The following is a 60,948-nucleotide window of genomic DNA, read 5'->3' on the forward strand; positions in this document are numbered from 1 at the left end:
TGTCTTTCCACAGCCCTAAAATGTTTGGTTTCCCTAACCTCTGCTTTCTCCTGAAAAGCTGGGGATTAGAACTACTATCTGTTCTCAGAGGGGGTTTGTTTATAAAAATTTTCTGTTCAAACCTGGGTTGAGACAGGCAGAATCTTGAGTGTGGAGCCAGGCTTCTCTCTTCCATCTGTCTGGGGCTGTGTCCTCTGCAAGAGCCAGGAGAAATCCAGGCCTCAGAGAGAAGCTTCTAGTCTAAGTGTCTCCAGTTTTCTCAAAAATGGCCTGCCTCCTCCTCACCTGAAGTTAAGCCTTGGTGAAGTCTTGGTATCACCCCACTTCAAGGAAGGAGAAGAGCTTATAAAAAAACATCTAGAAGATTGGGAAGATGACAACCAGTCATTCAGGAGTAAAACAGCATTTCTGGTTGATGAAGTTTGAAAACTGAAAATTTTGAAACCCCAGGTGGTAGTTCCCAGGGGATGAGGAGAAATGCCCTCCAAGCAGGAGTCAGCTACTGGAGCCACCTTTCTCGGAGGTTCTGCTGCGCCTCCCTTCCACTCACAGAGCACCGTGGTCCGTGAGGAGGGCCTTCCGAGTGGCCCAGGCCTCCCTCGGGCTTGCTGTCCTGGTGCCGTTCCAGCCTGGAGGCTGCAAACTTCAGAGGGAGGCGACCTCCCAGGAGACTATATTCACCCCAAGGAAGGCTTGTGTGAAGGGGGCTGAGGGAAACAGCGTGTTTGAGTGAATACCAGCACCACAGTGGGCACTCGGTAAACGAATTTTGGGAAGTTGTCAGTAAGAACATGAACTCTGGGACTTCCCTGGCGGCCCTGGGGTTAAGACTCCGGGTCCCACTGCAGGGGGCACAGGTTGCATCCCTGGTTGGGGAACTAAGACCCTGCATGCTGTCCAGGGCAGCCAAAAAAACCAGAATGTGGACTTTGGAGCTGGTGGGTCTGGGTTCACATCCCAGCACAGGCTCTGAGAGCTGAGTGGTCTTGAGCAAAGGAGAGCCGTGTGCCCGCCACACAGGGCAGCTGCGGGAGTCACGGAGCGCTCTCTGCAGTACAGAAATGGGAGCGAGAGACAGTAACAGGGCGCGCGAGGGAACGCAGGGAGTGTCGGAACTGTTCTGTGTCTTGACTGTGGTGGAGGACACACAACATCGCACATTTGTCAAAACCCACGGTTTGTACACCACAAACAGTGAATTGTACTTGATGTAATTTTTTTTGAGAAACTGGTTATCTCGATGATTCCTTCCGGTTTTGACGTTCTGTGGATTTCCTCACCTGTAAGACAAGAGCTGTTGTTGGAAAAGAATGATAAAACTGTCATGCTTTTGCATCATGGTGGGGAAAAAAAAAGACACGCGTGCTCTTAGAGCTTCATTCATTCACCTCAGTGTCCTGGGCCCGTCTGCCCCCGGTCCCTTCAGGGTTTCCCCAAGCCAGAGATGGACAAGGATGCCAGTCAAAGTCTCAGGCGGTGACCTGGAGCAGCCATACCTCAAAGCTGCATCGTCCAGGATGGTAGCCCTGGTATACCACATGCCTAGCTAGGCTTGAAATGTGGCAACTGTCACTGAAGAGCTGAATCTTAAATTTCATTTCAATTAATTTACGTTTAAACTTGGAAACTGAATCGGCGTAGAATGTTTTCCTATTAAAAACAGCTTTATTCAGACAAAGACAAATATCATATGATATCACTTATATGTGGAATCTAAAATAAAGACACAAATGAACTTATTTACAGAATAGAAACTGACTCACAGACTTTGAAAACAAATTTATGGTTACCAAAGAGAAAAGGTTGGGGGGGGGGTGGGAATAAATTAGGAGTTTGGGATTAACATACACACACTACTATATATAAAATAGCTAATTAACAAGGACAGATGGTAAAGAATCTATCTGCAAGGTGGGAGACCTGGGTTCAATCCCTGGGTTGGGACGATCCCCTGGAAAAGAGAACAGCTACCCACTCCAGTATTTCTGCCTGGAGAATTCCATGGACTGTTTAGTCCATGGGGTCGCAAGGACACGACTGAGTGACTTTGACTTTCACTTTTTTTTACTGTGTAGCTCAGGAAACCCTACTCAGCACTCTGTAATAACCTACATTGGGAAAGAATCTGAAAAAGAACAGATATATGTATATATATATGTGTACCGGAATCACTTTGCTGTACCTGAAACTAACACAACATTGTGAATCAAATATACTTCAATATAAAAAATAAACTGAAAAAGACAAAAAAGACAACTTCACTGTTTTGGTATGACTACATTTTATTTTTAATATTTATTAATAATATTTTAATATAAAATAATTCATTTAAAAAATTGAGACAGTATTCCTATACCATTCAATTCACTATTTGGAAGTATACAACTTAATGACTATTGGTGTATTCACAAGGTTATACACCCATCACACTTATTCCAGAGCAACTCATCACCCCCTAAAGAAACCCTGTCCCTAGTAGCAGTCACTCCAAAATACCCCAACTCCTAGTCCCCCGGCAACCACCATCTGCTTCCTTTCTCTATGGATTTGCCTATTCTGGACATTTCATATAAAAGAAATCATATAGTCTTTTGTGTCTGGTTTCCTTTCCTTAGCCTCTTTTTTTTTCAACGTTTCCTCCTATTGTACTTTATTCCTTTTAAAGGCTGAATAATGAAAGTCAAAGAGGAGAGTGAAAACGTTGGCTTAAAACTCAACATTCAGAAAACTAAGATCATGGCATCCGGTCCAATCAGTTCATGGCAAATAGATGGGGAAACAATGGAAAGAGTGAGACTTTATTTTGAGGGGCTTCAAAATCACTGCAGATGGTTACTGCTGCCATGAAACTAAAAGACGCTTGCTCCTTGGAAGAAAAGCTATGATCAAACCTAGACAGCATATTAAAAAGCAGAGACATTACTTTGCCAACAAAGGTCCATCTAGTCAAAGCTATGGTTTTTCTAGTAGTCATATATGGATGTGAGAGTTGGACTATAAAGAAAGCTAAGTGCAGAAGAATTGATGCTTTTGAATTGTGGTGTTGGAGAAGACTCTTGGAGAGTCCCTTGGCCTGCAATGAGATCCAACCAGTCCATCCTAAAGGAGATCAGTCCTGAAAATTCATTGGAAGGACTGATGCTGAAGCTGAAACTCCAATACTTTGGCCACCTGATGGGAAGAACTGACTCATTAGAAAAGACCCTGATGCTGGGAAAGATTGAAGGCAGGAGGAGAAGGGGATGACAGGATGAAATGGTTGGATGGCATCACTGACTCGACGGACATGAGTTTGAGTAAACTCCGGGAGTTGGTGATGGACAGGGAAGCCTGGAGTGCTGCAGTCCATGGGGTCGCAAAGAGTTGGACACGACTGACTGAGTGACTGAACTGAACTAAACGACTGTATGGATATACTACCTCTTGTTAATTTACCATTTGGTGGACATGTAGATTTTTCCACTTTTTGGTCCCTAGCCCTTGAAAATGTAGCATCCAAAATGAGCTGCACTGTAGTATTAAAATCTGTATCAGAGTTTAACAATTTGTACAAAAAATAAGCTCCCCTCATTAGTGCTTTATGTACATTGACTACACACTGAAGTAATAATTTTAATACGTTGGGTTAAATATATCATTTCTTATGAAAAGAGCCTAAGAACAAGGCTTTCCTAGCGGCTCAGATGGTAAAGCGTCTGTCTGCAATGCAGGAGACCTGGGTTGGGAAGATCCCTTGGAGAAGGAAATGGCAGCCCACTCCAGTATTCTTGCCTGGAAAATCCCATGGACCATGGAGCCTGGTAGGCTACCGTCCATGGGGTCGCAAAGAGTCGGACACAACTGAGCAACTTCACTATCACTTTCAAGAACAAGGCAGGGAACAGTGAGCTGTTGAGGAGGGGGCAGGAGCCCGTTCCCCCAGGATCTCGCCCTTCAGCACCCCGTGCCCAGTGCTGAGTCTGAACAGGGAGCAGCGTGGGCCCAGCAGCAAGAACAGCCACTCTCAGAGTCCCCCTGCCTCGGCACCCAGGGGAGCTGCAGAGAGGACAAGTCCGGGCAGGAGCTGGTGGAAGACCGTCCCCCTGGGAGAGGACCCGAGACTGGAATGACTGCACAAAAGGAGTGATTGGAGCGGCCAGCAACAACAGTGGCTTCTCTGAGCACCTGGCCTGTGCCTGGCCGGAGAGTTGGTCAAGTCCCCACAAGCTTCTGGGCTTCTCTCCTTGCCCAGGAGGGAGGGCAGTGACTGGGCAGAGACAGAGGCTTCTTTCTCTGGGCACCAGGGTCCCAAGCAGCCATGGGGAGGCTGGAGCCCAGGCCCTGCTGGGTCAAGTACCTCACATACGTGTCTGTAGGCAAGTCTGTTCCACTCTCTGGGCTCATCAAGACGGGATGAGATGACTTGGAAGGTGTTTTCCAGCTTTAATATTTTAGGTTTCTGCAAAAAGTCCTGAGTGAGATATCGTGAGCTCAGTGCAGGCTTTATCCTTCCCAGCTGGGTGACCTCTGCTCCTCATTCCCTGTCTTTAAAGATGGCAAATTAATCGTTACCTCACAGTGATACTGCAAGGTTTAAATCAGACAAGTCATTGCTGACACTTAGAGCTCACTGTGTACCAAGCACTGTCCTAAGGGATTTGCACAGATGAGTTGATTTAATCTGTCCACCAAACCCTCTAAAGCAGGGGTCCCCAACCTCTGGGATCTAATGCCTGATGATCTGAGGTGGAGCTGATGTAATACTAATAGAAATAAAGTGCACAATAAATGTAGCACTCTTGAATCATCCGGATACCACCCACCTACCCACCCACCCACCACTACCACCATCGTGCTCTGGATGAAACTGGTCCCTGGTACCAAAAAGTCTGGGGACAGGTCTCAGAGGAGTCCCATTGTCCAAATTCATACAGTGAGGATGCTACAGAACGAGGGTTTTGAATCCAGAACGCCCAACTCCAGAGTCTGTTTCTTTACTCACATGCCAACCTGCCTCCAGCATGGATGGGAGGCATCACATTCAGTAAATGTTGGAAAGGGGAGAAATGCGGAATTCCATGATTGTTAAAATACCTCTGGAGGAAACACTACTAAGCCGATAGGAACACCAAGCCCAAAAGGATGAGGTGACGTGTCCTGGGCCACCGCCAAAACGGTGACAGCGTGAAACCCGTCTCCTGGCTCAGAGCTCCCCGGTGCATTTGAAACTGGAGTGGGTCTCTAGTTCTGCATGCAAATCTGCTGGCAGATATGTGGCCCTGGCCCAGGCTGATTTCAGCTGATTAAGATCTGAATATCAGGGCAGTGCTTCTGTAAGTGCCTTTGCCTTCTGTGCACAGCCTCTGAATTTCCTCCAGGTACCATTTTTAGTTGGTCAGTTTTGCGTTATTAAGAACTGGCTGTTCAGGGCGCTTAAAGTCACTCTTGTCTTCAGAGACTCAGTTTAGATAGTTCGTGAGTGTTTATTGTGTGAAGAGCATGTACTAGGCATGGGAGCTACACATGGAAGGAACTGTTAATACCTCCCTGCCCTGCCCTCTGGGAGTTCCAGTTGAATCAGACAGATAGAACAAATCCCCTTGCTCAAGAAAATTCCTTATAGATGGACAAAAATGATAAAAACCAGTGTTGGTGATGATACAGGGAAACAGTCACTCTCGTTCCCTCTTGGTGGGAAAAGAACTCGCTATAACCTTTCTGGAGGGCAGTTTGGTAACAGGTATCAAAAATCATAAAATTTTGCCTACCCTAAAACCACCCTGAAATTCTATTTCTTGAAATTGGCTCCAAGGAAATAATGATGGCTGGACACAAAGGTTTAGTCATAGTTCATGCAGCACTGTTGATAAAAATAGAAATGCTGGATATGTCCTGAATATCCATCAGTGGGGGACTGATAAATGAGGCCATATCTTCCATACAAAGGTCATAATGGAACATTTGATATTGGAAAGAGATTCACATTGTCGGCTAGTGTGGGTAAAAAGCAGGTTATAAATAGGATCTATGGTGTGATAGCAATTTTTTTTCCCCAAGAATCTGCACTTGCTATAAGGAGAGCTAACATTTGCTGAGTCACTTTTAGGTGTTATTTCAATCATATAATATAGATGCTGTCTTTAAAATTAAAAACATAAATATTTTTATTTTCATTTTACAATTGAGTAATTAGGCTCAGAGGGTTCAAGAGACTAGCCCACATGTATACAGCTAGTGTGAGAGTCCAGTTGGAGAGGTTGTGCATTTAATTGCAGGGCAGTGGTCTTCCTCTAAACAGGTAAAGTGTAGGGAAGAACAATGGTGGTTCTCTTTGGATAAAATTTCTTCATTATGTGCATTGCATTTTTTTTTCAATCTCAAAGACCATGCATTTCTATTGAAATAAGAAAAAAATCATTTTTTTATTTCAAATAACCTGACCTATTTCTACAAATCAGAGACCAAAAACATGACCTATTGAGAGGATTTTTCCCTGGCAACTCCTCCACCTGCCAGATAGTTGTTTCAGGTTGAGGGCAGAACACCCTAAGGTCTGGTCTTTAAAACTACTAAGGGGGACCCTCATCCTCAGCCAGCCCCCCTCAGGCAGAATCCTGAAGGTCAAGGTTCCAGTTGAGGGGTTCCAGTTGTCCCGTCAGCCCCTGAACCCCAGGGCCTGGATTTCACCTGCACTTCTAAGGTGGGCAATCAGGTCACAGTGGCCCCGTTCATGTTTAAGGCTTCAATCCAATTCATTTCAGAAAGAGTTAGGCAAGGAGAAGCCCAAAGAAGGAGCCAAAGATTCTTTTTTTGACCCAAATCATAAAGATTCCCTGGAGTCATTCACACCAGGGAGTTGGCTGTTTGTTTTTTTTTTTTTTACTCCCTGGGCTGACTGGCTACTCTGATGTGTTTGTGATGGAAGTATCTGTCACAATGGCTTAGACAGACGACTATATCCTGGGTTTCCAAAGAACTGTGTGTGTGTGTGCGTGGCAGGTGGGTAATGGGAGGAGGAGGAGACAGCGAGTTGTAATCATAACAGCAAAATGATAATACTAATACTCAACATTTACTGAGAACTTACACATGCTGAGAGGTTTACATGCATTATCACATTGAATGAATCCTCCCTTGAAACATGTATATTATCAAGTGTGAAACAGATCGCCAGCCCAGGTTGGATGCATGAGACAAGTGCTCAGGGCTGGTGCACTGGGAAGACCGAGAGGGATGGGATGGGAAGGGAGGTGGGAGGGGGCATCAGGATGGGGAACACATGTAAATCCATGGCTGATTCATGTCAATGTATGGCAAAAACCACTACAATATTGTAAAGCAATTAGCCTCCAACTAATAAAAATAAATGAAAAAAAAAAAAAAAAGCCATGAGGTAGGCACTGTTATACCGATCTCAAAGGTGGGAGAACCCATGCTAGGTCATATGAAACAACTTGCCCATGGTTATGTCATGTGACTGATAAATGGTGAAGTTAGAGTTACAAACCCAAGTCCTCCCCTAGTTAAGCACCCACTTCCTAGAGCTGTGGGAGCCCTCCAAAGACTTCACACTTCCCAGACACACACACACATACACACACACACACGCATTCAATTTCAGGAAAACCACTGTTTTCAAGTCTCACATTTCACCTGGCTTAAGTGTGCCACTTTGGAGCTAGTCCAGCTTCATGGCTCTGAGATCAGGCAGACCTGGGTTTATATCCTGTTTCTAGCACAACACATTCCTCTGACCTTAGGCCTCGGTATTCTCAGTGTAAAGTGGAGACTGATAACAGTAATACACACACACACATACATAATCACATACAGCTTGGACAGTTCAGTTCAGTCTCTCAGTAGAGTCTCTTTGTGACCCCATGGACTGCAGCACGCCAGGCCTCCCTGTCCTTCACCAACTCTCGGAGCTTGCTCAAACTCGTGTCCATCGAGTCAGTGATGCCATCCAACCATCTCATCCTCTGCACATAGATACTATTGTTTAGTTGCAAAGTCATGTCCAACTCTTTGTAATCCCATGGACTGTAGCCCACCAGGTTCCTCTGTCCATGATATTTCCCAGGCAAGAATACTGGAGTGGATTGCTAGGGGATCTTTCTGACACAGGGATGGAACCTGGGTCTCCTGCATTGCAGGTATTATTTTTACAGTCTGAGACACCCTTAATTTGCCTATAATATAATATAGCTAATGTATATAACATAATATAGCTAAACCATTCACATTTGAGATGCAGATTTTTCTGTTTTCAGGTTTAATGGCTACCCTGTATCTCATGGGGATTGCGTGTGTGTGTGTGTGTGTGTGTGTGTGTGTACTTGTATAAACACATCAGTTCAGTTCAGTTACTCAGTCGTGTCTGACTCTGCGACCCCATGGACTGCAGCAGGCCAGGCTTCCCTGTCCATCACCAACTCCCAGAGCTCGCTCAAACTCATGTCCATTGAGTCAGTGATGACATCCAACCATCTCATCCTCCATCATCCCCTTCTCCTCCTGCCTTCAATCTTTCCCAGCATCAGGGTCTTTTCAAATGAGTCAGTTCTTCGCATCAGGTGGCCAAAGTATTGGAGTCTCAGCTTCAATATCAGTCCTTCCAATGAATTTTCAGGACTGATTTCCCTTAGGATGAACTGGTTGGATCTCTTTGCAGTCCAAGGGACTTTCAAGAGTCTTCTCCAACACCACTGTTCAAAAGCATCAGTTCTTTGGCACTCAGCTTTCTTTATAGTCCAACTCTCACATCCATACATGACTACTGGAAAAATCAAAGCCTTGACTAGACAGACCTTTGTTGGCAAAGTAATGTCTCTGCTTTTTAATATGTTGTCTAGGTTGATCATAGCTTTTCTTCCAAGGAGCAAGCGTCTTTTAATTTCATGGCTGCAGTCACCATCTGCAGTGATTTTGGAGCCCCCAAAATAAAATCTCTCACTGTTTCCATTGTTTCCCCATCTGTCTGCCATGAAGTTATGGGATAACTAAACACATGTATAAGGAACTTAGCACACAGCTTGGCTCACAGCAGCTGACATACATGATAGCTCTTGTTGCTTTTCAAAATTAAAAAAAAAAGTTTTAGTTTTATTATTTGACTGTGTCTGGTCTTAGCTGCAGCTCTTGAGATCTTTAGTTGCGGCACTCAAACTCTTAGTTACAGCATGTGGGATCTAGTACCCTGAAGAGGGATCAAACATAGGCCCTCTGCATTGGGAGTGCAGAGTCTTAGCCCCTGGACCACCAGGGAAGTCCCTGCTCTTATTTTTAAGAATCTGGCTTCAATTCAATTTTGCAAACATTTGATGAGTACTTTGTGTGTGTAAGCTAGGCTTCAGCAATACGTGAACCGTGAACTTCCAGATGTTCAAGCTGCATTTAGAAAAGGCAGAGGCCAGAGATCAAATTGCCAACATCCGCTGGATCATCGAAAAAGCAAGAGAGTTCCAGAAAAACATCTATTTCTGCTTTATGGAATATGCCAAAGCCTTTGACTGCATGGATCACATTCAACTCTGGAAAATTCTGAAAGAGATGGGAATACCAGACCACCTGATCTGCCTCTTGAGAAACCTGTATGCAGTTAGGAAGCAACAGTTAGAACTGGACATGGAACAACAGACTTCTTCCAAATAGGAAAAGGAGTAGGTCAAGGCTGTATATTGTCACCCTGCTTATTTAACTTACATGCAGAGTACATCAAGAGAAACACTGGGCTGGAGGAAGCACCAACTGGAACCGAGATTGCCAGGAGAAATATCAATAACCTCAGATATGCAGATGACACCACCCTTATGGCAGAAAGTGAAGAAGAACTAAAGAGCCTCTTGATGAAAGTGAAAGAGGAGAGTGAAAAAGTTGGCTTAAAGCTCAACATTCAGAAAACTAAGATTATGGCATCCGGTCCCATCACTTCATAGCAAATAGATGGGGAAACAGTGGCTGACTTTATTTTTCTGGGGGCTCCAAAATTACTGCAGATGGTGATTGCAGCCATGAAATTAAAAGACGCTTACTCCTTGGAAGGAAAGTTATGACCAACCTAGACAGCATATTAAAAAGCAGAGACATTGCTTTGAAACAAAGGCTATGGTTTTTCCAGTGGTCATGTATGGATGTGAGAGTTCGACATAAAGAAAGCTGAGCAGTGAAGAATTGATGCTTTTAAACTGTGGTGTTGGAGAAGACTCTTGAGAGTCCCTTGGACTGCAAGGAGATCCAACTTGTCCATCCTAAAGGAGATCAGTGCTGGGTGTTCACTGGAAGGGCTGATGTTGAAGCTGAAACTCCAATACTTTGGCCACCTGATGCCAAGAGCTGACTCATTTGAAAAGACCCTGATGCTGGGAGAGATTGAGGGCAGGAGGAGACGAGGACAACAGATGATGAGATGGTTGGATGGCATCACTGACTCAATGGATATGGGTTTGGGTGGACTCCGGGAGTTGGTGACTGACAGGGAGGCCTGGCGTGCTGCAGTTCATGGGGTCACAAAGACACGACTGAGCAACTGAACTGAATTGAACTGAACTGACTTCAGAGAATTTGGAAGCAGTTTGGATCCAGGAGAGTTATGGAGCAGTCAGCACAGGAAACTGGAGCCAGAGCAGGGCAGAGCCGCCTGTTGTGAAGAAAAGGCAGCTACTTCCTCGGAAAGGCACAGGGAGAGGAGGGAAGGAAGTGGGCTTGCCTTGGGGCTGAGCAGTTGCACAAAAGCAAGAAGAGGAAGAACACTTCCCAGTTAGAGAAGGAACGGGCTCAGGGCTGGACTAGACCCTCGAAAAGGCATCCACATGGCAGAATTCTTCCAGACTCTTCAAAACTGGCTGCATTTGGACATGTCATTTGCTGGGCAGGGGGGAAAAGTCCATGGTAACTGGCCACTGGATATGACAGTGACTGGGAAACAGGGTCCCCCCCCCATTTACCCCTGGAAACAGACTCTTTTCCACAGACAGAAGTGAAAGTGAAAGTTGCTCAGCTGTGTCCAATTCTTTGTCACCCCATGGACTACACATATATATAGTCCACGGAATTCTCCAGGCCAGAATATTGGAGTGGGTAGCCTTTCCCTTCTCTAGGGGATCTTCCCAAGGATTGAACCTAAGTCTCCCACATTGCAGGCAGATTCTTTGCCAGCTGAGTCACAAGGGAAGCCTAAGAACACTGGAATGGATAGCCTATCCCTTCCTGAGGGGATCTTCCTGACCCAGGGATTGAACTGGGGTCTCCTGCATTGCAGGCAGATTCTTTACTAACTGAGCTATGAGGGAAGCCCCAAGAGCCCTGAGCTATCAAAGGACTAAAAGGCGATCAGGTAGGTCTTCTAGAAAACTGAGCCTGAGGTTTCAGAGAAGGTGGGTCAATCTGCCAGGGCACAGCTTCACCAGCAAGGCTTCACTCAAGTTTGCAGAAATTCATGGCTGCAGTGGATGCCCTGCAGTAATACAAGCGCCAGCTCCACCACTGACTCTGAGCAAATCACTTTACTTCTCTGGACCTCAGTTTTCTCACCTGAAAAATTAAAACCATATTTTTTTCCCCACTGTGAAGCCAGTAATTTTTTAAGTAAGACAATGGATGTAAGATGTTTGGCACAATGCTGGGTACTCATAAAAGGTCCCTCTGTTTGCTAGTTACCACCAACAAATTCCTCTTAGATCCATTGTCTCTGTAAAGGTAAATTTGTTACATTAAAATGGCTAAGTGTAGAGGGTAAAAACTGGTAGAACCAGTTGAAACAAACTGCTTTTCATTTTCGGCAAATCCCACCCAGCTCATCCCCCTGAGGCTTCAAACAGAGCATAAGAATAACTCAGTGGGACTCCGCACTCATGGAGACCCTCTGGGGAGGGACTCCCCAGTCCTTAGGGATGCTGGCCGCCGCCTCCTTTCCCAGCTTTTGTCTCCTGCAGGGGGTGGCTGAGACAGCCAGGCGGGCCAGGAAGGGGGTAGTGTCAGAGGTCACTAGACCAAAAAGAAACGGTTCTATTTCCCTGGCAGGGCCTGTTTTACAACAGATCAGAACATTTTCAGGCTACAGAGGAAACATCCCTTGCCATAAACTAATCCTTTCTGATTAGACTCTTGCCTAAGGCACAGAAGGGTAAAATCCTGGGGTATGATGTTGGGGGCTGGCTGGTTCATTGTGATGTGATTCACTGTGATGCCCGCTTTGCTTTCTTCCCTGAGGCCTGGCTGTGCCTCGGGTAGGCTTCTTGGGGTCTTTCTAACCATTCCTTGGGTTGAGAAGGCTCAGCCTAGAGGCTGCTGGATGGGGTGGCTTTTGAGGATGGTGTCAAGGGTCCTGGGATCTGTGAAATGTAATTTTGGCAGATGAAAACATCTGGTACTCACTTTTTTTTCCTTTTTTTTTTTTTAATATGTATCTTCCAAGTCACAGTTCACAGATATAAAGCAGCTAGAAAGAACCCAACTGGCCTTCAAACCGAAAACTTTCTTTCTCAGTTGAAGAAACTCAGAGATGGGGAGTTAACTTGCCTACGGTCTACACAGCCAGTGAGTAGCAGAGCTGGGACTCATACCCCAATCTCTTGACTCTGGGTCCAGAACTTTCTCCCTCATTGCCTAACAACAGGACTATGTGCCAGGCACTATATTAAATGCTTCACATGCATTTAATCCTCATAACCACCCTATCAGGTAAATAATATTATTATTCCCATTTTACAGATGAGAAAACAGACTTCTGAGAAGCAAGTTATGAAGTTCAGGGTCCCAGCTGAGTCAAAATGCTCAAAAGGCTGAGCCAGGTTTTGAACCTGGGTCTTGAGACCTGGAGCTGGGCACCATTAACAGGAAACTATCTAAGGCACAACCAGCCTTTTAAGTTGACAGCCTTCACTTTCAATACCCCCAAACCACCTCACGGGCTTCAGGGAACCCCCAGGGACTGGGGAGTGTAAGACAGTGAAACAGATATAAGCTCCCGAGCTTGTCCCATCCAGACGGTGCTTGTTTCTGAGTTGTCACTTAGTCCAAGGGTGGCCAAATGAAATGCTGTGACCCTAAACTGGGTCATCAGTCAATCCAGAGACCACTAGGAATTTGGAAGTACAAACAGTCAAAGCCACTGGCTAGAGAGTCAAGTCTCTATCATCTGCCTATCAACTGCCTGGAGTCTGATCTCCAGGGAGATTTCCCTAGGGTCCATCAATGGGTAAAACTGGGGATCGGCACATGACCTAGGAGGGTACGAAGGACTGAGTTTATTGCGAAAGGGGAGTGGGTTGAGGCTGAAGGAAATCTCTCTTTAGAGAGAGCTGCCGAGGCATGAGTCAGATTTCAGAGGCGCCTGGGCAGAGGGGAACATTCATGCTCACGTCCCTTGTGAGGCTGGGGAGCCTGGTGACTAACTCCCAGGCACACCTGCCTTGGGCTGAGTGTCCTGGGTGGCAGGAGCAAAGGAAGAGACAAGACAGGAATGCACTGTTTCACTGGGGAGGCCAGATAGGCCCATCCCTAATGATAGCAACAATAGCTTACATCATTAGGACTGAGTGTACAAGAGTGGTGTAAATGCTTTGCATGTGTTACCTCATGTAAAACCTTACAAAGCAGGAGTTTAAAGATGAAGAAACGGAGGATCAAAGAGATCAAAGGACTTGCCCAAGGTCACACAGGTAGTAAACGGCAGAGTCAAGATCTGAACTCAAGTAGCTCATCTCCAGAATCTAAGTTCTCAACTAGATGTGCTTTGTCCTGTATGTCTGTGTGCCGAGGCAGGTGCATCTGTAGATTACAGTGAACTCTCACGGAATCCTCCAACACACATGAATCACTGTTATCTGAGAGTAAAACCAATTTTACAAAACTACAGTGACAGAGAAAGGTGGAAAGGTTTTCCCCAATAGATGAATTTGATGAAGGTTCACCCACCAGGTTTCCGTGTGGGCAGAAAGAGACACATTATTCATTTCTCTCCCCACCCTTGTGTATAGATGCTTGGCCAGAGCTGGTCCTCACTAAGTTCACTGAATGACTGCTTTTTCAGGCAACAGAAAGTGGTGGTTCAGGGACTGAATTTATGAGCCAAACAGCCTGGGTTCAAATCCTGGCTTGGTCACTCAATTCCTTCACTCCTTTAAGCCTGTTTCCATACCTATAAAGCAGAGGTGATGACTGTACCTCGGTCTTTGGGCAGCTGCAAGGATTGAGTGAAACAGGGCAGGTAACGTGCTTAGCCCAGTCTGGTATATAGTTATGTGTTCAAAAATTTTGTGTTCAAAAATTATAAAAATTGTAATTTTTAATGATGAAATTTTTAAAAAAAATCATTATAATAGTACTTTGGCCACCTGATATGAAGAACCGACTCATTGGAAAAGACCCTGATGGTGGGGAAGATTGAAGGCGGGAGAAGGGGACGGCAGAGGATGAGGTGGTTGGATGGCATCACTGATGCGATGGACATGAGTCTGAGCAAACTCAGGGAGATGCTGCAGTCCATGGGGTCACAAAGAGTCAGACACGACTGAGTGACTGAACTGAATCATGAAGTAAGTCTCCATACTCACTGAATGAACAAACGAATTGACATGTGAACACAACTGCATTCCAGAGCAATTGGGGCGGGGGTGATAGAGCCAAATAAATGAGTCTGGTCGAGGAGGGAAAGCTGGCCACGTTGTCGCAGGACACGTGGCCAGGCCGTATGGGCAGCCTGTCTGGAGCACAGGCTTAAAGGTAAGTTGGCGCAAGTGAGGGGTGGTGAGTGGTTGCTGACCTTTCGAGTTAACTGCCTGCCTGAGGGACCTGATCTTGGTGTAAGATATGGTCCACAGGTCCCTCCAGGCCAGTTTCTGAACTATTCCTCTTTCCTTGCCCCACTGCTTCACCATCTTAACCCCAACTGAGACACTTGAGAAAGTCTTCTGGGCAGGCCAGCGGAGGATTCAGAAAAACCCTCCCCTCAAAGAGCAAGGTCAAGCACTTAACCTCTGACCGTGTGGCCTCTGCCTTCCCCAGAAGGTATAGAGCTTGGGAGCAAATCCCCTCCCCTCCTACTACACCCTCCTCCAGTGAGATGAGATCTAAACAAACATCAGAGGCAGCCTTAGAAGGAAAACCCTTAAGGAAAAGGAAAGGACTTTATGGGTTAATTGTGCCTATCTGAACCTCCCTGAGCCTGGAGCAGGCCACACCTGTCCCAACCACCCCATCCTACCCCACCTCCCTCTAACCTAGGATGGCAGCCCTGACCCCAGACACTCACTTCTATTCAGCACTGGGGGTCCAGGATCCTCTCTGTCCAAACCAGGCCTTGGACATTCTCTCAAGGAGACTGTCATCTGAATACCCAAGTCCCCAGGGTGACCCTTCAGATAGATGAAATACAGAAGGAAATGTATTTTCAGCCTTGCTTGTCAGGGTGGTGGTAGGGACTATGGTGCTTCTCATTTACTTTTATTTGAAGCTCTCTTTTATTTGGAAGTGGGCAGTATCTGGTTTAATGGCCTTTTTCTGAAGTGGGCTGGTGATGGCCCACCGTGGTAGAAGGTGGGCTACTAGGGCCCGAGGCCAGGTCCCTGGAGAGAGTGAGCCTCAGGGGCTGAGCCGGCTGGGTTCTGTTCCTTCCAGTGGGTCCTCTCCTTCCCGGACGGCAGCCACATTCTTCCTGGCACTCCTCTCTCTGGCTGACTCCTGTTCTGGCTGGTTCCTGGCAACAGAGAAAGAATCTCCAGATAGCAGTCCGGCAGCTTCTTCCTTCTCAGTTCAGGGATAAGCCTTCTCTGACTTGCTATTCCTTAATAACTATAAAGAGTCTATTTTTTTTTTCTATTAATGGGAGAAATAATGTTGAAAGATATACAAAAAGAATAAACTATAAATCACCCTGATCCTACCACCCCTATACTCTCTAGTGTGTATCTTTCCTATTCTTTCTCCACTCAAGGAAATGGGTTTTAAAAATAGGAAAGGACTCATTTACTAAAGGTAAAGAGTAGCTGAAAGACTTAAAAGTAGGGAATGAGATCCAGGTTCATTCGAAACCGGCTCAGAGACCCCCCTGGAAATGACCTTGGGTGGAGAAAACACCGGGAGATGGTGAAGGACAGGGAAGCCCGGTGTGCTGCAGCCCTTGAGATCACAAAGAGCTGGACACGACCAAGTGACTGAACCACCACCAGACATTTTACTTCTAGGCCTCACTTCCCTTGTTTGTAAAATAAAGATAATAGTCCTTACTTCACTTGGTGGTTGTGAGGATTAAATGAGACTAAATAACTGAGCTCAGAGCCTCGGACACAGTAAAGGCTCAAAAATGCTAACAATTGTGCTGCAAGCACAGGAAGTAATTTCCACGGTGTTAAGGGGCCTTCTGTAGCATCCTTTTGAACTGTGACTCAATATCCATCTATATTCAAGGATCTTAATTTACTTTACCGAGTCTCTCTGCTGAAGGGTATTTATATTAATTCTAATTTTTCAGAATTATAAACAATGCTCTGATGCGTATCCTTGCAGATAACTCTCCGCACACAGATTATTTGCTTAGGATAAATTCCTATGAGCGAAAATGTAAGATCAAAGGATGAGTTGAAATCTAACTCCAGTCTGGACTGATTCACACTCCCTCCAGCAAGGAGAGAGCTTGCTTTCTCTCACCCTTGCCAACACCATTTTCTTTCATCTTTATCAACTTGATAAGTGGGGGGGGGTGGGGGTGGGGTGGGACCTGCTTCTCTGTTTCCAGATTTTTTTTTTTTTCTTTTAAGGGAGCTCTCAGGATGACTTTAGACCCCATGATTCCTCATGCCCTTCCATTCCTCTCAGAAGGAATGTAGGTGGTGTAATTGGCCGAACTGTGATAAAAATCTAAAGTACAGAGTGTAAAAGGGCCTGGAGGCTGCCCACTCCTTGTCCTGATTTTTCATGAGTACAACTTCCATGCCTTCTAGTTAGGGCTATATTCTCTGTCGGGTGTGTGGTCTGTCCCTCCACTTAAGTCCAGTGATGGAGTAGAGAAGAATATCAGGATGACATAGGTCTTTAGGTGCACACCTAGGACAGTATCACGGTACCCACAGGATCCATAATGGTATCTATGGTGATGCTTTGTCCCAAATCTGAAGTTCCAATCCAAACTCCTTTGCTTAAGTAGGGGTGTTTTCTTTAAGCTTCAGTTTGTGTCATGTGGGGCCAGTGATAATATTCTGGCCCTACCTCTCTGTGCCTTTATCAGAGAAGATAAACCATAGGAAAACACTATGTAAACTGAAAAGAGCTTTACACATAGAAGAGGCTTTTTTTTTTTTTCTCCTGACTGCACCGAGCAGTTTGCTGGATCTTATTTCCCAGACCAGGGATTGAACCCTGGCCTCAGCAATGAAAATGCTGAATCCTAACCACTGGACCACCAGGGAATTCCCTGAAGGAACTGTTTTTAAGGAAGGTTGAGTGCTGAGTGCCATAAACTGTGTAGTCAGGCTGGTAATAGGTGTTGGCTGGGGATCCCTTTCTAAGCTGGGTGCTCAGCTTCCTACTCGTGGCCATTAGCTCTACATGGAGATCTTATTTACGCTGCAGATCAATCCCACTGAGGAATGATGGGGACCCTGAAATTTACACTGAGTCACTGGCCCAAAGGTATATGCTAATAACAGGAAGGGCAGGGATTCAAACTTTGGAGGTCTTTCCTTGGGGGTGGGGACAGAAGGCAACAGCTGATATGCCAGAATGTCAATGACCTCGTGTAAATTATACACATTTGTTCATTTTTCATTTATTCAACAAATATTTCTTGAACACTTGTTGAGATCTGGGACAAAGTGCCAAGTGAGGTTTTTCCTTGTATAGTTTCTGCAGTCCAAACACTAACAAATCCTTCCTTATCTTGTAAGTGCTATCAACCAACCTATCTACTTTCCTTCCTTCCTTCCCTCTTTCCTTCTACCCATCCATCCATCCATGACTTTGTTCCAAATGGGAATGTAGGAGGTTGAAAGGACTGTTCCCATGGCTTTGGGGTCATGTAGAGATTGATTTGATCCTACTTGGTTACTAGGTAGATAGCCAAGTGATCTTTGATGAGTTACCTCACTTTTCTAAGGCCGCTCCTCCTCTGTAAGATGGGGAAAATTATGACAACTATGCCACAGGACTCAAGACAATTACTTGATATGTACCTAACACACCTAGAACTGTGCCTGGCACATACTAAGGACACCGTGTTATCTCCCTTAAGTCTCGTAGTGATCATTTCACTGAGGAGGAAATTTGAGTAATGAGGAGGTGAAGTTGCTTGTCCAAGGTCTCAGGCAGCTGACTCTGGAATTACTCCTTTAGTAACTTGCTCAATACTCTGGAAGTTGTCTGTCTGGAATGAATAACATGATACCGTTTTGCAGAGAGGAATGAACAAAGCATTTAAAGAAAGCATCACAGAGTAAGTGCTCAATAAATGATAATAATTCTAATTAAGATCTGATCTGATTCCTGAATTCACTGCCTAGAGCTTTCAGGTTGGACAGCCCTATTCTCCATTCATGCATCTTATAGGGAAGCTCTGAGCAAGGACTCTGAGCTTTTATTATCTTTATCTCCACTTTTACTCCAGGAAGAATGGGACATGATGACCATTTAGTCAAAAGGCATTTATTTTGATTTATTATAGCAGAAAGTGAAGAAGAACTAAAGAGCCTCTTGATGAAAGTGAAAGAAGAGAGTGAAAAAGTTGGCTCAAAGCTCAACATTCAGAAAACTAAGATCATGGCATCTGGTCCCATCATTTCATGGCAAACAGATGGGGAAACAGTGGAAACAGTGGCTGACTTAATTTCTGGGGGCTCCAAAATCACTGCAGATGGTGATTGCAGCCACGAAATTAAAAGACATAACTTTTTGGAAGGAAAGTTATGACCAACCAAGACAGCATATTAAAAAGCAGAGACATTACTTTGCCAACAAAGGTCCATCTAGTCAAGGCTATGGTTTTTCCAGTGGTCATGAATGGATGTGAGAGTTGGGCCATAAAGAAAGCTGAGTGCCGAAGAATTGATGCTTTTGAACTGTGGTGTTGGAGAAGACTCTTGAGAATCCCTTGGACTGCAAGGAGATCCAACCAATCGATCCTAAAGGAGATCAGTCCTGGGTGTTCATTGGAAGGACTGATGCTGAAGCTGAAACTCCAACACTTCGGCCACCTGATGTGAAGAGCTGACTCATCTGAAAAGACCCTGATGCTGTGAAAGATTGAGGGCAGGAGGAGAAGGGGACGACAGAGGATGAGATGGTTGGATGGCATCACCGACTCAATGGGCATGAGTTTGGGTAAACTCCGGGAGTTGGTGATGGACAGGGAGGCCTGGCATCCATGGGGTCGCAAAGAGTCAGACATGACTGAACTGAACTGAATGACATTTAAATTGGGATTCTGTTTATAATTCCTAATCACAAAAGCACAATCAATGGAGAAAATTTGGTGGGGGGGGAGAAGGATAGGGAAACAATTAAAATTCCATCATCTTGGGGAATTCTCCGGTGGTTCAGTGGTTAGGACTCTGCACTTTCACTGCTGTGGGCCTGGGTTCAATTCCTCATCGTGGAACTAAGATCCCTGGTTGGGGATGTAAGATAACACAAGCCGCCATAAGGCCAAACAAACTAAATAAATAAATAGAATTCTGTCATTTTGGCACCCACAGAGGACTACTGTTGACATTTGGGTATTTGTCCTTTCCATGTTTTTATATAGGTCAACAAATTGCCATTAAGTGTGGAACAACCATAGTTTTAACGTGTTAGAAAAGGAAGGGCTGTCAGCAGGGCATTCACGCCGAACACTGCAAGGCCCCTACTGTAAACAGCGCCGGGACTGTGCAGGGCATAAGCTGCAGAGACATGCAAGCAGCTCCGGCTCTCAGCAGTCACCTAACTCAGTGGTCCTGACCTTTCAGTTCAGTTCAGTCGCTCAGTCGTGTCCGACTCTGTGACTCCACGGACGCAGCATGCCAGGCCTCCCTGTCCATCACCAACTCCCGGAGTTTACTCAGACTCATCTCCATTGAGTCGGTGATGCCATTCAACCATCTCATCCTCTGTTGTCCCCCTCTCCTCCTGCCTTCAATCCTCCCAGCATCGGGGTCTTTTCAAATGAGTCAGTTCTTCCCATCAGGTGGCCAAAGTATTGGCGTCTCAGCTTCAGCATCAGTCCTTCCAATGAATATTCTGGACTGATTTCCTTTAGGATGGACGGGTTGGATCTCCTTGCAGTCCAAGGGACTCTCAAGTAAGTGTCTTTTCCAACACCACAGTTCAAAAGCATCAATTCTTCGGCACTCAGCTTTCTTTATGGCCCAACTCTCACATCCATACATGACTGTGGGAAAAATGATAGCTTTGACTAGATGGACCTTTTTTGGCAAGGTAATGTCTCTGCTTTTTAATATGCTGTCTAGGTTGGTCATAACTTCTCTCCCAAGGAGCAAGCATCTTCTAATTTCATGGCTGCAGTCACCAACTGCCATGATTTTGGAGCAAAAACTTTCCTAACAATTACTTAGTGCTATGTGCCAGACTCAAATTCATGTCCACTGAGTCGGTGAAGCCATTTAACCATCTCGTCTTCTGCCATCCCCTTTCCTTTTTGCCATCAATCTCTCCCAGCCTTCATGGACAGGAATTTGAGCAAATTATTGGGAGACAGTGGAGGACAGAGGAGCCTGGAGTGCTGCAGTCCTCGGAGTGACCAAGAGTTGGACACGACTTATCGACTAAACAACAACAATGTGCCAGGCAGGCTTCCCTGGGGGCTCCCTGGTAAAGAACCTGCCTGCCAATGCAGGAGACACAGGGTTGATCCCTGGGTCAGAAGATTCCCTGGAGGAGGAAATGGCAACCCACTCCAATATTCTTGTCTGGGAAATCCCATGCACAGAGGAGCCTGGACTACATGGACTGTAGTCCACGGGGTTGCAAAGAGTTGGACTCTACTGAGTGACTAAACAACAACAATGCACTTCATATACATTATCCTATTTAATTCTCATAATAACCTCACGAAGGGGATACTATTTTTATAACCATTTATAGGTGAGGAAACAAGCTCAGAACGCTTAAGTCATTTGCCCAAAATCACACAGCTAGTAGATGGTGGGGCTGGGATCTGAACCCAGGTCCTCCAGTCTCAGAGTAATACTGACAGATAGCACAGATAACTTTTAGCACTATGCTTGCAATACACAAACAGGAAATAAATTGCAGTCATCATTACTTACTGTTATTATTGTGAATACAATCATTATGTCACATATGATTGGTGAGTCTCTGTTTTCAATCTCCTCTGCCAAGAAACCAAGAACTGGGCCAATCCAAGAAGGGGAAGAGATGCCAGCCCAGCTGAGCCCTGGGCCGTGCCCATGCCACACAGGAGTAGGAAAGGGGTAGGAGTGGGGGCAAAGCTTGGGTAGCGTCTCTAAAAAACCTGGCATCTCTGAATCCTTCAGTGAAGGCCTAGAACAGCCCATGCCCCATACTGGGAGGCTTAGCTTCTGCTGGAGGGTCCTAGAGACCTTATAAACTGGCTCATCGTACCCTGCCGACCTCCCCTGGACCACAAGTCCCTCCATCTCATCCAGCGTGCCTTCTGGAGCATTCCGTGTGTGGAGACGTTAAAAACCCTCTGCCCCACGACCTGCTGATCTCCGTAGATGGGTGAGGGAGATTAAAGAGGCACGATCCAGAGGTGTAGAGAGAGAAGACCCATTTAAAAAGCCCAGCGAGCACAGACACGCTGCCTGGGTTCCCAGTCTCCACCTGAGCCCAGCCAGCGTGAGTCACCCCCATGGCCCTTTACCTGTGAGTTGCAACACAGCTGAAAGAAACTTCACAGCCTTCCAGGAGGCGGGCAGACAGGGACACAGACAAGTGTGCCATCCTTCGGGCGGTACTAAGCTTTGCAGTTACAACTGGCACCAAATGGCCCTCCTGCCACCAATAACCCCTGCCAAGGGCTTGGGCATCCAGGCTCTGCTCTCTGATCAGATCCCAACTCTAGCGCTACCACTCCTAGGCCATGCAGCTTGAGGAACTTATTTAATCACTTCATACCTCCTTCTCCTCATCTCTAAAACAGGGATAATACAAGGGCCTATGGCATACAGTGGTTTTAAGGATGAGACAAGGTATGCAAAGGCTTAGCACAACACTTGACGTGTGAGGTATGCCGGGCACCTACCGTGTGCCAGACACAGTGGAAGGCGCTGGAGATTCAACATGACCCAGACAAGGTCTCTCCTCCTACAGAGTTACATTCTAGAAGAAGGGCCAAAAGACAATAAACAATTTAGAGAGATGTCCAAAAGTCACAAGGGGTTCAGAGAGCCAGAATTAAGTGATGTGATACAGTGACTGAATGTCTACTTTAACAAGGGTGGCGGGAGAGGCCTGCTCTGAGGAGGTAGCTTCACTAGCAATTATCATTATTTACTGTTATTTGTCAGGACCCCCTCCATTATCCCCAACATAGCTTCCAGCGAGGAACCAACCTCTGACAATTCTCAAACCCAGTATCCTCTCTCCACAGGCCTGACCACACCTCAAGAGGGCTCCTCTGGATTCTGGCCTTACCTTGAAAACCTCCATCAGACTGGCAGGAGTAGCTGAAACCCCGCCTTTCCCTGAGAGAGAAAGGAGTGGGCCAAGCTGAGGCTCTCAGGAAGACAGAGCAAAGGAATGATGTGTCAAAAGGTGTTGGGGGTGGGGGGGAGAGGGGGCAGGTGGGAGGCCGGGGGTGGGGAGGAGAAAAGAAAGAAAGAGAGAGGAAAACAAAAGATACCAAGACTGGCTTAGACTTCAGTTCAGATTCGTGGTGGAAGCTCTATAAAAAGTTCTAGCATTGTCATGTTTGTTTGTGGATCTTCTGGGTTTACCAACCTTGTTCTTTATGGAAGACAGCTCATGGCAATCATTCCACAATTACTTCGTCTAACAGGCAACAGATTTCTCCTGCGTTTCCAGTGCAGAATGAAGCACTTACTGGAGATTGGGAAATGACTGGCTAGCTAAAGGTTTCGAAGGTGACCGACTTCAACTTTTCCATCCCTTGTGTGCTGGCCAGAGGTATGTGGTTTGCTGACATCTCATTCAGATCTGTATTACACCAAATAAAAGGCTGCCTGCATCCTATACCCCCACTCCCAGCCACCAACACACACACACAAGATCATAAACTCTAAGAGCAGTGACCCTGTCTTTTTGGCCTGTCTCCCCGGAACCCAAAGGAGGGCCTGGCACACATTAGGTGTTCCATACATGTCTGCTGAATTGAGGCCAGTGACTTCAGCTCAAAGGGACAGCCACATGTGGAGTGAGATGACTGAAGATTCAGATCTGGGCTCTGACACTCACTAGCTCATGCCCTTGGGCAAGTCACGTTTACCCTCGGGCTTCCATTTCCTCACCTGTGAAGTGTGTGTGTGTTGGGAGAGGAAGAGAGCGTGCTAATAGCTACCACAGTGGGTTGCTGAATAACTGTAAAAGACTATTCAGAAATAAGCTTTCTCTTAAAGGGAGAGCTTTAGGAAAAAAGAAAGGGGACTTGCACAGAAGCCCACAGGGAAAGATCTGCTCTTGCCTTTGGGAATTCCCTGGTGGCTGTGAAGTAGAGATGCTGGTTAGGGGAGGAGGCCAAGGGAATTTGGCAGGGTGGTGGTGGGGAGGGGCGGGGGGAAGGCTGTTCCAATGTTCCAAGTATCCAGGATACTAGAAACAGGAATCAAGATTTTCTGCAGCCAAGTATCTGTTTGTCCCTGTATTTTTCCTCTGGCTATCTTCTCTCCAGCATTTTTTTTTTCTCCTCCCTCATCTCCACCCCCACCTCCTCACCAAGGAAGGAATTGGCCAGTTCCACCCAGCCAGCACCCCCATGGCTCCGCCCCCAACTCGGCAGGCCAAGAGTTAACAGCTGCACCTGTTGAGGTATACCTGCTGTCGCCGGCACCTGTACCTGTAGCCAATCAGCGCCAGCGCTGCCGGGAACCTACCTGTCAGCAGAATCCCCACACTGAAACCTCAACATAAATCAAACAGTTCCCTGGGCAGGGAATGTCTGTGTCAGGCGAGAATTAGAGACGAGCGGTCAGCAGAGCCTCGGTGCCGGGTGCCGATCCATCGTTCCAGCCTGGGAGCCTGGGAGCAGGAAGATGTCGAATGAACTTGAGTGAGTAAACAACCGTGGATGCCTGGCGTTCTCCGAGCGGGGAGACTGTATGGGGTTTCTAGAAGGGGAAAGGGCAGGGAGACCGGCGCCAAGATTCACAGAGCAATTTGTAAGGGTAAATGAATGGGCTGACGATCTCACCGTAGCGTGTTGAGGCAGGCCCCGTCTCAAGCGAGAGCTGAGTGTTTCCCTGGGAAAATCTTTTTTTTTTCTCTCTCTCTCCTCTCTCTCTGCTGAGCAGTTTCGAGACAGGTAGGGAAACACAGGACTGAAACTGTGAAGGCTTTCGGCACCACTTTCTGATACTTCGAAGGAGCCTTGGAAGTTAGAGACAGCGGCCAATCCCATCTAGGCTTTCCATTTTCTTGCCCTAAAGAAGTTTTTTGAGGTGGTTCTAAGAACTGTCTTGGGCAGAGAGTTGGGTTTCTCTAAAGGGACTTGCTTGTTGGAACAGTCCCAAGTGGGAAAGTTAAGTGTGCTAGTTAAACATACGCACTCTTTAGTCAGTTTGTCCTATGTTCAAATCCAGGCTCAGCTCCTCGTGCGCTGTGTGATCTTGATTTGGATAAGTCATTGAATTGATCTGAGCTTCATTTTCCTCATCTAGAAAATGGGTACAAGAATGTTCTGGAGGATTATTGAGAGTTAAGTGTGATAAACTGTAAAATGCTTAGCACAGAGCCAAGGTCTGAAGACGCATTCAATAAAACGTGGTTGACTTTATTCAGAGGCTGTTCTAAGGCTGAGGAGGCTGAGCTGTGGTTTTCAGTGAGGTCATCTCTATTGCCTGACAGGACGCAGGTAACTTCTTGCCCACAGCTGGGATTTAGAATCCCTGCTGGCTGATACTTTTACCATGGACTCCCAGCTCGGGGTCCAGACCTCAGAGAAGGTGGGATGAGGCTGGGATTCTGGGCTGCTGTAACCTGAGTTTAGGAAGCTGGCAGAAACCAGGCTCCTAAAACAGACTATCCTTTTCCTTCCACCCTCAGAGGTAAGAGGGCAGAGTCAAGGATTGAACAATCTTTTTTTTCCCTAGCTACTCCTTAATAGATTATTTTAAGAACTTGAAGACCTAACAGCAGAGCATGTGGTGGGACCTGACTGCAGACAAGATTCCATGATACCAGTCAGCTCTTGGATTCTCCTGGGTTAGCTATCTATGTCCATGGTAGAATCACTGGCCATCAGATTTCTCTAGAATAGGCTTCTTGGGGTTGATAATGTGTTAACAACTGGAATAAGAGCAGGTCAATGAAGCCAACACCGAGGTTCAAGTTCCAGCTCTGCCACTAATTAGCTGTGTGGCTTTGGCCAAGCCACTTCACCTGAGGGTCAGTTTCCTCACCTGTAAATTGTGGTCATACTGGTACTCACTTAATGGAGCTGTTGGGGTATCCAATAACTTTAGAAAAGCAATTGGTTTAAATCCTGGTTAAGGAGCAATCTGAAATACCTTTGTTACTTCATTCAAAAATAACCAATCAATGAGCATTTCTTGCTTTCTGTTATTCTTTACTTCTAATATTTTTAATAATTCTAATATAATATTTCTAATATTTATTCTTTCAATATTCTATTATTTCTTGCTTTCTATTATTCTATACTTTGAAAACAAAAAACATTTGATGTGTCCCATCCCACTTAGCTCTGCTGGTTAGCACAGCAGAGACTGCAGACAGAAATATATTCATTGGTGTCCCTTAGGGGCTAAGTGTCTTGAAGCTGGGCTACTTGAACAAAAAGGTTTTCTGCATTTCTCCTCCTTAATGATTTGAGTCTGAAGTCAGAGTTGGGTTGGGGTGGGGTGAGGGGAACCTGTGCCTGCTGAGTAATTGCAGGCAGAGTCTGAAGTCATCACTAAAGATTACAATGACAGTCTCAGTGCCTGGGGGCTCAAGTGCCTTTGCTGATAAAGGGGGGTTGGGAGCGGAATCCACTGCTTGGCTTGCAAGTTTTGAGCTGCTTGTGCCGGGGACACTTGTCTTGCTGCTGCCGTGCCCCCAGAAGTGCAATTAAAGAGAGCTGGTCCTCGCATCCATCTTGATCCCGAAGGAATGACCACCTCTTGCCAGGCCCTGGTGTAGTGGGAAAAGCCCGACTTGCACAAGAGTCTAAATTCTGCCACTTAGCAACTTCAGGATCCTAGTGAATTTGCTTCTCTTCCCTGACCCTCAGTTTCCTCGTCTCACCAGTAAGGATACAGACACCTACCTGGTCAGGAAAACAGTGGGCACCCGTAGGTGGGCCACCCGATCCGGTGGAGGAGCTCCGTAAATGTGAGAGGCAATTACTAGGCCACATCGAAAGCCGGCTCTTGGCGGGCATGGAGGCCAAGCGGTGGAGTTAAAAGCCAGCTCAAGGCAGCTGGCAGGTGGGGCGCACGGGACTTTTCATGTGGTTGGAGCTGGGCGCATCTGCCAGCCTCCAGCCCTCCACAAACCACTGGTGCCTCCAGCCCGTGGGTTCCTACCCAGCGCCTCGGGGCCTGGAGACGGTCGCAAGGGATCCTGGGGCGGCGCCGGAAGTCGCTGCCAGACGCCCTCGTCTCGCGGGAAACAGCTCCACGAGAGAGCTATACGGGTCGCAGTCAGGCTGCCTTGTTCGGAGAAGCACCTTTGTTGGGCGCGAGGGTGTATTGGACACCTGGTTGGCCAGTGTTGTCTCGTCCCGTCCCCGTCCGTTGAGGAAATGAAGGGTGTGGAGATTAAGTATTCAGCACGCAGTAGGTCTGTGGAATGAAGGAAAGAGAGGGAAGTGAGGGAGGCACACCAGGATTCCCCTCAAGCCGCAGTCTGCCCCCCCCCCCCCCCCCCCCCCCCCCCCCGCCGTCTGAAACCGTCTTCGTCCCCGAAGCTGTCTGAATCTGAAACCATCTTCCTCCCCGAAGCTTGGAGAGCCTCAAGGGAGGGTGGGAGGGGGACTCGACCCATCCCATCCCGGTCTGTGACCTCAGGCCTCCCCGCCACTCCACCCAAGCTCCGAGAGAGCGCGCTTGGGCTCCAGACTGCCTGCAGCGCTGAAAGAGTTAACCAGGAACGCCTCCCGCTGTGGTTTTGTGGTCGAAACCATGATTGCCAGGAGCAAATTTTTGTCGTGTTATTAAAAGTCAGGGCTACGCTGCTGGTGAATGAAAAGTTAAAAACCCTCGTTAAGACCGGGCTGTAAAACAGGCAGACTGGGCCGAGAGGCCCCTGCGACGACCCTAAGGGCGGCGGCGCCTGCCATTTGGTCTGCTGCCTTCTCCTAGTAGGAGCCCCCGGTCGGTGCCTGGAGCCCAGAGGGTCTTCAGCGGTCCACACGGAGGACGACGGGAAGGAAAGAGTCTCAGGGCTGAAAACGCAAAGAGCTATCCGAAGCACCCTTCGGTTAAAACAAAAGTAACAGTCAAGTTTTTATTTGAGCTCTGACTTCACAGTGGGCACAGGGTCTGGTATTTGATAAAATCATCATCTCCTGTAACCCTCCCAGCACTTCAGTGAAGGATGGGAGTATAAATAGTTTTGCAAGTGAGGGGATTTCAGCTTGTCCCAGGCTCCCCAGGATCTCGCTGAAGAGCTGGGATCTTATAAGGGGCCAAAAGGATGCTCTGCACCAATGTGTCACCCTGCTTCCCACCAGTACGGATGTTGAAAACTGATGAGATACTGTCGACTGTTGACTGTGCTTATCTCTGAGCAGAGGAATGCAGGTGAATTCTAGTCTCTGCTTCCAATTTTTCTGTATATTCCATTTTTATATATTGTGTTTTACAAAGTGACCCTGTGTCACTTTTGAAATGAGGAGAGGGAGGAGTCATAATTTTTTAAAAGAATTACTGGTTCACCTTAAAAATAAAAAAAAAACGGTATTCTCCAAGTGTGGTCCTTGGACCAGCGTCATCATCATCATCACCTGGGAACTCCATAGAAATGCAGATTCTCAGCCCCACCCTAGAGCTACTGAATCAAAAACTCTGGGGGTGGGGTTCGGCAATATGTGTTTTAACAGGCCCTCCAGGTGATTCTGATGCATGATCAAGTTTAAGAACCATTGGCCTAGAAGACCTGGCAGAGGATGGGAAAGCAGGAGCTTCCCAATTCCACGCTGACCTGCAGTGTAGTTGCTGAGTCAGCAGGCTGAGAGCATTGCTCTGGAGTCATACCTGTGTTTGAGCCCAGCTCTGCCAGGTAGGAGCCACTGGTGGCTCAGACAGTAAAGAATCTGTCTACAATGCGGGAGACCTGGGTTTGATCCCTGTGTTGTGGAAGATCCCCTGAAGAAGAAAATGGCAACCACCTCCAGTATTCTTGCCTGGAGAATCCCATGGATGGAGGAGCCTAGCAGGCTACAGTCCATGGGGTCGCCAAGAGTTGGACACGACTGAGTGACTTCACTTTCCTTTCACTTTTCCTGCCAGGTACAGAGTGGGTAACTTTTGGATGGGCTCTTTAACCTCTGTCAGTGTTTCTGCATAGGTAACGTCATGCACCTCATGCACCTCACAGGGCATGGATGAGAATGAAGAAGCACAAGGCCTGACTTATAAAATAACTTAGTTGCTTTCCTTCCCTTGTCAGAAACTCAAGTTTTTGCATTTGTGGTGGTGGTGGTTTAGTTGCTAAATTGTGTCCAATTCTTGGTACCCCGTGGACTATAGCCTGCCAGGCTCCTCTGTCCATGGATTCTCCAGGCAAGAATACTGGCATGGGTTGCCATTTTCTTCTCCAGGGGATCGTCCCTACCCAGGAATCAAACCTGGGTCTCCTGCATTGCAGGCAGATTCTTTACCAATTGAGCTACAAGGGAAACTTTGTTCCATTAATAAAATGGAACAAATAATCCTGGCTGGCTACCCACCCCCCCACCCCACACCTCCAACCCCATTCCTTTTGCTTCTTTAAAAAGGTCAGAGCAACTGATCTAGTGAAAGTCTTGAAGGGAAAGGCTCTCACCAATATTTGATGTTATTTCACTGGGTCTTCCTAGGAGGTTTGCAAGAATGGGGAACTGTTGAGGGCTGGAGCAGCATGGTATTTACCTTTGTGTCCCAGTACCAGGCCTGTTCAACACAGTGAATGAATGAATGAAGGGATGTGGCGCCTTGGGTCTCTAGATGGAGTGCACTTCGTTCACATCTCAACTGAATAACAGAAAAGAATTAGGAAAATTGGACAGGAAACCAAGAGGAGAATATAGCATGAAAAAAAAAATTCCCATCCCCATTTTCAAAGGGGAGAAAGTGAGTTTCTGGTATAATTAGAAAATGGCACATAATTAATTTACATGCAGCTAAAAGTGTTGGCTGGAGCCTGATGGCTCTCAGTTAACTTGCCTACCTGGATCCAGATGATGAAGCTGGTGATGCTTTCAGCCCTTTATCTGAGAATCTCTGGTCTCCTTCTGTCAATAGTAGAAGGAGAAAGTGAGGCTGTGAGTTGTTGTGCAGTTTTCTGGGGGCTACCCCACAGGGTGAGTATTAGTAAGAATAATTCATGTTATTATGTGCTGGCACTATGCTGATTACTTTGCCTTCATTATCGCTTTGCATTTTCCAACAGTAATAGCTCACAAAGGTGTGAAGAGTAAACCAATAAATGACTTGAAATTGTTGGGCCAGCATCTGGCCCTTGATAAGCCCTCAATGAATAATAGCTGTCACAGTAACTGATGTTATTGCTCTCATCTTCTCCCATTTTTTACTGGTAAGAAAGTTGAGGCGTGGAGAGGTCAAGTGTAAAGTCACATAGTCATAGCCGAGCTGAAACTGGGACCAGCTCTGCCTAGCTCTGAGGCCCACTCACTCTATAACTACAAAGGTAAATACCATGTTGTCCCTGCCCTCAGAAGTTCCCAATTCTTGCTAACCTCCTCATTCAAACTGGGGTCATTGTAGAGCCGTTCCCTAAGCGCTGCCATTTCCCCATTGAGGCCCCCAAGTGAGCCCCCAGCAGGTGACAGGGCACATTTCACAACCTGTGCATCCAGAAACCAGATGGGCCACTTGCAAGCACAACAACCCTGGAGCGGTCTGTCATGCCCAGGGAACACCTTCCATGGGGATGACTGAAAAATGATTCCTCTGTGAGCAGTTGTGGCAGGGCCTCCCCATGGGTAATTAGTGAGTGTGATTGATCACTGCTGATGAGCTGTGTGGCTTACAACAGGGTTTGACAAGTCATTGGGTGTATCTGGGTGTCAACACCCAGCTCAGGCAGCCCCTGGAACACTTCCTCCTCAGGCTGGAGGAAAGTGGGGCCCAGATGCCTGGATCAGTCCTGTTTCAGGGACCTCCTTTAGTGGGGCTTGAGGCTGCCCCCTTGGTGGTGAGTTTTCTTCCCCCTTCTGTAAAATTAAGTCAGAGGCCTTACTTTTCCATCTCTGAATCATAGAAATGCCTTTGAGATAAGGTAGTGACTGAGCTGAGTACTGGACAGGAAGCTAAGAGACTTGAATCCCAGCCCTACTCTGTGCTGTGTGTCCTTAGGCAAGTCACAGTTGCTGCCAAAGATTAGATTTCTAGGGACTTCCTTGGCAGTCCAGTGGTTAAGAGTCTGTGCTTTCACTGCTCAGCACCTAGGTTCCATCCTTGGTCGGGGAACTAAGATCCCACAAGCTGGGTGGTGTGGCCAAAGCAGACAACAACAACAGAAACTAAAAAAGAGAGGCTAGATTTCTAAAGTCTCTTTGCACACTAACTGGAACACCAAAAAATATCCCTCAACTAGTAGCTTTACATTTGCTTAGTCCCATTAGGATTCTTAAGTTGGCTTGGCCAGAAGGCTGTGGGTATTCAGAATCTGAAAGGACTTGGGATGAAACTATACTTCACCACTGTAGGCACTTAACCCCTCTAGGTGTCTGAGGAGACAGCCTTGTCAAGGTTCTTGATGCTAGAAGACAGAGCCCTCTGTTCTAGGCCTGGCGCCATGAGATACCAGCTAAGTAGACTTAGGCAAGCCGGTGGCCTTCTCTGTGGCTCATTTTTCCTGTTCAAATGGGGATAGTCATACTCTCCCTCCCTACCTTATGGGAGCATTGCAGGATCAGAGATGATGACAAATGTATGAGAAGCATATTGAAAAATATAACACACTATGCAAATATGAGGGATTGTCAAATCTCACACTTGAGTTTCCTCCTCAGTGGACTGGCCTTCCTTGAAACAAGGCGACATATGCAAAAGCCCTGGCTCACACCTGGCACACAGTAGGCGGACAATCTCTGGGAGCTGTCCCAGGCTTATGCCTTTGATCCTGCCTTTGATCTGGAAGGTCAAAAATCCTCTCACACCCATCTCCACATTTCTTCTTCCCCTCCACTCCTCTTTTCAACCAGCATCTAGTTATTCCCCAAAGTTGAAGCAGGTCAGAAGTCCTCTGGCTTCTTTCCCTTCATAGCTTTCTTCACCTGATAGTAGCTGTCCATTTGTTTTTGTGGTCATGTTTGTCTTGCCTGCCACTAAACTGCAACCTCTGTGACAATAGAGATCTTATTGTCTCGCCCGCCCAGGACAAAGTCTGGCACGTAGTACAATAAATATTGACAAATATTTATTAAAATGAGGCATAGATGGTTAGGTGGATGGATGCCACCCAGCTTTATTGTTTTTTCCCTCTCTTTTGCATCTCTTCTTAGAAACTAGTGGTTGGTGGAAAAGCAACTAGTCATGGAATTAGATTCCAGGAGGCTGGATTTGTAACTCACTGGGCCAGTCCCCCTGGAACAGGTCACCTAAAGTCTCTGTTGTCTGTTTTCTGGTCTATAAAGTAGAGATAATAACACATCATGTATGTTGGGAGGCTCCATGAGATAATGAATGTGAAAGTCAAGGCAAGGGGTTATTACACTGTCTCTTTTGTTTTTGACATGGAACCTGTTCACAGACAGGATGCTGGGAGAGGATGTTAATTTAAGAACCTCAGGCAGTGTGTCCCCTTTACTCTCATTTGGGGGTTCTAAGAAAATGATGGTCATGATGATGATGGTGATGATGGCTGTTATTTACTAAGCGATTATTCTCTGGCAGGCTCTAGGCTTAGCACATTTCTCATGTTAATACACTTAATTTTCCTAACAACACAGAGATTATCCCCACTCTAAAGTAGCCAGCCCTGGTGACTCCATCACATAACTGTGTTCTAATTTTCTTCACAGCACTTATCACTAACCAAAATTAACTCATTTACCTACTTGTTTATGGTCTGTCTTCCCCCAATTAGATTGCAAGTTCCGTGGGAGCAGAGCCTTATCTGCCATGCTTTTGGCTGATTCCCCAGTGCCTAGAAGAGCCCCTGGTTAGCGCACAGAAGACACTCAACAGACCCATTTAACAGATGAGAAAATAAGCCCAGAGAGGCTCAGTGCCTTACCCAAGGACACACAGTTACTTGGGTCTGTCAGGCTATGCCCCTGATGTTATAATACTTCCTCCCACGGTACTACGGATCCTTCTGTGCTGCACCCTGGTGAAGATCTGATGGCAGGAAGGCTGCCCAGAGTCATGTCCTCTCCCTACAGCCTCCTCCGCCATCCCCTTTTCACCTTCTGCTTGTTGAGGAGCTCTGCTTTGGACAGGGACACCAACAGAGAGTTTGCAGAGGCCCTCGGGGAAGGTGGCTGGTCTCCCCTCTTTGTTCTGGCTCTGTCTCCCACTAGTAGGGCTCACACCTTCCTGGAACCCTTTCATATCTGTTCCCCACCAGGCCCTCAGCCCTCAGTTCTAATCTTTAGGAGAACAGGGAGCCAAACATTTTTAGGTTTCAGTATTTGGCACATGAATCAATGCTAATTAACCTTATCCATAGCCAAGTCTTTTTAGAAGCCAAATACTTTGACTTGGAACATGACATTGATTGGTAGCATGAACAGGCTTGGGAACCAGAACTCTGGAGCCCGCCCCCGACACTGCCCCCAGTGCCTGGCTAGAAACTTCCAGTCATCTCACTTCTTCCCTTAGGCCCCCTTGCCTTGTGTGGGTGGGAAACCCTTTTCTGCCTGGCAGTGGAGGATTGGTTCACTGTATTCCGGAGGAGGGAAACGGCCAGAATAAGAAAGGCATTTGAAAGGAGACTAGCGTGGGGTTAAGAGCTGCATCTTGGAGCCCAACAAGTCCAGGTGCTAGTTGTGCCTCTGCCACTTACTAGCTGAGTGACTTGGAGGTAACATCACCTGAGTCTCAACTTCCCCAAAACCTGTTGTGCAGAGTAGATAAGACAATGCAGAAAAATAGCTGTGGGAGTGGTGTAAATGCTGGTAAATGCTTGAGGTCGGGTAGCTGCTGTGTATCAAGGAATCAGACTTTGGGGTCTCCACAGGATGGATTAGAGACCCTCACAGGCCAGAAAATCCTCCTGGATGGACAGCAAACATTGTCTTTTCATTTCTGATGCCACTTTATCTTTGTCTTCTAAAATTTAACTTTTGAATAGGGTAAGATAACTGATAGCTCATTAAAGCTGATAACGGTCATTCCACCAGAGTCAGCAAATTGGTCCTAGGATGGCTGCCCACTTCAGTATTTTGGCCTGGAGAATCCCATGGACAGAGGAGCCTGGCAGCTGCAGTCCACGGGGTTGCAAAGAGTCAGACACAGCTGAGCGACTTTCACTTCTTCACTTCCACATCTGCCAACCTCTTACAGGGTGACGACGTCTTGTACCACTTTGCAAGCACTCAATGTCTAGCTCCAAGCTGGGCTGAGAGCACGATTATTTTTTTGCACATTGCTCCTTTATTAGAAATTATAAATGAGAAATTATTTCAACACCTGAAGACCAAACCTACAGCCTAAGATTCCATAGACTCAAGATTTTTGACATTCTGGAATGAGCTTTCTGTAACGTATACCCTTTCTGTGGCATGAAAGCATCATTCTTTTTGTATTAAGCACTTGTTATGTTCCAGTTGTGAGCATTCTTCCTGTGACGGGGTCACTCAGTCCTCATTGTCCTATATGGCAGGTGCTTTTATTTGACTCATTTTGTAAACAAGGAACAGTGCTAAGTGCTGGGGTTCCCAGTTGACCCAGAGAGTGGGGTCCATCAGGCCTTTCCCTGTTCCTTCTGTGCCCCCTTGGTTTGGGAGTTCCATTTAGGCTGAGGCTGGGAGGGATTTGGGGGCAGCCACCTGGTCTTGCTCCGTAAGTTGCTCTCACCCCAGGCCCAGGAGGCAGCTGGGAGGGGCCTTTTCTCACCCCTCCATCTTAAGGCCCATGATTTATCGCAGCAGAAACTTGGGGTGTGCCTCCCTCTCCATGCCCCTGGAGCAGGAAGGTTTCTGTCATTTCTCTTTCCTGTGTGACAGCTCCCTCTCCCTCCCTTTCAGAACCTAATACCCCACACCCCGGGGCTCAGGGGGATGGGAGACACTGCCCTGGAAGAAGCCCCTGGGAGAGAGCCCTCCCCACCCCGGCCTGTCTGCGTGTGGGCCCGGCTGCTGTTCCCGCTCTGTGTCTGAGAATGCAGGCTTGAGCTGCGGGGCAGCGTGAGGGCACTCCCTGCGGTGTGATTCGGTTTGTGAAGGCCCTCGCCCACCCACCAGTCTGCCACAGTGCCTGCAGTTCCATAACTGAGCATTTTCCTGTTGTGGCAAGGATTGCCCTCTTGCACTGCGGGAAAGCCGTGTGGCTTAGTGGAAAGTGTGTGGCTTGGGTACTCGACAATCCTGGTTGTGTCATGGGCTAGTTGGGTGACCTGAGGGGCATTTCCTCCAAGTCTCAGGTTTCTCCATCTGTAAAATAAAGCAAATGATCCTTGCTTCTAGTGTTCTTATAAGGAGCAGAGCTGATTAGTGGAAAACATACAATAATAGCACAGTGAACGGTAGCTGACATTACTCCTGTGTCCCTTAACAGGGGAGAATCTGTGAGACTCACCTAGCAGGGGGCATCAGGGCACCAGCAGACCAGTCTGTGCCCGCTTCATGTCTGGGACTCTCTTTTCCCATCCTGGCTGTCTGCTGTTTCTCACCTACCGCTATCCCCCCACATTCTTTGCTCTAAAATGAACATAACCAGAACTTCCTCACATCTGTGCCCTTGCTCATGATTAAGAGCATGTTCTACACGAATGATTCACAACGTGTGGTCCCCAGACTACCAGCATCAGCATTACCAGGGAACCTAGGGGTGGGGCCTGGAAATCTGTGTTTTAACAAGCCTTCTGTGCCATTCTGATGCAGCGAAAGTTTGAGAACACTATTCTGTGTTACAGCACCATCCTGCTTGAGCTTGAATCCCCTCTGGGCCACTCACTAACCCACTAACTGGGACCTTGGGCAACTCCCTTAATTTCTCTGAGCTTCAGTTTCCTCATATATAAAATAGGAACAATAATAGTACCTGCCTCACAGGGTTGTTGTGAGAATTAAATGAGATAATCCTTAAAACGTGCTTATCTCAGTGCCTGAAATGTGGTCAGTGTTCAGTAAAGATTATACATTATTTTTGTCATCATTACCATTATTCTGTATTATGTGAATGTATATATAATATATATGTGAATATATATGTATGTGAATAAATATATAGAATATATATATATTCTATATTCCTGGGACCCTCCTCCCACATATTACATAAGTGATATAATTACCCATGTTGAATGTCCTCCAAAGAGTCTGTCTTGATCATTTGCCTCTGAGTCCATGTGGCTTGTATTTGTCTGCGTTGTCAGTGAACTGCCCAGGTTCTGTCTGCCTAGGTGTGCCCTGCAGCATTCCACTCCAGTTCCTGGCATCCGAGCAGCTGCTTGGGCACTGTACAATAATTGTTGGTCTGAAATGCCATTTACCAAGACCCTGTCTGCCTATGGGCTTCCTTATGCTAGCTTTCTCTGTCACTTGCCACATTCTCTCTCTAAGTTGAAATGATCTCCAGCCTTCTGTGTCTTTCACAGTCTTGAGGAGAATGTGATTAGAACCCATGCTGAGTTATCTGGAAATCTTATTCTTTGCACCTTGTCATTGTTATTTCCCATCCTTGCTACACTGATTCCTCTTGAATAAGTACTTTTCATGGAAGCATTTTTTTACATTTTCTCTCAAGCCTTGCAAGGTTGGGATTGTAGTCTTTCTATTGTAGTTGAGGGAACTGAGGCCCCAAACCTACAGCTTCTCCATGGCAACATTTGGTGGTGACCCAGGGCATTTGGCTCCAGAGTTTAGGTACTTTTTACTGCCGCATCTGTCCAATGATGACACAATAAGCATTTCAAGTTTTCAAGGCTGGTAGCTCTCTGAATTTCTGAATGTTGGTCTGAGGCTGACCATTCATGGACCTTCTGCTGCATATGCATGTTCAGTCATGTCCGACTCTGCAACCCCATTGACTGTAGCCCGCCAGATTCCTCCATCCATGGGATTCCCCAGGCAAGAATACTGGAGTGGGTTGCCATTTTCTTCTTCAGGGGATCTTCCTCACTCAGGGGTCAATCCCACGTCTCTTGAATTGGCAGGTGGATCATTTACCACTGAGCCACCTGGGAAGCATACGCATGCCTTCTGCTGGGACAGCCTAAATTTGACTTTCCTTACCTACTTTTCAGTTTCAGATCTGTTCGGCTGCTAAAGAACGACCCAGTTAACTTCCAGAAGTTCCCCTACACTAACGAGGATGAGGCCTGGAAGACCTACCTTGAAAACCCCCTGACGGCGGCCACGAAGGCCATGATGAGAGTCAACGGGGACGACGACAGCGTTGCGGCCCTGAGCTTCCTCTATGATTACTACATGGTAGGTAGTAATCATATGTCCGTATGTCCGCCACCTCTGGGCACGTCCCCCCCCCAACTGAACATGCATCTTTGCTTTCAGGCTTCATGGCTCTCCAGCCCACTCTGACCACCCCTGACCCCTCACCATGTTCTTTCACACCTCTGGGCCTTTGGACATGCTGGTTCCTCTGCCTGGCACACTCCCCTCTCCCCTGGCGAAACCCTACTCTCAGCTTTAAGTTACCTCATTCATTCCCTGAAGGTGGGGAAGGTGTTCTGGGCTTTCCCATGCTGTGCCTCCTCTGGGCACCCTCAGCAAGTACCATCATTTTCCTTGACGCTGTCTTCAGAAACTTGCTGTTTGTGCATTTATTCCTCCATCTCACCTATAACGCTGAGATCCTGGAGGGCAGGAACCATGTCATGGTCATGACTGAGCCCCCAGTACCCCACACTGCCTGCCACACAGTGCTCGACATGTACTGATTGAATGGATCAGTTCCTTGGCCACACACACCACAGCGATTACCTCTAACCCACCATCTTCTTTCTGTCCCTTAGGTCATCCCAGTTGCCCTGTCATTCCCCACCTGCCTATTTGCAGCCCCACCTCCTAAAACATGCCTTCTGCTCTTGAGTCCATTCGTTTCCTTCAGGGCCCTTCCCAAGGCCCAGCTTCTCTCAGAAGCCCCCCTCGTATCACCTCTCCCTCTCCTGAGTGTCTCACTGTCGTTCAAACCCTTGTGCCATTATATGCACTAGACCACTTCCTGACATACCATCTCTTATTGTTCTCTAATTGTTTCTGGGGCCTTGACTTTGAGACTGTCAGTTCCTAAGAACAGAAATTAGGCCTCTCACATATGAGAAGTGTGCTTAAACCTATTAGTAACCGCAAGTACATAACACCCATGACGTCACCCTCTTCCAGTGCCTTTGCCAGACACTGCTAATGGATTACCACCTGCATTCGCACTGAAGACCACAAAACCTTACCTTCAGCCTAGTAACTCCAGGCACCCCCACCCATCTGTCTGAATTGCCATGACAGCAAACTTTCTTGCTATCCCCGTGCTGGGTTATTGCTCCTAGAGACTTTCCCAGATTGGAGGCTGGGGACATGAATAGCTGATTGTGGTGATAACTGAATCTGAAATTTGAAGATTCAAAGCCACCTTGTAAATAAACCTTCAAATTCACTGGCCCAAGAAGTAGTTTATTCTACACAAAGGAAGGCAAACTCTGCAAATTCAGAGACCAAGTTGGGGGAAGTGGTCTCAGATACAAAAGAAACCCCAAATTATTTCTCTGGCCTTTAGTTCTCATCTAGGAGTGGTATGGTACCCTCCCTTCCCTTCTCCCAGCAGACTGATGATGGAAAAGAAATTTGAGTTGACTGTCTCAGCCTGGGGACCTGGTAGGAGCCAGAATTCTAGGTCTGAGCTTGAAATAACTCCAGCCTGGGATATATCGCTTGAGACTGGGCCATAAAATAAAATCTAGCATTATCTCCCCTGAGCAAGAGTCCATTCCCAGGGCCAGAATGGTGGGGCCGGGCTCTGAAGGTGACACTTGCAGTGGATTCTTTAGTACAGCATCCCAGGGAGATACACCTGTCCCCCTCCCCCTTCCCAGAGCACATTAGGTCAGAGGAGCACTGCAGATACTAAGAGCACGGTCTGACGGTGTGGACAGAGCTCCAAGTTGGGAGCTGGAGACCTGTTCTACCACAAGCTGGCCGTGTGACTTTGGGCAGTATAGTCCTAAAGGTGACCACTTACCATTTCTTACTGAATGCTGGACACTGTGCCAGGTACCTTTCCTCATGTTCTCCCATCAGTGTGATTAAAAACCCGGGCGCTGACATCACTAGACTTGGTCAGAGACCTTGTTCTGGCTTTGTTAGCTTTAGGGAGAAATGACCCAAATTCTCTAAGATACAAAATATTATAATTACACTCATGAGAGGTAACATTTACGTAATGCTCTGCATGTGCCAGGTGCTAGTCTAAGCACTCGCAACAATCCCAAGGGTTGGTATTACTATTATTATTCCTGCCGTAAAGATGATGACAGAAAGGTTGAGGGCCTTGCCCAAGGTCACACAGCCAATATGTAGCAGATCTAAGAACTGTACCCAAGAAATCTGGATTCAGAGTCTGTGCTCCTAATCACTAAGATGATAGAGCTTCTCTGGACTCCAGTTTTCCTCATGCGTGTAATGGGGATAACATTGGTAGACATCACAGAGAGCTTGTAGAGATTAAACTGGAGCACGCAGAGAAGCCACTTAGCTCAGGGCCCAGTGCGTAGGAAGCACTCCATTAAAAACAGTGAGCATTATCTTTACTAATAAATCTTCACAACACACTTAAGGGAGGGACTATCATCCCCCAGACATATGAAGAAGCTGAATCTCAGAAAAGCACAATTGTTTATCCAGAGTCACACAGCACTTTTAAGTGGTAAAGTAGTTAGAACTTAAGCTGGGCCTGCCTGACTCCAAATTCCATGATTCCTAAGTGCTAATTTCAGGGCACTTCTTCTCACTCTGTAACTTGGGGCTCAGACTAAATGGTCTGCTAACTCAAAGGACTGGCAGGTTTCCTCCCAATGACTAAGGTAGCTCCCCGCGTGACCAAGTTCCCTGGAGGGAGTTGAGGCTCCTGACAGTCGGGTCTTACCCAGGAGCCACACATAAATCCTTTCTTCCTTTCTTCTCAGGGCCCCAAGGAGAAGCGGCTACTGTCCTCCAGCACTGGGGGCCGGAATGACCAAGGCAAGAGGTGAGGCTCACCCTCACCACCATCCCTGCCCCTCTGCCCTTCCCTACCCCCTCCCCGCCTCACCTCGGGCCCCTTATCCACTGGGCACAGGAGGCACAGTGCCAGTACTAGGGTCCACAGTACCCTTGTGCTTAGTCCCTCAGTTGTGTCCAGCTCTACAACACTCTTGTCCATGGGGATTCTCCAGGCAAGAAATACTGGAGTGGGCTGCCATGGCCTCCTCCAGGGGATCTTCCCAACCCAGAGGTCGAGCCCAGGTCTCCCACATTGCAGGTGGATTCTTTACCGTCTGAGCCACCAGGAAGTCCACTAAGGTACCCTTCGGGGCCCACAAAAGTATTTTATCTATTCTTAAAATCAGAAGAAAACGATATAATCCAGCCTGGATTGTATTTGTATTTATACTGAGGATTTTTAAACTATTTTTTATGGAGGAAGGGACCTATGATCGGAAGAGACTGGGGCCCACAGAGTCAGGGTGAGACCCTGCTTGAGTGCACACACACACAAGTGCCTGCAGGCCACGTGGCTAAAGTTTACTAAAAACAAACTTCAAAGCCACAGTAGTGGAAAAGCCCTGCTGGAAGCTTTGCTGTTCTAGCTTCAAAACCCTCCCTGCAGCCTCAAGGGGAGGGGACACCTATGTTCCCATATTTCTTTCCCTTGGCTTTCTTAGGCCTCTGCCTGGCACTAGTGCCTCAGGGCATGGATGTTCCTTTTCTTATAGAGAGCGGCCCAGGCCATACTCATGGCCAGATGGGCACTGGAAGAATACTGCCCCCCCTTCTCTACTTTTCCTTACCACCAGTAGGCAGGGCTTCTGCTGAGAAACCTTCTGGGTTTCCTTCTCTCTTCCTTCTGGAAAGCCCAAACTGCTAAGGCAGGCACTGAAGCACTTGCGGCTGGCTTAGGGCCCTCCACTGCTACAAACAGTGGGTTTTTGTACATTTTCCTCAAAACTAATTTTTTTAAATGTTGTTAGCTTTTCTGATTGTAAAATACCTGCTTTTTATAAAGTGTTCAAATTCTATAGAAACATATAAAGTAAAAAAGGAAGGAAGGGGAGGAGGGAGGAATGAATTGGTAGACTATATAATGTATTTGTTCATTTGAAGAAAATTGTTTATAGGTGTATGACAATTTTAGGGAAATTATGAATAAATAAGTAGAAAATTCTAAAATGAGGAAGCTCAAGTTAATATCATAACTCCAGTAGCGACAGAGGTTGTTCTAAGAAAACTTACCATAGTAAAATATTTGACCAGCCAGCAAACAATATTTGTGTAGTTATAACAAGTAAACTATCTACTGTTGAAACTATTTTTAAATTTAGTTTACTTTTTAAAAGCAAATTTGATGTAGTAATAAAATAAATACCCATATTGAGGCTGGCCCTTGAGAATCAGAAGTATGGTGGTGGAAATGGAAGACCAGCACAGTCACAGGAGGGCACCCGTTGATCACAGAATCATCTCATGATAAGGTCTGTGTGTTCACTCGGTGTCTCTGATTCTGTGACTCTCTGGGGCTCAGGTGTGAAAATCGTTTATCTGGCTCTTTTGACAAAGTGAGGACTGTATGCAAAAATTCTCTGGATTCTGTACAATGAAATGCATTAAAGACACTGTTATTTTTGCTTAAAAATACAAAGTAAAAAAATGAAAGTTTCTTGCAATTCTACTACTTTCTTATTTCCCTTAATAGTTTGGGATATATCCTTCCAGACCTTTTTCTCAATGTACACTATCTGTACTCACAAATACCCACTCTTGCCCTCACCAGGAATGACTCAGTACAATAATTTTAGTGTGGGGACATCTGACCCTGGATGAGGAATGAATAAACTTTCAGTTTTTAAATTACCAAGTACTGTAATGGACAAAGCAGGCATTTGCGCCCTGAACCTCGATCTGGTACCTGGTTCCTCCCTGCTTCCCTCTGTGACACACTGGGCCCGCTGCAGTGTCTCATTTCAGGCCCGTTGGGAAGACCTAACGTTACCTTGGATTAAAGAAGGTCAAATATGTCTGTGTGATGGTCACCCTGCAGTCCAGCCAAGGACCCCCTCTAGGCTCCAAGAAAAGAGGTGTACCCACTTATCCCCCCTCTCTCCTCAGGTACTACCATGGCATGGAATATGAGATGGACCTCACCCCTCTTGAAAGTCCCACGCACCTCATGAAATTCCTGACAGAGAATGTGTCTGGAACCCCAGAATACCCAGATGTGCTCAAGAAGAATAACCTAATGAGCGTGGAGGGGGCTGCACCCACGCCAGGCAAGGCAGCTCTCCTCCCCGCAGGCCCCAGCAAGCTGGAAACCGGCTCCGTGGACAGCTACCTGCTGCCCACCAGCGATGTATATGATAATGGCTCCCTCACCTCCTTGTTTGAGAGCATTCACGGGGTGCCTCCCACGCAGCGCTGGCAGCCTGACAGCACCTTCAAAGATGACCCACAGGAGGTGAGGGCCCACCCCCACACCCCTCCAGCATCCCTGGGTACACACATGTACAGAAGTGGAGAAGACAGATGGTCAGAGCTTTGGAATCACTGGGAGAAAGAGTTCTTGAGCTGAGGCAGGGTCGCCATGGACTTTTGTCCAGGTTGTGCACTGTACAACCTTCACAGTTGTATGTAGTGGCCCTGGGTTGAGGTCCCAATGGAAATGAATGTGAACATTTATTTACCCTGGATTGTGTTTCTCTACAGTCTCTGCTCTTCCCAGATATCCTGAAAACATCCCCAGAACCCCCGGGTCCAGAGGACTATCCCAATCCCAAGAGGTAAGTTAGCCTCTCTGGACCCTTGACCACTGGGCAGTGGGCAGGGGACTGCAGACAGAGCTTCACACTGTCCACAGAGCAAGCATCATCACCGAATGAAAAGAGAGACGTGAAGACATGTAAAAGAAAGAGTGATTTCTACATCCCTTTCCCAGGTTGTGACAAGCAGCTCAGAACTCAGCACCATGTTAGAAAATCTAGGTTCCACTGTTTCCTGGTCTCCCTGGAACTTGGTCACCCCTCAGGGCTCTCTCGTTTCCATTATTCATTATTCAGGAGGATTGTGCCTCCACAAAGCCATTAAATAGAAACCCTGAAAACGCGGAAATGGAGGCCCTGGGAAGTAGAGTGATTTAGTGAGGTCGCATGGTGAATCCATAGCAGAGCCTCAGGCTTCCTGCCCCACTGCCCTCTGGGATACTCCAGCCTGGGAGCCCAGCCTCACTGTCCTCTCCTGCCTCCCCGCAGTGACTTTGAGTATACCCTGGGCTCCCCCAAAGCCATCCACATCAAATCAGGCGAGTCGCCCATGGCCTACCTCAACAAGGGCCAGTTCTACCCTGTCACCCTGCGGACGCCAGCGGGCGGCAAGGGCCTTGCCTTGTCCTCCAGCAAGGTCAAGGTACGTTGGCCACCCTGGGACTGCTTGGGAAGCGGGCAGGGTGGTCAGGTCAGCCCTGCCTGCCGGGGCTTCCAGGGAGAGGGTGTGGTTAGAGGACTGCCCATTGCCAGGGAAGGGGGGCAGCCCAGCCAAAGGGCAGGGCCGCCTGACCCTGGCTCCGGGAAAAGAGGTTGCCCAGGCCTCTCCTGAGGCAGGGGGTCACGGTGACCACTGTGCTTGCAGAGCGTGGTGATGGTGGTCTTCGACAATGAGAAGGGCCCAGTCGAGCAGCTGCGCTTCTGGAAGCACTGGCATTCACGGCAGCCCACTGCCAAGCAGCGGGTCATCGACGTGGGTGAGAGCCCGCTCACACCCTCCACCCCAGTGTCTCTCTCTCTGACTCTCTGTCTCACACCTCTCTCTCACACACACACACACTCCAGTCAGGCCTTTCTTGCTGTCCCCCTTTTCCCCACCCACTTCTGACCTCTGCAGGGCTTATTTCTGACTCCAGCCGCCTGCCTGGCCCCTGTCTCCAGGTCACAAGCTGTGGGGTTTGCAGGGATTTGCATGTTGACTGGAAGCAGTGACCTCTTTTCTTTGTTGCTTTGGGATAAACAAGGCTCTGGGGGCCCCAGGAGTACCACATAAACAGACCCCTGGGGTGCTGGCCGGCCTGTCCCCATCAGGGGTCTTGGCCAGTTGAGACACAAATGCATGAGATAACTGTGCGGGCAACGGGTGAGCTGGGAGCTGGAAGCACAGTGCCAGGGCAGCTCTGCTTTGGAAGCTGGAAGCTTTGTGCTTTGTTGGTGGGCAGGGAGCCAGGGAAGGCCTCCTTCTGTGTGCCGCCAGTCCCGGCCCCGAGACGGGTGGGAGGGCAAGCCCATCCTCGGATCTCCAGGCCCGGGCTCTGTCACTCTCTTCCTGACGTGTGACCTGTGTCATCCCCTTCCTGAGCCTCGGCTTCTTCAACTGTCACCTGGGAAAATACCAGCCGCCCCATCTGCCTGCCGTGCAATTTCTGCCTTGGAACCATGTGTGCTAGAGAACATGACACAAATAGGGACGATTCAGTGACTTCTCTGAGAGGCCAGATGGCACAGTGGTTAGGAGCCTGGGCTCAGGAGCCAGAGAGAACTGACCTCCAGACCTTGCTCTGCCTTTTATCGGCTGTGACCAGACTTCTCTGAGCTCTGTTCTCCTCATGTGTAAGCTGAATATTCATAGCATTGCTGTGAGGATTAACTGAGGGCTTGCCGTATGGTAAGTGTATAGCTCAGTTCAGTTCAGTCGCTCAGTCGTGTCCAACTCTTTGCGACCCCATCGACTGCAGCACACCAGGCCTCCCCGTCCATCACCTCCTGGAGTTTACTCAAACTCATGTCCGTTGAGTCGGTGATGCTATCCAGCCATCTCATCCTGTCGTCCCCTTCTCCTCCTGCCTTCAATCTTTCCTAGCATCAGGGTCTTTTCAAATGAGTCAGCTCTTTGCATCAGGTGGCCAAAGTATTGGAGTTTCAGTGTCAACATCAGTCCTTCCAATGAATATTCAGGACTGATTTCCTTTAGGATAGACTGGTTGGATCTTCTTGCAGTCCAAGGGACTCTCAAGAGTCAAGTGTATAGTAGTACTATCATTTATTTAATGTTACAAGTTCAATACTGGTAGTACTGATTTTACTATTGTTATGACTACCACTGTGACTTCGATTACCATTTTACCTAGGAGATCTCCTAAATCACAGTCCCACTGAAAAGAATAAGCTCCACCCCAAAATCATGTGGGCCCTGGCCTAGTTGGCAAAGTTAAGGAGTCCCTCTGGGATTTGGGCAGATCTCCTTCCCAGGCTGGACCTCAGTTTTTCCATCCGTAGCCCAGGGCACAATGAGTAACTTCCTCCCTAGTTTGAAGCATGGTTCTTGGGGGAGAGAATCAAGTCCCTGCCAAGAACGGGGTCCAGCCCCTAATGACCCCTCCCCATGGTGCCCCCAAATCCCTTGTCTCCTGACTCTCCTCTGGTCTCCTGTGGTTTCAGCCGACTGCAAAGAAAACTTCAACACTGTCCAGCACATTGAGGAGGTGGCGTATAACGCACTGTCCTTCGTGTGGAATGTCCATGAGGAGGCCAAGGTCAGTGCTGGGGGCATGGCTGGGATGGGACTGGGCTGCCAGCAAGTCCCAGGAGAGGGACTGTCCCTAGGATGGTGGTAGCTGCTCCAGTGAGGGCACCAGGGAGGAGGCAGGATACAGGAGCGAAGGAGAAGCCCAGGCTCTAAGCTAGAATGGCCGGGCCCTTATCCCACCTCCGTGACCTTGGACAAGTGCCTCAGCTGAAAATTGGGAGTGTGACCTTAGCGTGAATGGACAGGTTGGCATGAGGCTCAGGTGAGATAAGAGAAAGGCAGAGCACAGCCTGGTGCAGAAGTGGTGGCTGTTGTTATTAGTCCAGTCCACCCATTTGCCAGATGGGAAAACTGAGTCTTGTGCAAGCCACACGGCAAGCTGCTGCTGCTGCTTGGGTCTCCTGACATGTGAGCCAGTGCAGAGTGTTGCAGGAGGAGTGCTGTGGAGTCTGATAGATGAAGGCTGAAGTCCGTTACCTCTCTCATGGAGCCCATAGGAAGGGAAGAGCAATCTGCCTCCTAGAGTTGTGGTGAAGATCTGAGGAGATCATGTAGCATGGAGCAACGGGCACTTTGTATGCCAAGCCCATCGGAGAGGCCTGAGAAATGGAGCCTCTGGCAGTATTTTTTTCATACCAGTGATGAAGCCACGTAGTGCTTGAGACCAGCCTCACGCTCGCCGGTGCTGCCGGGTCCCTCTGAGTCTCGGTCTTCTGTTTGGACAGGTGGTATCGCAGAACAGGCACTAGTCAGAGGGTCAGGGGCTGGGTGACCTTGGGTGTGTCCCTTCACCAGCCTGGGCCAGGCCTACCGCATCAGACCAAGTTTGGGTCAGGCTCGTGGCAAAGTCCCTTTGGCCTGGGAAAGCCAGGGAGCTTATCCCTGCCTCCCTGCCACCCCACCTCCCCTCATGGGGCGGTCCAGGCTACCCGGAGAAAACCAAGGTGAATGGGCTCTGAAAACAGCAAGGAGAGGCACAAAGGCAAGGGATTATTATTATTCAAACAGACACCCGGGACTGGGGAGGAGCTGGGGCCTCCAGTTCAGGGAGTGGGGGAAGAGTTTCGTGGGAAGGGAGCGGTGGGTTTCGGTGGGGATTTTCTCACAGCCTCTTAAGCCCCCAGGCTTGGGTCTTTGTCAGGTGTGAGCTGGGTGGGGGCGGCAGCAGGGCTGAGCTGGCTGAGGGGGAGGTATGTCTGGCATGCATCTGGGGGCCTGGCCCCCAGCAGCCAGGGAAGGAAGGGGGTCAGCTCCAGCACCACCCCACCCCCACTTGTTCAAGTCAGGATCGTTTCCAAGGGAAGAGTCCCAACGAATAGGGGCCAGCCTGGAGTGGGTTCTGGCCTGGTGTCCCATGGAGGAGCCAGCAGTAGGCAGTCAGTAGGTGAACTTGCTAAGAGACGTCCAGCTAAGACTGACCCCAGGCTACCATCAGCTGGACACAGGCTTCTGGTTGAGACTCCCATCTGTCCCACTCACAGCAACAGTTATGAAATATCCAAGCCCCCTAGGTATTCTGCCACCCTCACAGCCACAGGAGGTAGGTTTAATTGTCCCCATTTTGCAGATAGAGAAACTGAGGCTTCGTGAGGTTCAAGAACTTATCTAAAGTCACATGGCTTGAGGGGCAGAGTCTGAGTGGCCCCGCGTCCAAGCTCATTCCTCTGCCACCCTGCCCAGCTCCCTGTGGAAGCATTAGCGAGTCACATACATGCTCAGAGCCTCTGTCTCCTCGGCTGTAAAACGGGGGTGACTGGTTCAGCTGTTGCTCGTGCTGGTCATTCAGGGGCACAGGCACATGTGCCACCCTCTGTGGCCCTGGGCAGGGAGGTGGTGGGGAGGGGATTTGGGCCCTTCTCTACCTTCTTGCTCTGAGTTGCAAAAAAAAAAAAAACAAACGAGGCTCTGGATTTTAAATTCCTGAAGGACCCTTAATCTCCCTCCCTGGCCCTTGATCCTTTGGGCTGCCCCTGGCAATCTAGCGGGAGCTGCATTGTCCACTGGTGACACCCTGAGCTCCAGCTCCGGTTCCCTTATACGCTCCCTCCGTCGCCCTCGGACAGCGGCCCTCTCGGAGCGTGGGTTTTCCCTGGAAAAGAGAGGTGGTGAGGTTTGCCTTCCGGGGGCGTTGTGAAGTTGAGGGTGCCCACCCGGTGCCCAGTAGACTCCACGGTCTTCAGGGAGGCCGTGGGACCGCAGGTCTGGGGACCTGGGCCGGCTGTTTAGCGAGCTCCCGCCTCTGTCCCCAGGTGTTTGTGGGCGTCAACTGCCTCAGCACAGACTTCTCCTCCCAGAAGGGGGTGAAGGGCGTCCCCCTGAACCTGCAGATCGACACCTACGACTGTGGCTCCGGCACCGAGCGCCTGGTGCACCGCGCTGTCTGCCAGATCAAGATCTTCTGTGACAAGGTGGCCGGGCAGACCCTCCGCGGAGCCCTGGGCGGGCGGGCCAGCCCGACCCGCGCGCCCTCCTCTGCCACGCTGGGTGCACCTGCCTCTGCTGCTTGCTCTCTGAGCGTCTGTGTCTTCGTGTGCTTGTCATCTGTCTGTCTGGCTCCCTGTGGGTGTATTCTCCTCTGCTCAACCCTTCCCCTTTCTACGCATCTCTTTCTAGGTCTCTGTACAAAGCTCTCCAGGTTTCTTTTGCTCTGTGTCCGTCTTTTTCACGTTTCCCTTTCTTCTTCCCTCCCTCTGAGTTCCTTTCCCGGTTCCCTGTGTCTGTCTCTGTTCCTCTCTCCCCACACCTCTCTGTCTCCCTCAGTTTCCTTTCTCTGTCTCTCTGTTTCTCTGTCTCCCAAGCCTTTGCTGACCTCAGACAGGGCTGGGGCACGCTGGGCCGGGTACCTTCCCGTTTCCTGATCTCACCCTGGGAAGAAAGCAGCCCTGGAAGTCCCATAGTTGCGAGGAAAAGCAGCCAGCCCTCCCGAGACCATTGGTGACCCCCGGCCCCCTGTCTCCCACAGGGAGCAGAAAGGAAGATGCGGGATGATGAGCGGAAGCAGTTCCGGAGGAAGGTCAAGTGCCCCGACTCCAGCAACAGTGGTCAGTGGGCCTGGGCTGGGCTGGGTTGGCGTGAAGGGGAGAGGAGACGAGAGGGCAGAGGCATGAGCAGAGGGACCTCCAGGCACAATGCCTTCCTTTTCCCACTAGGCATCAAGGGCTCCCTGCTAGCCGGCTTCAGGGGCAATGAGACCACCTACCTGCGGCCTGAGGCGGACCTGGAGACCCCGCCAGTGCTGTTCATCCCCAACGTGCACTTCTCCAGCCTTCAGCGTCCTGGAGGGGTGAGGGTCTTGGGCTGAGAGAGGGTCTGGGCCTCTGGGTGGGGCCGTCTTAGCAGAGACCAGCGGGGAGCAACCTGCCACTTAGCAGGACAGGCCAAGTTAGAGGTTGATAGGTCCTGACATCACCAAAATGGAAATATCTTTATTGAATCCCAGGGGACTCAAAAAATGTATATACAGTCATATAAGTTCAGGGACCTTTTCTACTGAACAGTGCTCATGAAGAAATGAGCTTCATACCCATTGAAATGTTCACTCTTGGAGCACACACGGGTGGCTTCTAATGTCTGAGCCCCAGGTTAGAATGCAGCCGCGTCGGAGCTGGGTGGATGATGATCGTCTCAGCAAAGCTTGTGAGGCTCACTTTACACTGGGCGCTGCTCTTAGCGCTTCCCACGCGTCCTCTCCTTAACCCTCATCACCTCCTTATGAAGTCGGTAAAGTCGTTCTCCCTGGGTTCACGGGATGGAAACTGAGGCATTGAGACCAAAATCACACAGGCCGTGGCAGAGTCAGGACTGGAGCCCAGGCAACCTGGCTTCAGAGACAGTGCCCTTCACCACGGGTCACACCACCTCTCAAGACAGGGAGCCGCTCACCAAGCAGCTTGCCCGGCCAGCCCTTTGCTGCGTCATCTCGTTTCTCCCTCACAGGCATCTTTTGAGGTAGAGGCTGTTATCCCCATTTTTCCCGACAAGGTCACACAAGTCAGCGGCAGAATCAAGATCCCAGAGCCTGCCTGTTAGCTTGCTTCCATATTATGCAATTCGACCGTTTCCACCTGTTGAGCTCCCCATTTAGGTGGGCATGTTTACAGAAATGGCCATCAGTTCACAAAGGCATTCAGTACATTGACTCCGGACAATAAGATCACTTATGGAGCAGCCAGTCCTGATGTCAGCCTTGGCGCACGTTTAAAGCCTCTCTATGTCCGCCACACCCCCTTCTCTGCCCTGAAGTAGTTCTGTGGCCCCCATAGCACAGGAGGCTGCATTAACCCACTCTCCCCCCAACCCCAACCAGAGGCCTCAAGTAGGGAGACGCCCACTTGAGCGATGGAAGTCCCCATCGCCAGGCTGCCAGCTCTCCTGTGGGAGGAAGAAGTGGGAGACCAGTCCTTGTACCTGTGAGCCTGGGAGACCAGTCCTTGTACCTGTGAGCCCGAGAGAGGGGACCCACGGAGCGGAAAGTCCCCGTCCTGCCTCCTGGGGGGTTGCCCTGGAGACGGCCCTCTCGGGGCCTGGGTGTCTTACCCCGCAGGACCAGTGATGGCTGTCCAGGGGCACAGGACGGCTCAGCAGACAGCCTCTTCCCTTCCGCTCGCGTTCCCTCAGCTCCAGCTGCCTAGTTACCAGCTGCAGGCCGGCCTGCAGTCCCAGCCCCCCCAGGGGAGCTGGGACTCACTGATTCTGCCGCCATCCCTTGAGCACCTCGTGTGTTCACCGAGTCCTGACTCATCCAACTTGGGCTTGGTGCTTCCTTTCAACTCAAGGTCTCAGCTCACTTGAGGGGACTTATCTGAGGAGAACAAGCTGGAAAGGCATTAGAACTGCCTCCCCCGCGCAGCCCCCCACAAAGATTGTTTGTCCCAGAAAGCCTCCAGCAGCTGAGGGCTCGCCTCGTCTTCCCGTGTGTGTGTGTGTGTGTGTGTGTGTGTGTGTGTGATGGAAAACGTCTCCCTCTTCCTTGCAGGCAGTGCTCTCAGCGGGACACGGCAGCTCCAACAGGTATGGAGAGAAGCAGCCAAGGGCCTCACCTCCCTCCTGCCGCGGCTCGTTGGCTCCCAGCCTGCCCTTCCCTTTGCTGTCCCCCAAGCCAGAGGCTGGGCCCAGAGGAGGCACCCGGGAGACTCTGCCCCCAGCCCCCAAGCTAGACTCACTCTCCTTTCTCACTGAAACTGCCCGAGTTTTTATGGGTTTGTTTTATTTGAAAAGTTGGCGAATCTTTGGCGAGACACCTGCTTGTAAAATGGGAAAGAAAAAGCCTCCGAGATGGGGGTGCAGATTTGGAGCGTGAGGAGGGCAGCTGTGCGGGAGGACTGAGGGGGAACCACCCTGCGCCTACCCCCCTCCCCCCCCGCCCCAGCAGACTCCAGGAGGCCCCAGGAGGGGCCAGACCCTTGCCTTCCGCCTAGGATGGGCCTCTGCGTCCTTCCCTCTGTCAGCTACAGTCGCTTCACCACTTTCAGCTTCAGCTAGAAATCTGTCAGAGGAAAATGGGCTCATGAGGATGAGGCAGATATGAGAGGCGGCATGGAACAGAACCTCTGTGAACAGGAAAGCACTTTATGAAGATCACGTATTGTTGGTATCAGTCTCTTCCGTATAAAAGGAAGTACTTTCACACCAAATTCACTTATCACCTCACAACAGCCCCAGTGAGTCAAGCAAGCAGGGGTTATTGCTTCACTTTATAGACAAGGAAACTGAGGCTCAGAGAAGTGAAGTGACTTGCCAGAGGTCACACAGCTATGAGTTAGCAGAGGCAGGCTGAGACCTACAGCTGACCTACTCCAAAACCCACAAGCTTCCCTCCTTCCACTGACTCACATCCAACTTGATTCTTTCAAAGAAGAATAATGTTGATGATGAAACAGTAGTCCATATTTATCGAGGCCCTACTGTGGGTCACACAGTGTTCTAAAAGTGGTGTGCATTATCTCCTTCAACTGCACAACTTTAGGAAGCGCCCCATTATAGACAAGGACCCTGAGAAGCTGTCACCCAGCTCGGGAGGGGCAGGGCTGGGACGTGAACTCATGCAGGCCAGCTCCAGAATCTGCTGCTTTACCTCTGTCCCACTGCTTTGTGCCCACCCTCTTAGGGTCTTCTTTGCCTCTGGGCCCATCAGCCTCTGGGATCTCCCCGGTTCCTCACAGGCCTCTTCCTGCCTTCCCCACAGGTTGTCTCTGAAGCGCCCCTGCTCGCCCTTCGCCGAGGAGTTTGAGCCTCTGCCCTCTAAACAGGCCAAGGACGATGATCTGCAGAGAGGTAGCCTCCCGCCCACCCCTGCCCCAGCTCCCCACGAGGCCTCCCCAAAGCCTCCACCTGATCCTGGTCTAGGCAGCCAGGGCCGTACCGCCTCAGCGGGGAGGGCTTGAGGGGTTCTTTACTCTCTGGGGCTGGGGCTGGGCCAGGATTTGAGAGAGGGGTGGACAGCCATGGAGCTGGAGGACTTCTGCCTGCTCTGACCTTGGTGGACGTGGGTGTCCTGGGGCAGCTGTAAGGCAATAGGCTTGTGTTGTTCTCTGATAGAGGGAGGAGTGGGTGGGCTTTCCATACCTGGCGTTCTGGCTTTGACACAGTCTGTGACTTCCTGGGAGAGGGGGACTGGAGCTAACCATCAAGAAGAAACCAACCACCAACTAAGATCAAAAGCTTCTAGCAACCTTGAACTGAGCCTTGCACCCTACTTGGTGTCCTATCAATACTGCCCACAACAACTCTGAAATAGCAGGTGGAGCTGCCTCCATTTTCCATCTGGATAAGATGGGGCTTAGTGATGTTAAAAGTACTTCTTCAAGGTCACAGAGCTGGCAGGTGGCAGGGCAGGGATTCAAACCCACCAGAATCAGCAGAGTCTGAGGAAGTGCGGGGGTCTACAGAGCCAGGTGGGGTGTTTCCCAGCTGGGGACAGACCCTCAGCAAGGATTTGCTCTTTTTGCAGAAATTAGTCTTGGGATAGCCCCCTAGATGTCCTCTTGTGCCTCTAAAAGCCACCCCTTTGCTTCTCAGTTCTGCTGTACGTGCGGAGGGAGACTGAGGAGGTATTTGACGCCCTCATGTTGAAGACCCCGGACCTGAAGGGGCTGAGGAGTGCGGTAAGAGGCCTAGTGGACCCCGCCCTGCCCTGGCTGCATCCCGCTCTGCACTCCCATCTCCCTGCCATTCTTCACCATCCAGTTCTGATTTCCCACAGGAAGACTCCAGGAAAGAATATTCTGGAACGTTAGCTTTCTGCTGGCCCACCCATCCCGCCCCATCTGAGGGCGCCTGTGGGGCCTGGCTGTGGGGTGGGGGTATGGGGAGGTGTGCCTCTGAGATGTTATCTCCCAACCAGACCCTTGGCTCCACCCGGGGAGCCGCACACACCATAAATCCTGTTTAATCTGATGCCTGCTGTCTGACAGGCCAGAGCTTTTTGTTGGCTTTGCAAACCTGTTTCTGTTTTAATGGGAATGAAACCCCAAAAGGCCAGGCCCCAAAGATACTTTTTTTTTTTTCTTTCCCGGAGGGCCTCATTTTTCCAGCTTGTGGTTGGCCGGGGAGGCACTGGCTGGGGCAGCTGAAGGTGGTGTCTGGGCAAGGAGACCTTCCCCAACCCCCCGAACTGCCAGAGAGCGGGTGAAATAGCCCTAAAGAAAACCCACAGCAGCTCTGTGGTTGAGCTAAAAAACTGAGCAAACACAGCCTCCCCTGGGCCTGCTATGCTGACAGGTTGAACCATGCAGAAAAGCTAGGTGGTTCTAAGATGTCAGGATGGGGAAAGAAAATGAATGAAAAAGCACAGCTCCCTTTTATTGACGACCCACTATGTGGCAGGCGTCCTGTCAGGCACGCTGCATTTGCTAGCTTACTGCGTTGATCTAACAACCCTGAAAAGTGGGTGCTAGTAGTGATCTCATTTCCCATAAGGAAATAGTCTCCCAGAGGTCAGGTGATGTGCCAGGATTACTAGAAGTGGCAGAGCTGAGGCTCCAACTCGAACTCTCTCCGATCTGCTGTGTTACCCTAGTCTCTTCACACTGCGTCAGCCCGGCTTGGCACCAGGCCCAGGAAGTGGGGCTCACAAGAGGCCATTAACGTCACTAGAATATAGACTCCAGATCTTTGGGTCAGAGAGTACCTTAAGGAGTCAGCTCCCCATCCGGTTCCCAGACTCTCTCCTCAGTGACTTTTCCAAGTGGATGCCCACTCCTGACTGTATGCGTCAAGGATGGGGGGCTCATTGCCTGGGGGGCAGCCAGACAAAGCAGTTGTCTGTACAACATATAGTTGGAAAGTTCCTAAATTCTTGCTTAGACTGACTCGAGACCTTCCTGAGAGCATCTAGCCACATTGCCACTACAATAAATAGTCTGAGAACTTTTCTTGCCTGGAGCAACCTCTGTCAGGGCAGAGACCAGCTAAGGAGCCGAATTGGCTCCTTTTCTTTAGGAAAGAGAGGAAAGGCCCAGAGTGGAGGACCTGAGCCTCGAGCCTGTGGCCTGCGCTTCCTGGCGGCTCCAGGGCAGCCAGCAGTCCTAACCAGCGCCATCTGACCCCACTCACGCCAGGGGCGGCGCTGGGCTGGGCCCTTGACCTAACCGTCTCAGTTCCTATGCAGAAGCACCCGTGTGTACATTCCCATCATGACCATTTTACAAAGGAGGAAACTGAGGCTCAGTGAAGTAGGGGGACTTGTTCAGAATTCGGCAACCCCAGGTGGTGGAGCTGGGACCAGATCAGTTCTGTCTGCCCCACAGGAAGTGTCAGAGGCCTGGGGACACCTGGGCCGATTGGCTGGGTGAGCCCAGCTAGGCTGCTGCGGCCTCTGAGCTGCAGTGTCCTCTCTGATAGACTGAGCTCCAGCATGCTGGGACGTGATAGGGGCTGGAAAGCCAGGCTCCAGGCTAGGCCTTGGGCACACACCTTATCTTCTCCAAGCTCAGCGTCCTCACCCATCAAATGGGGTAAATAATTCCTGCTAGGAAGGGTAAGTGGGTCATCTCCCCACACCTCACAACAAGACCATAGCATCCTCATCGCTCCACTTCTGAAATAATAATGACCATTTATCAAGTTCTGACATCTATTTAGTACATAGAGGAGCTGTCCTAAGTGTTGTACGCAGACCGGTTCATTTAATTCTTTCGGTGATGCTATGAGCTAGGCCTATTTCCACCTCCAGGATTGGTTTGCACAACTGGTCAGCCCGCTGGTGGAGTAGGGAGCCCTCAGCACTGGAATAATCCAGATGTCTGACCATGGCAAGGATTGAGGGGAAGTGATGGACACCCTATGGGATAGTTTACAAGCACTAAACATGCTATTTGTCAAGTTTGTTGTGATGTGGGAAAGCTTATAATATACAATTATAAGTAAAACTGTCTATGTGGGATATAAAAATACCTGTACACATGGCCAAAAGGCAGGAAGGGATACACTCAGGTGCTATTAGTGTTTATCTCAGGGACACAGGATTATGGGTGATTATCATTTTCTTCTTTGTATTTTTCTACAATCTGGGTATATATTTTATGATCAGGAAATTAAAAGTCATCATGTAAAAGACTGCTGTAAATTTAGTTTTTGGCAGCAGGCAGTGAATCCCCTGCCCTTCTCTTCCAGATCTCTGAGAAGTATGGGTTCCCTGAAGAGAACATTTACAAAGTCTACAAGAAATGCAAGCGAGGGTAAGTGCCCAGCACAGCTCTCGCTCCTCACCCCGCCTCCCCGACCCTGCGTCTTTCCCTCTAAAGCATTGGCTCACGGAGCTCCCAGCAGGTCCACTCTGCCTGGCAGAGGCCCGTGGCTCATGGCTGAGTTGTGCTTGTACTTGGCTTTGTGGAGAGGTGGAGGCGAGGTGGAGTTGGGGTGGAGAACACTCGGTCAGGCCAAGGCCGCCCGCAGAGACCAGACACTGGTCACTGTTGGGAAGGAGAAGGAAGCGCAGGGCCACGTGTCAGAAGTAACCCAGGTAACCCAGGCATTTGACCGTAATGGTGATGACGATCGTGACTGTCATTTACTTGACCACCCACCCACCACGTGCCGGATACTGGGTTAAGTTTCTGTCATTTCACCCTCGATCCACACCATGAGGTAGATCCCATTCCGCACATTTCACAGATAGACAATTGAGGCTCGGAGGTGCCAAGCAGCATAGAGAGCAGGAACAGTGGAGAAAGGCTCAGTGGCGGGGGGCCCAGCAGAGTTGCTCCCGAGAAGGAGATGCAGGCGATGAGTCTGGGATGGGAGCTGTGACTGGCTGTCATGTTGAGGGTACCCAGCCAGGGAGGCTCCACAGGCCTCCTCCTCCTCCAAGTCTGGATGAAGCTGTACCTTTCAGGGGGCTGGGCAATGCTTCCCATGTCCCATGGGCTCCGGGGCATTAGGGTTAGGGCCCACGGCAGCCTTGCTCTCTGCCCAGGAGACCCCTCCTCAGCAGGGGTGGTTTGGGGGGTGGAGTTGGAGGTGCACGTAGCGGCCACCTTTCCAGGCTTCTACCCAGCTTCAGAGCTGGTGGACCCGGTCTCTGCAGCCCTTGCTGCCTCGGTCACTTCGCCAGCCCAGCAAGGGAGACCCTGTGAGGCGAGGAACAGTGACTGCCACTCCTGCCGAGAGGACCCCGGACCGGGGCCCTGGGAACCAGCCCCCCGTCTCTGCCCACAGCTCCGGACACCCTAAGGCTCACTTCCGCTGCTCTCCCTGGCTGTCCCTGGGAGGTGCTCAGGCTTTGCCCTGTGGTGGTTGTCTGTGGCTCTCCTTTTGGAGGACTGCAAACTGAGGCAGGTTTTGTACGCAAGCTGAGGCCCCAGTCCAGCCAGGCCCGGGGGCCACCTCCTTCCTTACCAGCCGGCTTCCCTCATTCCGGCCCCTGCTGCCCTCTCCACTTTGGCTGCCACCCAGCCTCCCTCCCAGCCTCCCAGAGAAGGGCTGGCACAGGGGGAGGTGGGCAGCCTTGCAGCCCCTGGGAAAGGATCCTATGGTTTTGGTTGTATGTGTGTCTAGGGTTCTTTGTGTGTGTGTGTTTTTCCTTCTGAGTTTCGGTTTCAAACTGGGAACTGGAGCTCACACGCTCTCCGGAGCAGAATCCACCTCATCGTGGAGGGCAGGCTCTGCTGTGCCCAGACAGGCCCGGCCCCACTTCCCCTTTGGTGCCAGTGCCCACGCCCCTTGGCTGCCACCCCACCTGCTGCCACTGGCCTCTCTCACAGATCCCACTTGAGGCAGGCGGGCAGGCTGGGAAGTGCCTTTATGTAAGGTTCGGGCTGGGGGGGTGTGCACACAGAGATGCCCCACAGCCCCAGTGGCTGAGTTGCATAGTCTTTCCCTTAAGCCCCAACCAGACATTTCAACCATAATGATAATAACTTCCATTTGTGGAGCACTTCCTACTTGCCAGATGCTGGGTTAAGGAACCCACAAGCCTTGTCTCATTGACCCTTAGAATTTGCTATTTCTACAGATGAGGAAACAGGGCTTCAGGGTAGTCCCTGGGTGATAGAGTGAGTACCTGGCAGAAGGAATCCTGGCCTGTCTAAAACCCATGCATGCACCCACTATTTTATCTTGCCTCCTGCTTGTTCCTCTAACCGCTAAGCAATGTGCAAATAAAGCTTGTGGCCAGGCCAGCGGATTTATTTTCCTAGCCCCATAGCCCAGGGCATCACCCAGCGGCCTTTCAGAAGCACCCACACCCCATACACGCCCCAACCATGAAAACCCCGGGCCTAGGATCGTCTGAAATGCCTAAATGAGAAGACTACCCCAAAAAGTCTGTCAGGAGAGCAGAAGCCAGGCTCCTTAGCTGCCTCCCTCATCTTTGGAGCAGGCTATTGTCATCACTGGCCTCGTTTATTTTCACAGAACCTTCCAGAAAGTCCTTTGGACAAAGGTAGATACAATCAGCTTTACAAGCACTGCTGAGTGCTTGAAAGATTAACAAATACATTGTTTTTGCTGGCAGCTGGCCAGGGGTTCTCTGTGAACCAGGACAGAAGACAGCCTGAAGCTGGCAAGTGACACAAGGCCCACATTCTGGGACAAGTCCCTGCCTCTAGGGCCCGGTTGTCATTGACCCCTGAGGGGAAGAGGTCTGGGGGCCTGTCTGGGATCCCTTATGTGCGGGCATGTGCTCTGGGCCCGCTGGGAGGCCGTGCCTGAGAGGTTGGTGCACACAGTGCCCTTAAGACAGTGCCCGGCACCTAGAAGCACTCAATAAAGGCAACTATCAGAAACTAACAAAAAGCCCCAACACTGACAAAGCACTCACCCCTCCAGCCCCAGCCCTGGTCTCTTCTGGTCTGTCTGCATCCTCCAGACCAAGACCCCTCTGAAATGACGGCACTGCACCCAGGACCCGAGGAAGCCAGATCTTAGAATTAGATGCTGGCAGTCAGCGCCCAGGCCTCGGAGCCTGAGCCCAGACCTCCTTCCAGAGAGCAGCAGCTGCTCAAGGCTGCTGCAGAGGTGACTGGACACAGACCACAGGCTTCAGCTTCCCTGTCTCCGTTGCCTCTCCTGAGCTGGGGGATCCAGGGAGGACAAGATCATGCCTCTCCTGGGACCCCCAGGAAGCAGACAGCTGGCTGCCGCCAGGAGTAGCAGCCTGGGCCTCTCAGCCCCACTCCTGCCCAATGCAGATCATCTTGCCTGATCTTGAACTCTCCCCCAGCCCTGGATTTTACCTTCCTTTTATATGCCCCTTCCTAGATTGTATTTATAGGGTTTTATTGTTATTTTTCTTAAAAAAACAATGCAGTGGAATGAGACAAAAGTCCAGATTCCAGTTCTGCCATTTCTAGCTGTGCGACCCCAGGCAAATGAGTGCCCAGCTTCCCCATCTGTGAACTGGAGTAATACGGTTATCCGGGTTCATTCTCCCAGGCCCTACTAGATTTGACACTCCTAGAGGGAGGGACCTGGGATCTCTGTGTGTGGGCCCCTGTTTTTGTTTGGAATAAGGCCTTGCACTTGGCAAGACCTCAGCAGATGCTGGTGAAGTGAATGAGGGGAAGCACCCACCCCCAGCACAAACAGGAAGCTGTTGTGCACAGGTCAGGTCACAGCCCGCAGGTCCTTCACGGGGGACGCGGCGCCTGGAGGGACGCCCTTGGCTACACTATGGCCTTGAGGCTCTATGGCCCCAGAGGCTCTGTCCCTCTCAGGTTGGCCCAGGTCCTTGTCTGAAGAATGTGAGGGGGAGAGGGCCCTGACCCTCAAATCTGTGGTGGCATCTCTGAGATGTCAGCTTCCTGGGGTGGAACTGAGGGGCCCCTTGTGGCACCGGCTTGGGGATCAGGCAGACACCCGGGGTGACATGTCGCCGCCTCCTGTTGAAACCACCCCTCATGGGCCCACCACCACACCACCTGCACTTGAGCGCACACCCCGCGTCCAAGTGCGTGGCCTGGCCTGGTAACTAAGGAGCGCTGTGTCTTCCCCACATCTGTGTGTTATTTGCTCACAAGTGTCCACACTCACTGCGTGTGAGGAGAGGCAGTCTGGTGCAGTACGTGAGGCGCGGCCGCAGCAGGTCCGAGTTTGAGCTGGGCTCATCCCCTGGGGAATTGTGTCCTCCCCAGTAAAAAGGGGCAGTGAATGCCCCCCTGTGTGGGCTGTTCTGAGGGTCAGAGAGCAAGTCCAAGAGGTGCTGGAAGTGCTGGGGGCCCCCACAGATAGTCACCATGTCTGTCACCCTTCACTCAGAGGCCCTGTGGGGGAAGAGGCCTTTCACCCTCTAAGCACACCTCTTCTCTCCTCTCCCAGAATCCTGGTCAACATGGACAACAACATCATCCGGCATTACAGCAACCATGTCGCCTTCCTGCTGGACATGGGGGAGCTTGACGGCAAGATTCAGATCATCCTCAAGGAGCTGTGAGGCCTGCGCACCCACACCCACGGCCTCTTGACGTGGGCTTGCAGGCGGGGAGCCAGCTGGGCAGTGGCCCCGAGCCATACACGACCTCTCCTCAGGCCCCAGTGCCGTTACTTGAACATCTTCCCTGAAGAGGCTCTCGACCCACAGACCCACAGACATCAAGGCCCGGAGGGGCCCTGGGAGGGGTCCTGATCTGAAGCCCCACCTCGTGCTTGAATCCACTCTCTGAGCTTCCGGCCAGACGACGTTGTGTCCGTTAACCAGCCCAGCGGCCTGTTTGCTCCTCCTCAGACCTTCTCCCCAGCCCATCGCCCTCAGGCTGCCCATTCAGGTTGGGGACGCCAGCCCTGTCTTCCCAAGCCGACTTGACCCTTGGACCCACTTTTGACTCTTCCATCAACTTCAGACCAACGAGTGCTCACCCTTTGGTCACTGAGTTAACTGATAAACACTTGACTTTCCAGTGCAAATGACTTTTAAAAAGACAGTGTAGTGGACACACTCTCCACATAGACTTAACTTCTTCAACACAGGTTGGAAATCAGAGCTGATCGACTAGGGCAAAGTGGCCTCTGTGTGGAACAGCCTCCATCCCCGTTCACTGTTGTATACATTTCTTATTTACAATTTTCATTTATGTTATATATATATAAGTATATATTGTATATATAAGCAACATTTTATATTTTTCATGGATACATTTTTATCATTTCAAAAAATGTGTATTTCACATTTCTTGAATTATTTTTTTAGCTGTTATTCAGTTATGCATTTTGTATACGCATGTGCTATTTAGTAATAAAATTCTCCGTATGTATTACTTCAAATGTCACACTAGTTCCCCTTGTTGAGAGTCTTCCAGGAGGAAAGGGTGGAAGTAAACAAGACCTCTCTCCTCTGTCCTGTGAGCAGTTTCCTTGGACTTGAAAGATGGCGGTCAATGCTGGGTCCTGGTGACCCAGCGGGGCCACCCTGCAAGGCCGAGGGTCCTGATTCCCATCGTGGGCCCTGTGAGGCCTGTCCTCTCTGGCCCCACAGGCGGAGTTCACCACCTCAGGATCACTGACCCTGGAGATGAAAGAGGCCTAGGATACCCTCGCTGAGGACCTCGCCATGGGGCAGTGGACAGAGCCCAGGGCAGAGAGTCATGGACCCAAGCTCTCCTGCCCACTGTGCCCCCATGCTCTCCACCAACTCACTCTTCCTGGAGCCGGCTCCTACCTGCTCAGACTCGATCGTGCCCTCTCCCCCCAGCTCTGCGGTCAGTAACGTCATTATGTTGGAACGAGTGTTTACGACACAGGAATTGACAAACGCTACAAATCAGTCTTCATTTCCCCTGGAGAATGGGACAAATCAGGGCATCCTTCCTTCCTTCCAGCTTACCCACACACTCCCCCCTATAGTCCTCAACTTCTTTGGCTGTAAAATGAGGGTCATGTTCTACCTGCGTCATCAGGTAGCTGTCATCTTTAGAGCCCCAGGGCTCACTGGTGGGTCTCGAACCCCCCAAAATGTGGGGCACGGGACAGCAGGCAGTCCTTGGGTGTCCTCCCCAGATTTCAGTCATAGCTGCTCTGCTTTTCTTCATGAAAGATTTCTCATATAAACTTTTGTCCGAACTAAAAATGTTTGAAAACCATGGATGTCCCCAAGGGCCTTCCAGCTCTGACAGCCAATCCAGAGTTCCTAATTCCCAATGCCCTGGGGCCAGGACTCAGGTCAGGCCAGGGAGGCCCAGCCCTAGCCAGAGAGCTCAGTAATCAAGATAAATCATTGTCCAGTGCAATGCTTTTTGAAATTAAGGCCAAAAAAAAAAAAAAGATAAAATATCAAAACTTTGAAGGGAGTGTCAGTATTGCAGATGTTTTCCTTTGGCCTCAGACTCCAGTACCGCTTCCCCGGCCCT

General features: G+C 49.4%; 1 protein-coding gene, 1 long non-coding RNA gene and 1 other non-coding gene across 3 annotated transcripts; 1 reads left to right on the forward strand and 2 right to left on the reverse strand.

The window, feature by feature from the left end:
• Positions 1-15,355: 15,355 nt before the first annotated feature.
• Positions 15,356-26,986, reverse strand: LOC122698348. The gene is made up of 3 exons (XR_006342316.1): positions 26,393-26,986; positions 24,003-24,147; positions 15,356-15,676 (listed from the first exon to the last, which is right to left on the reverse strand). It is a non-coding gene; the product is annotated as an uncharacterized LOC122698348 (long non-coding RNA).
• Positions 17,313-17,384, reverse strand: TRNAE-UUC. The gene has a single exon. It is a non-coding gene; the product is annotated as a tRNA-Glu (tRNA).
• Positions 23,949-59,860, forward strand: GRHL3 (grainyhead like transcription factor 3). The gene is made up of 16 exons (XM_043909249.1): positions 23,949-24,178; positions 36,703-36,889; positions 39,595-39,656; positions 41,774-42,119; positions 42,368-42,441; positions 42,910-43,063; positions 43,286-43,397; positions 45,082-45,176; positions 47,419-47,577; positions 48,132-48,210; positions 48,319-48,452; positions 50,145-50,179; positions 51,354-51,442; positions 52,187-52,272; positions 54,782-54,846; positions 58,925-59,860. The coding sequence occupies exons 1-16, from the start codon at positions 24,162-24,164 to the stop codon at positions 59,037-59,039; spliced, it is 1,809 nt and encodes a 602-aa protein (XP_043765184.1). The 5' UTR covers positions 23,949-24,161; the 3' UTR covers positions 59,040-59,860.
• The last annotated feature ends 1,088 nt before the right edge of the window (positions 59,861-60,948 follow it).

This window comes from Cervus elaphus, chromosome 8 (assembly GCF_910594005.1).
Source record: "Cervus elaphus chromosome 8, mCerEla1.1, whole genome shotgun sequence".
Lineage (NCBI taxonomy): Eukaryota > Metazoa > Chordata > Mammalia > Artiodactyla > Cervidae > Cervus > Cervus elaphus.

What these genes read in the sequence shown, in the direction of transcription:
- GRHL3 (XM_043909249.1), top strand. An exon ending in ATGTCCATGAGGAGGCCAAG is followed by an intron (nt 45,177 to 47,418) that starts GTCAGTGCTGGG and finishes CTCTGTCCCCAG; the next exon opens with GTGTTTGTGGGCGTCAACTG. An exon ending in TACAAGAAATGCAAGCGAGG is followed by an intron (nt 54,847 to 58,924) that starts GTAAGTGCCCAG and finishes CTCCTCTCCCAG; the next exon opens with AATCCTGGTCAACATGGACA.